The following is a 72,089-nucleotide window of genomic DNA, read 5'->3' on the forward strand; positions in this document are numbered from 1 at the left end:
CCCTGCCCCTGCAGGCTTTTCAACCTGTGGCTAAAACCACCTCAGCCCGTCTTGCACCACTTCTAGATAGCATTTTAGTCTCTGGTCAGTTTCCTCTTGCATGGAAAAAAGCAACCATCTTGCCCCTTTTGAAAAAACCTTCACTTCACCATCCTGAAGGCAAAAACTACTAAGATTCTTAAAAAAGCCATGTAACAAGAGATCATGACCTTTCTTGAATCTAGGAATATCCTTGATCCATCTCAGCATGGATTTAGATCGAACCACTACACAAACTCTGCTCTAGTAGCAGCCATGGAGGAAATCAGAGCCATTGGGGATGGGCAAAGCAATCTTGATCCTGGTTGACCTGTCAGCTGCATTCAACACGGTTGACAATTCTTCTCTGGTGAAACGTTTAGATAGCATCGACTTCAAGGGTGTTGCTTTAACATTGATAAGTTCATTTTTGTCTGACAGGGAGCAAGTAGTCACCTTAGAGGATTTCAACTCCCCCCTTCATTCTTCCTTGCAGGGTCCCATTGGGATCTTCGCTGAGCCCCACCATTTTTAATATTTACATATTTCCCTTGATTAAACTTATTCAATTATGCAGTTTTTCTGTAATGGCAGCATTGCACATTGGAAGCAATTGAACTGATAAAAAATAAACTCCAAGAAAACTGAGGTGCTGTTGTTTGGCAATGAGACTTCTTGTTTGAATTCCACCTCGTAGCTCGCTAATTGGATCCCCTTCTACTAACAGTTCAGAAATCCAGAAACCTAGGGTCATCTTTGACGATAAACTAGTATTCATAGACCACAGCCATCAGGTAACATTCTCCTATTTCCTCACTTTGAGGATATTCAAAAAAGTTCTCCACTTCCACCCAATGAAATTGAGAAAAGGCTGTCACCATTGCCCTAGTAATCTCTAATTTAGATTGCTATAACACCTTATATGTTGGCTCTCAAAATGACATGCTGAACAAACTGCAGATGCTTCAAAGCAAGGATGGCTGTGTGCTGTTGATCCTTCCCAAGTTCTGCTGTGTTTCCCAGATCATTAGAGATCTGCATTGGCTACCAATCAGGGCTTGAATTAAATGTAAAGCCTTATGCTGGGATCATAAAACTCTACTTCAAACTGGACCACTCTCCTTTCAAGAGATCTTTAGATGGTATCTACCTTCATGTAGCTTGCGGTCCAGTGTAGCTAGATGAATTGTGTCTCCGAGAATGATAAAAGCTCACTGAGGATGAAGAAGGTTCTCTATTGTTACAGCTAATTGGTTCAACTTAATGCCCAACCATCGTAGAGCACAGCCTATTCGTCTAACGTTTAGGAGGCAATTAAAAAGCTGGCTTTTCGGTTCCTTAGGTTAATTGAGCCTTTCATTCTGCCTTACATGCAATATTTATCTGACATTAGCGCCAAAATGTTGATTGGTATACGCACATTACAAACATAACAATTTGCTGAAGTAACGTATTGTGGGGCATATTTATGGTTGTGTGACACAAGCACACATTCCTTTCTTATGATTTCCTTAACAACGTGGGTGGAGCAACAAATGCGTCTGAACCACGCATTCCATTTACAACACAATTCATTACAATGACTTGCCTTAGGGGGGTGCTGGAATTTTGAATAGTATAATTTACTATTCCAACTCCAGTCCCTGCAACAGTAGGGAAAGCTTTGGACTTTAAAGTTCAACGCTGTTTTACATAACGCATGTCGTTGTTACGACCTGTGTTCTAAATGGAATGCGTGGGTCAGACGCATTCGTTGTTCCATCCACGTTACAAAGGCAACACATTGTTCAGGGGTCCTGGGATTTGCTGGTTCCCATATTTATGAGAGACTTGTGTCACGTTTGTTCCACGCAAAGTGGTACAGCTTTGAATGGCTTCAGAAATCTGGAGTGAAGCAACACAGCACAAATTGCTGCGATGCCTTACTCTGCACAAGGGAGGTGTTCATAGGCCTTGAGGTGGATTTTACAATGCTCATCCCATTTTTTTTAAATGCATTTCCAGATTTACCAAAACTGGTAAACCTGGAAGGCACCAAAAATATACGTCTCCACAGGTGAGATGCAACAAGGAGAAATATGTTTATTTGCCTTTGTTTTTTTTCCTCTTTCTGTGTACTGCACTGTGCAGCAAGCATAGAAAGAGGAAAATGCCTCTATGGATTGCTTTTGTGTAGTGAGGTGCCCCTTCCTTCACAAAAACAATCTTGCCTACAACACAGACACCCTTGCATCATGGTGCAAGGGTGTCTGTGTTGGTCCCAGGCTGCAGAAAAAGCGCCAAAATATGGGGAAAGATCCGGAATAAGCGTATTGCTTAGATATGGCACATTCCTGCCCTTTAACAGTGACGCAAAGCAGTACAGCAAGGTGACTTACTGCACTGCCCTGCACCACTATTTTGTATAAATATGGCCCCTTTATCTAGCTCAAAATGTTCTACTTTCTGAATGCGAAAACAGTGGAGAGCATTATGGCCATTTCAGGACTCTGGAGCATGGACATGATGGTGAAAATGTTGATGATGGCATAATCAAATAGTGCTATACTCTTATGACCACTTATTCAACCACTAAGATGCTCCAACAAAAGCTGGTAATTGAGGGACTCCTGACTTGTCACCCCAGTCCAGGTACCTTTGAGAGGAAGTTTAGAAATTCACAAAAGTACTGAAATACGAAAGTTTAGTAGGTCTGCTACTACTTGATATATTCCATGTGGGGCTGGTTAGGTGTTCATCCAGGTAGACAGCCATAGCTGTCATACTTAAGCCTGCGAAACACACACAAACAACCCATCTTTTTGATAATCCACAACTGAATAAATCATGTAAAAATGACCACATTCTGATGTTGGTTGACCAGGTACGAAACACGTTTGTCATTATTATTTGTTGATCTTCCTACTTGCACCGTCATTCATTTCCATAATGGTAGACACTAATTCTTTTGGGGAAAAGGCAGTTAAATTGCCAACCCACACCGGTTATTTTTGCATGTTGCAATGTTAGGAAATCAAAACATTTCTTTCAAAACTCTCCTGGCCATAATTTAGAAACATGTCCCAGCTTCTAGCTGCCTCTTTAGCAGGAATAAATCAGAATTCTTCCCACTTGACTATCTTTGTAGTCCATGCCCACAGAAGTTTAAGGATCTAAGATATTTCCAGCTCAGTTGAATGCTGGGTGCAGAATTTGCTGAAAACGTTGCTAATAGTTCTGTCATTATAAACATTGCAAATGTCAACTAGTCGTCCAATTGAAATAATGATTTGCTCATTTATATCCTGTTGAAATTCGAAAGTTACTTATTGTGGTGGGGAAGAGGGGCAGATGGATTTTCCAAATATCCTTTCGTTGAGGTGATCAATTGCCTTTTCCACAGTCAGAGTATAATTATTCTTGGAAGAGTACCAAAGCCAGGTTAGTGTCTTAAGATGTGATGTTGAAAGGGTGTGTTCTGCTAATGTTATCTGAATGCTTATATGGTTTATGTTGTGTGGCAGTGCCATGATTGGGCAGCACTTTGCGAATTATATGGCTTTAGTGCTGTGTTGGGCATATGAATGTGACAGGGTTCAGCCTACTATGTGCTTTTTGACTGTGGCCATTTCTAAATTGGATTTGATAATGAATATGGTGTTTTTGTTGGCTATGGATTGTTGTTCAATATCTGATAAAGGCATAAACAATTATAATTGGATCACATAGTTGCTCATGCCAAAGCACTGAGCCAAACATTTGATATTACCTGAGACGGACCTTTCTTGATGCCTGAGAAATAAAGAGGAGTGAACATCATCCAAAATTTCAATTTACAGTGTAACACATTTGGCTACACAGTGAGGACCCAGACATTGATAATTGTGATTACATGTAGGTATACAACAAATTCAAAGCCAAACTGATGTATACAAGTCTCAAGAATATATTGTAAAAATACAGAATCACTACTGGCAGTGCAAATCAACCAACACATTTTAACATCAATAACATAAAGCATACAAGGAATTCAGTAACAGCAATACAGAAAATAAGGAAAACATCTAGCAATTGGTATATGATATCCGGTCCTCTTGTCTATACATGAGTAAATCTAAATTAGTTTAATCAAGCCTAAACATAACTAGTGGAATGTCTCAGCTTTGTGTATATTGGCTACTGTCGGACCTTCCTTTTCCTCTTTTATTTTGCCATTCATCCCTGCCAAATCAAGCAGAGGAGGTTCCATTATCCTGGAAGACTGCATGGCAACATTTGTGGACTTCCCTGCTAGAATTAGGCTGGTCTAAAAACTCTGCCCCACATGGACATCTGAGCCTGTGCATTACTATTAGGAGGTCTGATGAGTAGGGATAGAGTGAATGAAGCACCTGGGAAAATCCCCATCCCAGTCGCCAAATCAAGGTGGAAAAACAGTTTTAGTGGAAGAAAGCAAGGATGAAAAAGAATCTGAAAGAGTGAGATAAAGGGGTGGGGAGTGTCCGGTGCTGGATGAAAGATTCATGAGGTAGGATCAAGACTATGCAGCTTTGATATTTGACTCCGCTGAGCTCAGTAGTCCCGACCACAGGCTTCTGAGCAAAACTTTGGAACCTTGAGCTTATTCTTTTACAAAGTAGGCACTGTTGCAGGGGATATAATTATAGTGTCTTGTGACATTTTATAACAGAGCCCATTTGGCTCCTAAAGGACTCTATAGAGCTGTGACGTAGGTGTCAGAGCGCAATGCCATGAAAGCTTGTTTTAGAACTTTGAGTTTGCAGTTGCATGCATTAGAATGAAGATGTGTAATACTATACTCTGTGTGTGGCATGGTCATTGGAGGGCACCAACACTGGGAAGATGCTACAAATGTTGAGAAAGGGGATAAGTAACCCACAGAATGGCCATGCTTTCTTAAAGAGTTTGCAGTGTAAACAGGATTCTGCACAGGCTCCAGTACGGAAACAGTGCTTTTAAATGCCGCGGAAGAGCCCAGAAAGATCTTAGCCCATAGAGGGTCAGCAGCGCTGATTCTTTTGGCTTTTGAAACAGTTTCTTATCCCACCTTACTCTACTGGTTGGAAGAATCAGGCATTACAGGCAGCGCCCTAAGACGGCGTGCATCATTTCTGGAGAAGTGGTGCTTACAGGTCAGTGAGGGGCCCTTCCTTTCTGTATATCATCAGCTAAAATGTGAAGTGCCACAGTGCTCCTGAGTGAGCCCTACATCTTTAATCTGTACGCTGCCCTCTATCTGATATCATCTGTTATTTGGGCTTCACTATGGTATCCTATGTAGACATTACTCAGATTATCGTTTCTATATCCCCTGAGGTAGGGTTTAACACTTTAACACGTAATAGTAGTCTTGAGATGGTTTCAAAGGGGATGGTAGTCGGCTGCTTAAAACTAAACAGGGACAAAACGGAGGTCTTGGTAGTTGGGAACAATCTGTCACTTTGGGACCAACTTAACTGGCCTCCATCCCTAGGGGAACGTCCATCTCCCAAATGTAAGACAAAAGTCTGGAGATTACTCTGGATAAACATCTCTCTATGATATTCCAAGTAAAGAAGGTTGCTGCCAGCTGCTTCGGACTCTCTTTAGAGCTCAGAGGAAGACTATGAAATGGCTTCCTATAGAGGGCTGGAGGACAGTGGTTCTATGATTAAGTCTTTCTTGCCTGGACTGTGGCAACTCAGTTTATCTGGGCAGTCCAATGTTTGTCATTAAAAAAACTCCAGATCATCCCAAAGGCTGTGGCTCAAAACCCTTTACTGGCTGCCAATACATTGTAGAATACAATTTAAGGAACTGTGCATCACACACCTGTCAACACAGAAAGTGGGCCCAGGTATTCTCCATCAGCCTATCAATTCCCATCAAACCATCAGAGATCTCAGGTCTAACAATCTAGGCCTTCTCGTCATGTCCAGAGTCAGGACGGCTAGAGGCGGAGGTCATTCATTCACATACTTTGCACCAAAACTCTGGAACTCATTACCTAGCAGTCTGAGATTAGATGACAACTTAATGAGCTTCAAAAGACAATTGAAAACCTATCTACATTCCTAAAATTCTTCACTCTAGCTAGCACCTATGGCATGGTAGCCATGCGCTCTACAAGACGTTTAAATAGAATAGAATACAGTGGTCCAGGCAAACTGCTTGTGAGTGCCACATGTGTCATTGTTGAAGAATGGAATCAACGCTTCATGCATGTGGAGTCAAAGCACAACTCCAGCTGCTGTAAAGCAAATGAAGACAACTAAAGCATTGCAAAGAATTTACGCATTGAAGGTTGAGAACCTGCTGGTCAAGCCATGCATAAAGGTATAGCACTGTCACGCACGCAAGATAAAGTTGTACATTATATAAAATGATACTTCAAAATGTGGTCAGGTACTGATACAGGAAGAAGGGTGGATGGACAGAATAAGTATGAAAGAAGTATATTGTCATCACACTTATGAAAGCCCCAATCATCAGAGCTTTACGTCCTCAGTACCGGGCAAGAATACCGAAGAAGAAGCACAAGTGTTGTGCTTAATGAGGTGTCTGATACCTGAAGCGGCATACCACAAAAGTTGCCAGGTGACAGTTCAGAACAACTCCAGAGGTCTCCGACAAATGAAGGGCTCTGATGGAGCTGGGGAGAAAGTAATTGCTTCCCTGATTGTCCATGATGAGACTTCAGAAACAGAGTAAATTACACAGGCTGAAATAAAAAGTTGACGGGAGCAGAAAGAGTTCCACCCTCTAGGTCATCTACTACCATAATCAATTGCCATGCTGCGTTTTTTTTTTTAAACCACCACCACCTTTGGAGGCCATTAAAAAGCTACATTTTGACAATATATGGTCTGCATGGATAGAGGCATTGAAGCACTTGATTGATTGATAACACAAAGATTATCAAATATCTCAAGAATCTTGCTGGTGATGTTGTGAAAGAAGTCATAAAGACAGTTATGTTTTAGAAGTGAATTTTCATTTCCACGCAAAGGTAAATGTCCTACCATTGGACAGATATGTAAAGGCTGTGGAAAAGAGAACCATTTTGTGACAGTTTAAAAAGTGAAGGAAAATGCAAGTGCATCATGGCACAAATACGAAATGGTCGGCAGAACATTCCAGAGGCAACGTTCGACATACCCCCACAGGTCAAGCAGTGATATCAATTGAGGCAATTTGACACTGAAGGGATTCGATTGTCAACTAAATCATCATCAAATGATTTGTCCACTTCAGCATCCAGTAAAAGATGGTTGCACCATGTCAATGGTTACCTCAGAGAAACGAACGCATGTCAGAGTCACTGCATGTGAGGAAAAATATTAGTCAAAGAAAAGCCAACATATCGAAGTACCAAAGTCATACAAACATTGTCCAAAAATGACACATTAAAATTTAAATGAAAGCTCAATACCTTTCATCATCGACAGTGGTGCATCAATAAATATAATGCCAGAAGAGAAATATCATGAATTGTCGCCATTGCCTCGAATTATGCAATTGAAATGCAAAGTGTATACTTGGCTGCATCAACCCCCATAAAAATGAAGCAACATTGAAACACAAGAAAATGAAGGTGCAAGCACCCATCCATGTGGTTCAAGATACATCAGCTATTGCCTGTCTGAACAGTGTCAGCAAAGCTGCTGGTTTGGGACTGATTTCTGCGAATGACAATCTGAATGCTCACCACAAAATAGTCAATTTCCTTCATTGTTTCATGGTTTGGGAAAGCTAAAGACTATTAAAGAAAGTTACACCTTAATGACGATGTCTGTTCTGTTGCACATGGACGAGTTGCTTTTCATTTATAAATAGCTGTTGAAAAAGAACTTGAATCATTATTTAATCATAACATTATTGAGCTTTCAACTGCACTGACGCCATGGGTTTCTCCCCTAGAGGTAGTGCCCAAAAAGGACCCTGAAGGAGCTGTATGCACATGCGTTGATATGCGCCTAGCAAACAAGGCAATGGAATGAGAACGACATCCAGGTCCACATATTGCTGACATCATAACTCAATTAAATGTTGCAAAGGTTTTTCTCACCTTTATTTAAATAAAGGTTATCATCAGTTGGAACTTGAAGAAGATTGCAGGTATATAACAATCCTTTTAACACAGGTCTGACTTTTTTGATATAATTGACTCAGTTTTGGTGTGTCATCGGCTGCAGAACATTTCCAAGACATCATTTTATGTGTCATACAGTTGGTTATGAATGCATTCAATGATAGCGATTGCATATTGGTTTTCGGAGCTACACAAAAGGAGCATGATAAGGCTCTCACTCAAATATGTCACTTACTGACTGATGCAGGCTTGACAAGTTAACATTTGCCACATTGTTTTCTGATGGGGTATGACACTCGATCCTGCAAAAAGAACAATCTGGTTTTTAAACCGATCATCAAAGGGGGTGCCATTTTTATACACATAAAAAAAGAATACAGAGAGGCATGCCTGATCCTCCTGCATGATGAAAGGAACTATGTGACCCTCCAGAATGAATTGATGAGTCAACTACAGGAAGCTATTGGGAAAGTAGTAGATGAGGCCACAGACAATGGGTGAATTACCAAAAACTAACAGGACTTTCTTATCACCACTGAACCCAGGATGCCCCAATTCTAAACACTTCTAAAGATTCCCAAGGGGAGGCGGATGCCCCCAACAGGTGGACCTATAGTGTCAGGCATAGATTCTGTGTTTGAATTATACTCGCAATTAACTGATTGGTTCTTGAGACCCCTCATAACATACACAAGCTCCAACAACAAATACAGCAAACACCTGCTAAACCTACTATATATATGAAAGAATATGATCATACAACAGGAATATTGGTATACCTTGATGTTAAGGCACTCTATATGAGTATCCAGCAGGGTAAGAGCCTGTTGGTGATTAACAACCTGCTGCTAGAACAGGAATGGACTTTGGCTGCCCCAAGTGATTCAGTTAGGAAATTAAGTAAGTAAGTAAGTAATATTTTTATTTGTATATGATTAATTAAAATCTTTACAAAAATATAAAACGCAATATAACAGTACAAATGATTTAAAATACAGCAGTTACTATTGTCAATTCAAGGTTGTTATTAAGTCCCGATGAGTCTTTCAAGTGTGCTTGAATCTTTCCTTCATTAAATCAAAGAACTTCACAACCTGACAATTCAGTTTAATATCGCTGGAGGAAAAACACAGTTTAACTGCCTGCCTACAGGTCCGAACAGCATCTGATCTAAAAAAGGTAGCAACAGCTTATGCCTCAGGTCCATTAGTCTCGGGCAAATGCATATCACATGGATGATGTCCTCCTTTCCAGATTTACACAGGCGGCATAGGGCCGAGGCGTGAGTTCTCTCCCATGGCGGCAGGTGCGGTAATATTGGGATAGCTCCAAGGCGCAATTTCAGGAACTTTTCTTTGATTTTTATTTTCATCCCGATATTAAGATATGCTTGTGTCCGTATTTTGCCGTATTCTCCCACCGTTATCCATCCATGCGCCCTGTTGGCTAGGTCTTTCTTATCTTCTATTGCCGAAATTATTCTGGCAGATTTTTTTGCCAACTTTTTGAAGGACTGGTGGTCTATGGCGGTTTCCCAAATATCGGATAAGCCTAGCACATCAAGAGATCCAAATAGGTAGTCTCTAGGCAGTGAAGTGCGATATCTAAGTAGCTCTTCCCAGACGCTGCCATTTAAGGAGTCAGGGTCTGCGTCGCGGATCTTGCGCCAGTTAGTTACATATGCACACCGTCTTTCTAGTGTTTGTTTGACCACCCCAAATTCTAAACGAATTTGGGCCGGAGACACGTATTTGGGAAGGTTGAAGATGGCCCTGTAACAATTGGCTATGACTGTGTCTAACAATGCAGTGTCCTTCCCATGCAGCGATTCACTCCCATAGGTGAGCGTTGGTTGAAGTTTCGCTCGGAGGATTTCAAGGAAGGGTTTAAGAGTGAGGTCAGGGAGTTTAGTCTTTAGTGATTTCAGTGCGAGGTGGGTCATTATTGCCTCACCTCGGATGGACTGGAGCTGAGGCCTAGACGTGTTCTTAGAATCCAGCATGACGCCAAGGTAAGGAAACTGGCAGAGTTGGCATTGACTGAGAATTTTATCGCCTTTAAAGATCAGATCTATTTACAGGTGCACAGACAGAATATTGAGTTTTCAATGTTGACTACACAAATATCAAGTTGGAAATATCGTGATATTGAGATATCGACAGCAAGAATATCATGGTCAAGAATATCGACTTGCAAGTAAGAAATATCGTTTTGGGAAATATCGAAGTTATTATTGTTGTTTGGAAAAATATAGTTTTTTAAAATATCGATCATTTAATTAGTGTTATGTATTTTAGTATGTATTTTAAAAGTATGTGATCTATTTTTTGTATAAGAATTGCTTTTTTTTAATATGTGTTACATATTTTGTAGTTACTAATTTTATTTTAATTAAATGCTGCGTTTTTATTTCTGTAGTGGGTTGTGGGTCTATAAGGGAATAGGGTGGGAAGTAATTTAATTATAATAAATTAATCATAATTTATTTATGTATTAGTATTTATTTATTTTAGATTTTATAGTTGTAATTGTGGGAATTATTTTATTATTAATTAATTAATATGTGGTTAATTATTATTAATTAATTGGTGATTATATTACTTGTGTCTTTTTTTTAGCAGCAGGTTGTGGGTTTATAGGGGGGTAGGGTGGGAAGTAATTTAATTATAATACATGTATTAATATTTTGTATTTATTAATATTTATTTAATTGATATTTTATAGTGTTAATTGTGGGAATTAATTTCTTCTCAAATGTATATTAATTGGTTGTTAATTATTAATAATTAATTAATTGGCTATTATGTTAATTGTGTCATTTTTTTAAGAGTGGGCTGTGCGTTTAGAGAGGACTAAGGTGGGAAATAATGTAATTGTAATAAATGTATTATTATTTTATGTTTATTCATATTTATTTAATGTTGATTTTATAGTGTTAATTGTAGGAATGCATTCATTATTAAATATTTATTAATCGGTTCTTAATTATTAATAATTAACTGGTAATTATGTTAATTGTGTCATTTATTTAGGAGCGGGTGGTTGGGTTTATTGGGGAATAGGGTGGGAAGTAATGTATGTATTAATAATTAATAATTATTTGTTAATTAATGCTAATTATTTTAAATTTAAATATGGCAATTGTGTAATTAATTTTAGATGTACGTTGTGGGGTTCATAGTGGTAAAGGGTGGGAAGTAAATTCATTTAAAGATAAGATAAGATAACATTTTTTAATTACATTTTATGTTATAAATCTATGAAAATATATCTGTATTTATTTTTATATTGTTATATATTTATAAAATTGTAAAATAAATTAAAATTAATAGTTTATTAACTGTTTTAAAGTAAAAATATATATTACATTTTATATATGAATGTTTAAATATTTTTTCATTAAATGCATTTCTAATATTTGTTAAAATGTATATTAAATCTAAATGTTTTTAAAGTTAATTTTATGATTTAATATATTTAAAATGACCTTTTATATAAATAAAAAAATCAATATGTTGTACATCTATATTTTTTACATCGATATTTCTTTTTCAATATTTTTATACTTATCATTATAAATATAGGATGTCGATATTATTTACATCGATATTTATGACTCGATATTTGTGTATGGGGATATTTTGTGCATCAATATTCTAACAGAGTACCCTATTTACAACACCATAGGACTTCTATGGGAGCACTTTTGCTCCAAACATTGCCTGCCTCCACATGAGCTGGTTTGTAGAAGAGAACATCTGGACCAACAATCCATTTAGTGACCAGATACATTTGTGCCCGCAATACATTGATGACATCCTGGCCATTTGGCATGGGGATGACACCACCATCGGACTTTTTTAATATGTGGCTGAATGAAAGAAGCCTGTTCCTGAGCACTAGAATGTTAGTAATAAAACTCAGGTGTCCTTTCTAGATGTCAACATCATGGCAAAAGACAGGAACCTCAGTATCTCCCTGTACACAAAACCTACTGACCGCAACAGTCTGTTACACTTTAACAGTGCTCACCCCCACACCATAAGAGAGAATTTACTGGTGGGTCAGTTTCTCCAGATCAGACAAAATTGTTCCAATTTTCAAGAGTACAATAATGAAGCCAAGAAACTCACAATGAAACTGAAGGAAAGAGAATATCCAGAAAGGATTATCTCCAAAGCACAGAATATGCCCTTCTGGAGACCAACACAAACCAGGACAATAATTCCCTCATTTTTGTGAGTACCTATGACTCCTCTTCCAACATCATCAAAAGAGTCGGAAATAAACACTAGTGTATCCTCACTTTCAACCAGCTGACCTTCAACAAACCACTCATCTTTGAAAAGGAATAGAAGTATAAGAGACAGACTGGTACACAGTCTTACATGGCAGAAAAATTCTGAATGCCAAACCACTCTGTAGAATCTTCTTCCGATGATGGGATATGTCCCTCATGGGAATTGCTCTGTATGCCCTCTAACAACACAATCCAAAACAATTGATCTTGGCCTCCTCACCCACGGAGAGCAGAGGGTACATACAAATTGCTACAGCAATAATGTGATGTATGTCATTAACTGTCCATGTGGCCTTCGCTACATAGGAATGACAACTAGGAAACATCTTAATCTGCATAAGTGAACACAGAAGCCCCATCAGATGCAGAAAAGCAGCAAAGGGACTGACAGCACACTTCCTTGAGAATAACTACAGCGACAAAGACTTAAGCTTGTCTATTATCGAGAAACTCACCACTCAAATTGGAATCAACAACAAGTTCCAAATAAAGGAGCAAGGATGGGTCTACAAATTGAAAACAAGCAAATAGGGACTTAACGGTGAAATACCATTGAACCAAATGAACACCCTTTAGCCCCATTACACATTGTCATTACACTCAGCATCCTCCTGGAGCTACAAGATATACTGTTAAAGTGGGTCCTCTGTTCCATAAGAAACGGAAATGTGCTAGCCTTGTATCGCGTAAGCAACTAGACCCCTTCCTGGTTAAACCTCATAAAACAGTAACAGCCACATGCATCAAGCGATTTTGGAGTCGCAAACGGTGCGAATCGCAAAATTCGGCCGTTTGCGATTCCAAAATCACTATTTGGGATGCATCAATGCAAAAGTACAAGAAATCGCTATTTTTTGCAATTTCAGAAAATGCGATTGCATTCAAGGAATCACATTTTTGCGATTACTTAAATGCAATGCATGAATGTTTAAAAAATTGCGAATTCGCAAATAGGGAGAGCAAATTAACACGAGGTTGAACCTCGTGTTAATTTGCGAATTCTCTCAAAAATGCTCAAAAATGTATTTTTGAAAGTGTCATGTTACACACACACATGTCCTTTGGACATGTGTGTGGGAAACTTGCACTTACATAAGCATTTCAAGGGTGCAGGGGGGATCCTTTGCTCCCCCCTCAGCACCCTTGAAATGCATTAACAAATTGAGATTCGCTAAATGAAAATCGCTAAATGTTAATGCCTTCCCATTGTTTCCTATGGGCCTTTTGGCCCATAGGAATCAATGGGAAGGTTTTCCTTAATTGCGATTCGCAAAATGTGAATCGCAATTAAGGAAAAATAAGGAATCGCTAAAAAATTTGCAATTTTTTGATGCATTGCCGTTTGCGATTCCTTAATTGCGATCCCTTAATTTTCGCAATTAAGGAATCGCAAACGGCACCAATGATGCATGTACCTGTATGTGACTGCAGCAGGGCACTTTCCTCAGGGCCGCACACTGTGTTGGCATGCATGCACCAGTGACTCAAAATACATACAAAATGTTTAGGAAGCACACTAAACCAGTACGCACACTACTAAAGGCAGTCTTTCATACCCATTTTTAGACATAATCAGAGATAAGTTGTATGTTTTTAAAAAGAAAGGAGCACATTATACACAGGACCATTGTTGGAGCAGCAAGGGTATTAACCCCTTCCACGCTGATGACGAGCTGGGCTGGTCATGGAGTAGCCTCCTCGCACGCTGATGACGAGCCCAGCTCGTCATGTAAAGTGCGGTTTGCGAAATCTCAGCATAGGGACTGAATTCCACTAGCGCGCACGGAGTTAAAGGACCACACCGTTTACACCTCATTTGTTTTTCACCTTTTTTGTAATGAAAACAATGGTTTTAAAGTAAGCAGCCATTTAAACAAAGGGCAACATCCACTCTATCACCACACAGCTTCATTCATCTATGGGCGAAGGGGGACTACATCTACCTTGATTCCTGGGTTGGCTCCGACATTTTCACACATCACCCTTGGACAATAACCTACAAACAGGGGATACTACTTATACTTTTGCTTCCAGTTCATTTTCCTCCCTTTTCTTTAAATTAAAGACCCTATTCTTAAGATGAACATCTATCTAAATGAAGGGCCATGACCCCTCGTTCCCTACATGGCTTGTTTTACTAACGGGCAAAGGGAGATTACATCTCCCATGATTCCTGGGCCAGTGCCTGCTTCCTCACACACCGACCCTGGAAAGGGTCCAACAAATGCCCTGTGCCAGGATTTCACTTTGTTCTCCACAGCAACCGCGTAAACAGGGGCATATTCTACCTGCTCCCTGCACAAATCAGCTGTAAGCCATGACCTTATTAAGCAAGATGTACACCGTCTTCAATCATACAATTACTCAGGAAAGTTCACTGCTCCCTGAAACTAACCTGCCACAAGCAGGGAATTGGAGTCAAGTAGGTCACACCTTGGGTTGGGTCCCTTTTTGAAGTAAGTACCTTGTGTTGCTTAACATTTGTGCTATGCCCTTTAACTTCAATTACATAATTTTTTGATGTAGACTGTGTTTTTTCCAGCTACCTTTGATGGCTTTACTAAATTCTTGAGAAAAATGTTTATTTACCCTTCTTTTAGTGTTTGACTACAGGGCCACCAATTCTTGTCTCCAGCACATTGAGTGAGTGATTACTGAGATAGCGATAAAACTTGATTTCATGGTACAAGGACATTTCCAGATGTATGCAAGTTTCCCTATCAAACCCCCTAGTTGGGGTCACATAGGATGGTCTAAGCATTTTGCGATCAACTTACTCCAATTCGCAGAAGTTTTGCAAGGTATGAGTGGTTTTCGCTTCTGATCTAAGTAAGAGCTGGAACTGTGGTGCCCTATCACAACATCACTCACAATAACCTGAATGAGACACCAATTGGTGGAGAAGTGTGGTTCACTGGTTAGAGGAGGCAGACCCGGGACCAGGGTTCAATTCCCGACGCGGCAGGGTCTTGAGCTCAAGATGTCCACGGACTCGATAATTCTCGCCTCAGTGCCTACTCGAATCATGGGTTTACACTCTGCAACTTTGGGCAATAGCTTGCTTAATCTCCACTATGGCCCCACCGCGATGGGATGCCTGGTCTTCACCTTAGGGATGCCCAGTAGGGGTTATCTCGCAGGGAAAGCCAGGACGGGTTCCCAAAGCAAGCGCTAAGAGACCTGTCGGTGATTTGGCACTATATAAATCGAAATTAACATAACACAACATAACAATTGAGATGCATGTGTATGAAATGAAACAGACACCATTGAGTGAAATAAAAATGCACAAATTTGCAAGCATGTGAATAGGCATGAGAGGAGGCAGAGATATGTGTGTCGTGGATGAGTAATCAAATTATGGCATCATCATATAATAATAATAATAAGGGTAGCTTATAAAGCGCATGGTTACGCCAAAGCGTGTCCCCGCGCTGCAACTGAAGAACTCTGAGCGAGGTGGAGACCAGTGATCCGTTATCTGGAGAACAGGTGTGTTTTTAGGTTCTTGCGGAAGCTGGATTCGGATGGATCCAGACGGAGATGGAGAGGGAGGGAATTCCAGCTTTTCGCTGCCAGATAGCGGAAAGAGCGTCCGCCCATACGGGCTCTTTTTACCCTAGGAACCTGAAGTAGGCCCTCATATGAGGAGCGCAGCTCGCGTGCAGGTGTATACCTTGTCACTAAGTTCTGGAGTGGAATAGGAGATTTCTTAGCCAGGATGCGGTGGCATGTACAGAGGGCTTTGAATTCCACTCTGCTTCTTACTGGCAACCAGTGGAGGGTTTTGAGAGCGGCTTTGGTTTCTGATCGTTTAGGGATTTTTAGGATGAGACGGGCTGCCGCGTTCTGTATTACCTGAAGGCGATTCATGGCTTTGCAGGTGGTACCCAGGTAAAGTAGGTTGCCGTAGTCTAGGCGTGATGTCACAAGGGCGTGTACCAGTGTTTTCCGTGCTGACATAGGAAGGAGGTCAAGAACCTTCCTTATGGTTTTTAGGACACCAAAACAGACGCCTGCAACTCGGTCTATTTGGGGTCCAAAAGATAGGTCAGCGTCGAGCCATACGCCTAGGTTTTTTACTCCCTGGCGAGGTATGGGAGCTTCATCCAGACATGGAGGCCACCACGCTGATGACCAAACAGATGGGTTCCCCCCCACAACGAGCACCTCGGTCTTGTTGCCGTTTAACTTAAGGCAGTTAGTGGACATCCAGGCTGCAAGTTCTTGCATGCAGTTCCTGAAACTGTCCATCGCAAGACCGGGTGCACGCGATAGGGAGATAACCAGCTGCGTGTCATCGGCGTATGACACGATGCTCAATCCGTGACTCACGGCAATTGAAGCCACTGGCGAGACATAGAGATTAAACAAGGTTGGGCTCAGGGACGAACCCTGAGGGACTCCCTGGCCCAAACCTATGTCTCTCGAGTAGTGGTCGCCCTGACGAACCTGGAAGCTTCTCCCTGTCAGGAAGGATTGTAACCATTGGAGTGCAGCTTCGGATATACCTCCGTTGTTCAGACACTGTAGCAAGTTGTCGTGCGCCACAGTGTCGAACGCTGCACTCAGGTCCAGTAGGATGAGGGCCATGGTGTGTCCCTCATCTACCCCCTGACGTAGGGTCTCAACTGCAGTAAGCAGTGCGGACTCTGTAGAGTGGCGGGGGCGGAATCCGAACTGGGTGTCGTGCAATAAGGCAGCCTTTTCCACGAAGTCCATTAGTTGTTTATTGACCGTTTTTTCAGCCACCTTGGCTAGGTAGGGCAGGAGTGAAATTGGGCGGAGATTGTCAAGTTTCTCAAAACTGATGGTAGGTTTCTTCCTGAGGGGCAGAACAACCGCCTTTTTCCAATCCCTAGGTACTGTCTTGGTGGTAAAAGATACATCGAGTACATGTCTAATGTATGGTTCTAGTACCCTTAGACTATCCGTCAGGCGTTTGGGTGTGGTAGGGTCTCTCGGAGAGCCCGACTGCACCGACCTGCAGATTTTTAGAAGATCTTCCGTGGGAGGGGTAGTAAAGTTGGTAAGTCTAGGTTTATCCCCCCACTCCCTAGGGCTTTCAACGAAGTCTGCCCCGGTTTTGGACTGCGTAGGGAATGCTGAGTAGATTTTTGTTATTTTATCTGAGAAAAAATCTGCAATTTTGTCACACAATTCTGGCGAGCAGTCATCGGGGGCAATAGCTGGGTTTCCGCTTGAAAGAGTTTTATAGAGTGAAAACAGCTCTTTCGTCGAGTTACCAGCCTCACTGATCCTATTCGTAAAGTATGCTGTTTTTGTCTTTCTGATTAGTCCATGGTAGGTTTGTCTCTCGGTTAGATAATTCTTTCTGGTTTCTTCAGAGAGAGTCTTGCGCCATTCTCTTTCGGTTCTTTTTAGTGCAGTTTTCTGAACTCTTAGTTCAGCGTTGAACCACGGGGCAGTTTTGTTTATGCGTCCCCCAGATTTGGTTTTTAGCAAAGGGGCTGTGCAGTCTAGTGCCTGATTAATGCGTGAGCAGAGGTTAGCATTGGCTGTGTCAGCATCCTTCCCTCCTGGGCTTCCTCCTTTCATTAATTCAGCACAGAATTTGGACTGAGAGAATGTAGCCCATTTCCGTTTGAGGTGGTACATAGCTGGTGACTGTGGGGGTCTACTTCCAGGGATTCATGCCACATATATTATTATTTACAGGCACAAACCATGTGGCAAGTATTACACTGCCTGTGCATGCTTTGAGTGTATTTGCATGCCTCACAATTAACAAGTAAAATATGTAATCGGGGGAGTGATTCGATTATGAACCCACCCTGACGAAAGTCCAGGACCTTCTTAGGCTGTGAGTATAGGGCTTAAACATGTTGGCGATTTAATGTTTTAGGATCATTGCATCTTTAAAGCCCTACATAATACTTATTTTAACGTTTTCCCATTCACCCCACTAATGAAGTGATACCTCAGGAGTGGATGAGGAATTTGTATCTTCAAAGTTACACTCCCTATTTAACTACCTTCATAAGAGCATGGCCAATCCCGCACTGACCTTTAGGCGTCAGGGTGAACTCAATGATGAAGCATGCCACTATTAGAGTGGGTGAGGGTTATATTAAAAAAGGGTTCTTTCCCCTTCCCACTCCGATAGGAATGGTGCATAGATGTGGTACATAACATTCCCTCTGTGGAGCTTTTCAACTCGGGAAGAGATACACGTGGGTCAATAGGGGGGATGTATCCGATCATCCTCGGCTAAGAGGATCTCTGGGCCATTCATGTGCTGCAAGGTTTCCTCAGAATCTCCAGACCTTTATGATTTGAGTCTGTGTAACAACCCCCAGATCACTCATGTGTCACTCTTGTGCAAGGCTATGCCAGCGTAAACATACACATGTAGGCAAGCTGAATAATCAAAATGAAACACACAGTAAACCATGTTATAGGAATTACTTGTGCTTTTATCACCCAAATACTCCAGAAAAAAGGAATCACACTTCAGTGTAAACCTGCCAGACCAAGGCCCCCTCATCACCTATATTAACACACAAGCACTGCAATGTTTGACTCATTATTAAAGACTATGTACCAAATATTGATCAAATCCAAATGCACTAAAGAAATATGGAAGTGACACACACACACACACACAGAAAACACATTTAAATGGAAAGTGCAAAGGTTTATGCTAATTAACAAACATAAAATAAATGCAATTTTTGAGGTATGTAATTATACTAAGGGCCTGATTATGAGTCTGGTGGTCTGAAGCCACCAGATTTGCTGGTGCCACTCTATTACAACTTATGTGGTTGGACCACCATCGAACCAATGCAACTGCCAAGGAACCACGTTCCCTGGTGGTCCTGCTGCAGTCAGGGACTCACAATATGCTGGTGGTGGAGCAGCTGCAACACCAGGCATATTACGAGTTTCAGGACTGCCAGCAGTGTCATGGAGTTTCCTTCTCCATGAAACTGCTGGTGGTCATCAAACACCCCCTCATGCCCCATACATGCAGATGCAAGCAGGGGGGCATGATGTTGTGCCACCGTGTGTACATGAATCCCTGTTCTAGCACGGCATGGTCTTCACTATCTTTGCCGTGCTGGAATGCACGGTGGTGGACCTATGCATTGCCTTTCTAAGGCATAGATAGGTACCTTTGAAAGGGACCGCTGTAAGACTGCCACGCTGCCCCCGGCCAGACCACAAAAAACCCATAATCTGGTGGGCAGGCGGCGGCCCTGTTTGGCGACCCTGGAGCGAGGAAGTGGCATGGCAGCCCTCTCCAGGACCGCCAAACTTATGATCAGGCCCTTAGACTTTACATAGATTTCAAAAGAGATAGCAATCCTCTGACTTAAGTTATCATAATTACTGATGCTATATTAACATTGAGTTTTATATTAGGATAGAAAGGCAGTTTTTTTCACATTGAACTGCTGTTTTGCTCAGGATGTTGTTCTCTTCTACTGCAGTTGCTGTAACTCTCCAGAAGCCTTCTAGTAGCTAGTGAATTGCCATTAGACAACTGATATTGAGGTTCTCAAAGGGAAGAGTGGAGATGGCAGAAAATGTGACTCTTGGGAAGAACTGTCTGAACCGCAAGATGTGGATGACGTATCTTTTCACGGATTTGATTCTGTGGCCTATTATGAAGATGTGAGAAACCCAAGAATATATCTGCTCCCAACGTTTACTGAAATCTAATTGGATGTCGAGTTCGTGGATTGTGTCAACTGTAATCAACTATGTTTTACTTCTTTATATTGGCATGTGTTCCTAGAGTAAGTGAGGACTCTCTTTCTTGGATTCTTAGGTTTACCTCTCAGTAGTAGAGATCCCCTTTGAGTGCTTCTCTTTTCCAGCAGTGTCTGCTGATTTATAGCTGAGAATACTTTTCAGCTTGCAAGATTCTTCATCGCTTAAATGCTAATGCTTCATGCTATAATATTCCTATTCTCTCATCAGGACTCTTTATTTGGGTTTCTGACCTGCTACCCTTTTTTTTGCTTATTGAAGAAATTACCATTCTCATGCCTATTCTAGATCATGGAATTCCTTTCTGGTTCACTCTCGCTGTATTATTTCTATATTATTTGTAATATTCACTAACTTGGTATTTTACCTTGTTTTCAAATACCAACAAATGGATTATTTAAATTTGTACTGATGGCAATCAAAATAAAGTAATGAATATTAAGCCACTTAACTGATTCGAATGAATTTGTCAATAAAACTCTTTAACCCACTCAATTCTATTTATTGACTATTTTGGAGCCCTAATTGAACTTCATTGTTTATGATGCATGGTGTAAATGATTGCTCCTTTTCAATTCTTTTTGTCAACGAAAAAAGGTCCATCTGACAAATTGCAGGTGTTATTTTATGATCTCACTTGGAGACTGAGGTACAAGAATCCCTGTGCAATCAACAGTGATGTAATACAAGCAACAAAATGGTAAGGAACAGATCAACGGCAATGATCTATGGAGACACATACCACGTAAGTGAAACAGCCTTTGATCCACAACCAACTTTTCCCATAAGGGTGGCAAGACAAGCTAGCTAGATGGTAGGGGTAAACCGACTAATTGCAAAAATGTTTAAATGCGAATACGGTACGCCTATAACAAAGCCTGTAGAGTTTTGCAGTAGCTCAAATGAGTCCTCATCTTCTGGAACTTCTGAGCTGCAGTAAAGCCCTGTCATATGTTGACACAAATCCAGGTCAAATACCACTAGACAAGAGTACCAATCAAGCAATGCTTAGTAAAGAAATGGGCTTTACTATATATCTCAAAAAGTAACTTATTACAAAATGGTCAGTTTATTTTTACTCTCATTTGGAATTGTCTTAGGGCCATGTAAGGTAATCCAAATGCTGCACCTTTCACTCCAGCCCTGGCAGACCTATTATTGCCCATTTTGGATTCATTTTACCCATGATTTTCACAATTTTCCCTAGATATGCTACACCTGTTCATTCTGGTCACACCAATTTAGAGTACTCTGTTTGAAATTTAAAATACCATCTGCTTTTCTGTTCTTCCCTTCTGTTGGAACTATCCTTGGCCTGTTTTTTATTTCATGCCTTCTAACTCATATCCCATAATATGGCTCTTTTTTATAATAGTTTGTGTGTAGCTCACATACTCACCTGTGGCAACAAATACCTTAATTTTGCTTATCTAAGAAAATGTAAAGGAACGACCACCGTTTGCTGGATTTGGTATTCATAAAAAAATAGGTGTTTTTCATGTAAAGTTATTGTCCTAATAATGGTGTAGCCCTCTTCAGTTCCCCGAATTCTCTTTGAAAAGGAGTGCCATCTATTGTGTTCTCCAGTTAACTCAATAGTTCTATCTCACTGTTGTCACATATTTTACCCAGAACAGACCAGCGTTAGATTTATGCAGGAGGTTGCTAATGGTGTCCACCAGCGTGCATGTTTGGGAACTGAACTACTTTCTGTTTGAAGGTTCAGGAAGGTGATTACAGGTACTGGCCCTGTATTACTGTCTAACACACGCAATCACATATGACAGGCAGACAGCTGGTTTTCTATTGATTTCTATATTAAGACAAGCGTTGTCATTCATCAACTGACACACCATATTTGTGCCACACCCTCAAGGCAGAAGAGAGCCTAAGCCACAGTCATAATTTACAGGAAATTAGAAGCTCTTTGCACCTGTCTAAACCTGTTAAGTTACTGTTGACATGTTTTCCCAAGCAGCGTGGACTGAGCCTGTTTATTTATAGTTAAAGGGGGAGTTTTACCAAATGTTATGAATTATGTTTAGCCATGTTCAGTGTACTGCCCTCCCTCCTCATTCCATGTTGTACTTTCTGTCAAGCTACTTTCCCTAACCGACAGTCATTTTCTTGCTGCCCCCTCTAGGCCTATCTCTAGCTTAACCCGTTCTGTCAGGGCTGCATCACTAGTGGCCTCTTAAGTTGTCGTCCCTGTTTGGGAAGAGCTCGCAAGTATAGGATTTCCAATTTTTTTTGTATCTGGTAATTACTAGTTGAGATAAAGTTTGCATCCTCTGTTAAATTTCAGCAAGTCCAATCTGCTGGCATTTACCAGGACATCCAGATTTTGGTGAGTGAGTGATACATTGGTAGAAAAAAGGTAGTCTTAGTAATGTAATTACATTTGTGATTCAGGCACTTAGGTAACACTAACCCATACCAGGAGGCATTGTAGGTTGCAACTCCGGATTGATTCTCTCTGACCCTTGCAACAGATACAAATGGAATCAAGGCACATCCTACACACAGATCACATTTCATACACCTGAACACTAAGCCAAGGCACGGGACTCGCTGTAAACATCAGGACGCATCAAAATCTTTATGTTTTTCCAAATATAAGTTGCAAAGTTCTTCCTCTACACAGCTGTTTAATGTGGTGGAGATCACTTCTTTTCGTATCCTGTAAGCGAAGATACTGCAGACCTGGCTGGAGAAAATCTTTGACCACATCCAGGCTAGGAATAAATTAGAGAGGAGTTTTGGAATGCCCACAAACGTAAATGTTTGTGAGTATTTCTAAACTTCCAAGATCAACCATACTCTGGAAATCCTATTTCCCACCCCGTAAATGGGATCTCACCACAACTGTGGTGGAGAGGTCTACATTTGTAATCATATTTAAGATCGCCTTGAATTCCTTTGTGGATGCCTGACATGGAATAAAAAGAACAACATTTGCTCGTAAATTAAGTTTACAACTAAATTTACTTTTGTGAATCTGGACACTAATCGCCATGGCCTCGTTGCTATGGTTTATTCAATGGTAAATTTGAAGGCTAGCTGAGGCTTTAAAAACGTACTGCTGACGAAGCTCCCTTCCAAGCGTACTGAGGTAGATATTTCTGATGGCCAGCAAATGTATTCTAGTACAACCAGATTCTTCTGTCAACTGCATGCTGATGGGTTATTTGTATGCAAATAGCTACTTCCCTAGAGCTTGGGCTTTAACACTCAGTTGCCCATAAAAAACATTCTGGTTTATCACAACCTACCTCCTTGTAATCTTGCACATAGTGTCCCCTATTTTACTGACCACTGGCACCCAATCTGCATCTTCAATATGCGTGGCACTAATTTTTCTACCTTGACTTTTAAATGCCAGTTTCTTTCACAGAAGAGTGGGAGGAAGCAATTACCAATCCGTGCTCAATTGCGAAACTTGCGTATTTCGCTGTATCATAATTCTGCGAAATTATGTATAATTCTGTGAAATGCATCTTGCACTCAAAAAATTACATGTACATACCGTTCTGATAAAAATTCTACTTGAAAAGTTTATTTCGGGTTGATTTGCGGTGGCACTCATTCAAAACACTGCTGCTTGCATTTGGATTTGTAGTTTTGCACTCAAAAAGGACTGGAACGGTTCACTTGGTTATAAATCTGCCTGAAATATCACTCAAGTTCAAAATTTGCCTGAACAGTTCATCATGGGTTACCAAGTTTCCCTGAAAATACTGAATGAGGCATAATGCCATTATCTGGGTAATTGCATGTACATTTTGTTCTGCATAATTACCAAAATGACTCTTATTACACAGGTGTAATTCACAATTCACCCAGGCTTAGTGACCAAACAACCTTTCTCTGTAGCTGTGGTTGGATCTTTAAAGATAAACCAATAGCACTAAAAGACCATAGTACGCCTTCACGTTCTTTGTTATCTTCTATTGGGTGTTATATGTTCTGCAAATTCGCATTTGTGTTCATTCTGCACTAAACGCCTTTTAGTTTCCTTGTGTAGTACTGAAAGACATTTGTTTCATAACTAGTTTTGAATGTGGATAAATAGTGCAGGGCAGGCAACAAATGCAGGAATTTCTATTAATGAGACTTGCAACAACAACAACAAAATACATAATAAGAACTACCATGTGATCCTTTGTTTACAAATACTGAACATGATTTGAGATGCCAGCATGCTACAAATGATGAAAACTGGCTGAATAATGCTGTGCCATTCTCGTACCGTCATTACAAACATTACAAATATTAAAATGCCGTATGGCAGACCTCTGAAAGTCATTTTTCAGATGCAAACAAAACAAATCCCAACATTTATTGACTTCCATATGGGAAGATTGTTTCATTTGTCATAAAATTGATTCTACCGCTTGAATTGTATCAACTAAAATGTTTCTTTGTGCCATCGCTCTTCTGCAAAGCAATTTACATTCTTTGAATTGAAAGACTCATTCTGATTACACTATTAAAAACCGTTCATTCAATGGACTACAAAAAATGAATCATCTTCTGCCTAAGCCTGGTTCCTCATAATAATTTCAACCTAATTGCATTGAAGTCATCCAAATGAATTATGCTGATTGGAAAAATGAATGCAGCAAAAACTACAATGTTATGGTTGTATGAATGAAAGCGTGGGTCAAGGGCTTTGCATTACTTGCCAATGTGTTATAGATTTATCTGTGCATGGTAAATGAATCGCAGTTTTGGTTCATAGAGTTACAATTTTCAGTGTAAATAACTGGAATTATTGCTTGGAGGCCACAGAAAATGTTATCATTAGTTTGCTAAGTTTAGTGTCATACCAATTTACCACGATAAATAAAGAAAACTACAATAGTTTTTGTTTGGAACATACATGCATCCAGAATTTGGTCATCCAAATGCAAACAAAGGATCTGTTTGGATAGTTTGTTCTCTGCCTCTCAAATGTGCAGACGGTCTGATCTGTAATTGTGTTCCTGCAGTGATTTAAGTTGTGCTTCAGTTCGTTTGTTTTACTTTCTGATAGTGTAGGGCAGGCAAGCAGCAGAACGAATAGAGTAAAACATAAGTGTTCCAATTTGTATTTTGTGGATTTTTCCAAAACCCCTAGAAGTTCGTACAAAGGTAATCAAAGGGTAACCACTGGGTGAAATATCAAAAGCAAGTGTAAATATTTTAGAGCAGGTGGATTGAAACCAAAAAAAAAATACCTGGTAAAATGTTTCACATTGTGAATTCTCCACAGGATCCTGGTTACTACAGTTTTGTGTGGCCCTTCCACAGCGCAAAGTGATGTGAACAATAGCGCCAAACAACTTTCAACCGCAAATATTTTTTGGGGTGCCGAAAGACTCTGCTAACGAAATACACCATGGTCTTACGCATAGTAGGACAAACATTTGATAATATGTGTGAAGTACGTGTTAAAGGACAGGAACTGGTCAAGTATTGACAGGAGTCAATCAATGTACATCCATATGTACTAAACTTGTGCGAAGGAACATGAATTGGGTTTGTGAAAATTTCTAGTGGTAAATGTAAGCAGGTGAAAACAATGGACAAAAGTTGAGCTGACCAATATATCATTGTAAGAATTTCAAAAATAACACACACTCGGGCAGATGTATGAAGCATTTTGCGCTCGCAATTGGCCCATCTGGCCGTTCGAGACGGGTAAAATTCTTTTTGACATGTACCAACCCCATTTTGCAAGTCAGTAACCTATTATCGACTCGCAAAATAGGGTTTGCAAGTCCCTATTTGGAAGGGACAAGTTAAGGGTGTCCATTCCTAATAGCAAGTCGCACTGGTATGTAGAAAAATTTTGCAACCAGGAATGTGGTTGCAAAACATTCGCAGTTGCCACCAACTTCAAGTTGGTGATAACCCATTCGCAAGCGGGAAGGGGTCCCTTGGGGACCTCTTTCCCTTCGTGAATGTGGATGAAATTTGTTTTAAGAGAAGACAGTGGTCCCATGGACCACTGCCTACTATTAAAAAATCAAAAGAAAACTTTTAATTTTTTATTTTTGTAATACAGCCAGTTTTCCCTTAAGGAAAGGGGGCTGCATTCCAAAGAAAACAAATATTGCTTTATTAAAAAAGCAATCACAGATATGGTGGTCTGCTGACCCCAGCAGACCACCATCCCTGTGTTTGTAGCCATTCCCAATGGGGCGCAAACTGTGACCTGCATCATGAATATTGATGAGGCAGGTCTGTTTGCGATCCACTAGGAATTGCTAAATATATCTGAGACACATCAGTTCATTTGATTTTGTGAGTCTCTAATTACGAGTCACAAAAACTCACAGTTAGAGCCGACCAAATCTATTGGTCATACATCTGGCAAACTGAGTAATGTCCATCTGGGTATTCATCTTAGTGCAGATAAATGTATTCAAGGTTATGCTTCGAATACACAGGTCATGCAAGGTACTGTACAATATCCTTTGCATTGTTGGGAGCCTGTGATCTTACCTGTAAAGGAGACTTTTGGAGCCTTTTTGACTTGCGGGGATGCCGGAGGCTGGAGCCTGCATTCTGCCTCGCCCGCCCACCTGAGGACCACAATTCCCACCATCCTCTGCGGCGCTCCACGCCGCGCACCGCATCATCGTGCCAGGAGGCGCTGAAAAGGGCGAACGGGACTCCGCTGCACGGGAGCCCGTGATCTTACCTGTAAAGGATACTTTTGGAGTCTTTTTGACTTGCGGGGACGCCGGGGGCTGGAGCCTGCATCCTACCTCGCCCGCCCACCTGAGGACCACAACTCCCGCCATCCTCTGCGGCGCTCCACGCCGCGTACCGCATCATCGTGCCAAGAGGTGCTGAAAAGGGTGAACGGGATCCCGCTGCGCGGTAGTCCGTGATATTACCTGTAAAGGAGACTTTTGGAGCCTTTTTGACTTGCAGGTACGCTGGGGGCTGGAGCCTGCATTCTGCCTCACCGCCCGCCTGAGGACCACAACTCCGGCCATCCGCTGCGGCGCTCCATGCTACGCACCGCATCATCGCGCCAGGAGGTGCTGAAAAGTGCAAACGGGATGTCTATCAGACGCGGGGGGTAATATGGAGGTGTTAAATCTACCACCTGAGGCGTGCCCCTATGTTGTTGTCTTGGCAGGTGTCCCCCCCCTAAGATCTGATCAGACAGACTCATGGGAGCAATTACGTTGTAAGTGTGTGGAATTGCTGTCCAAACATAATAGATTTAGGCCATCACTGATTGAGAATATCATCATGGCACGGAGAGTGGGTTGGTTGGGCAAATCCCCAAAATCCATCAAGGGGAATTGTATAGTCATCAATTTCCATAGGCCTTCTGTGGTAAAAGGTATATTATCACCACAGATGGATCGGGCTGACCTCCCTACCAGCATTTGGGCTTTGCCATTGGACTACTTTTATAAACCCCCCTTAGAGGCATCTCACCCCAAAATGCCCTATTCCATCTCAACCCTTAACAGATTCACATCCTTATCAGATTTGGATTGTCAGGATTGACTGTCTCTCCCATCGACGACTCAAGTATTAACTGAGGTAGCGGAGCTAGTATCCCCTGGAAATTGTCCTCAGCCATGCAAACCCGACACCCCGACCAAAATTGAATGTAGATTTGTCACTTAAAATACTAAGTTGGAATACTGCGGGTTCAGCATCTAAATTAAATTTACCAGATTGGCAGGAATTTATCAACAGTCAAGATATTGTTATGCTCCAAGAGACTTGGGCAACTCTGGAGCTGTTTATGGAGGGTTTTGAATGCTTTAATGTCCTATCCCCTATTCCTGAATCAGGCAGGCCTGCTGGCGGCCTTTCGACATGGATTAATATTAGGGCAGGCGGTCGTGCTAGAGCTCTGCGCACCAATACCGATAAGTTTCAGGCCACCATCCATACAGGGGGGTTCCACTTTATCTGTTTAATTTTTATAATGTTGATTTTAAATATGTCCCTAACATGAACTTTATCAATTTTTTTTAATTTATTTAGAATCTACAAATCGCTAATTGCGATATGAAAGCCAAAGGCATATTCTTGGGTGGTGATTTTAATGTTAAAATTTCAAAGGGTATCTACCCAGTCATCCACTCTACTAACATGGGTCTGTTGAGTCAGAGAGGAGACCAGCTAGTGAATCTCCCACGTTCTAATAACTTTTTAAACGCTATGGAGATCGCAGCAGTGCCCTCTAGGGATGGTTATATTGAACTCACTTATAGAGGAAGGGGTTCAGCCGCTACTATTGATTATATTTTTATAACTGTTTGTTTAGAAAATTATGTGATAAAGGCAGAGGTAATCCCCACACTTCAGGGGGATCATAATCCGATAAACATGACCCTACGTTTTACACACAGACCAATTTATGACCATGCCCATTGTGCTAGTGATTTAACACCCAATACCGATAATCTTCGACTGGTGTGGCGTGGCATAGATATCACAGTAGAATTTGAAAGGATGATAAGATCTTATCCTGATCTGATTGACACCTGCTTGACATTCAGAGAGTGTAACCGGGAGGTGGTTGGTGACTTCACACAGCTTTGCACTGGCATCAAACACTTACTGTCCAAGCCCAGCAAGAAAACTAACTTAGACCCTGGATGGTTTAATGCTGATTGCTCTGCAGCTAATAGAGCCCTGCGGAGGGTGCTTGCAAGCAAACCTAGGGATAGCTCCCTTGTTACATCGCTTAGAATAAGTTATAAGAGAGCTATCAAAACCAGAAAAGAGGAGATTATTAAAGACCATTGGGATAATCTTTGTTGTATACTGTATATTATCTCTGACACGAGATGGCACGTGGCTTCACCCGTGACATCTCGTGTCAGTCGCTTTCTGTTGTGCACATGCACATGCTACTGCATCTTTCAAATATGTATGCTTTGCATGAGTTTAGAATGATGTTTCTAATAAACTCTCACTTCATCATGCTTCCTGAGTCCTCCAGTCTTTCCTACACTGGCGACGAGGGAAAAAGACTTTATTTTTTTTGTTTCTAAGAAGATTTCATCAATGATTTTTTAAAGAAAAGAGATAATTTTGACTTCAAATTTATTTCCGACCTACTGGAACCAGCAGATTTCCACAGCGACTCAGGCGGATCCCCACAGCGACTCCAGCGACACTCGCTCCCGTTTTCTGAGGTATTTAAATCAATTTTCAATTACCTCGAAGATTTCGAAGGGTTTGTCTTCAGCGCGAGTCCCTGCCTGCTCGAGCTTCAGCCTGCACGCGCGCACGCGCGAGCTACGTGGAATTGAACACTACGTCATACGTTTTTAAAACAAGGCCATCTCCTCTAAAAAGAAAGCAATTTCCATGGCGGCCATCTTAGATTGGTAAACTTCAATCGATTGGTGTTTCTTTTCATCGTTTTTTTTCTTTTGAAGTCCGTTTTTCTTCCTGAAATCTATTCTACACGATGGTTTCTCAACTCGACCTCATTTAAAGGTATTATTTTGGATTCTACACGATTGTTCTTCAATCCAATTCTATTTAAAGGTATTGTTTTGGATATTTATTTTCTTACACATCAAAGTAATTTTTTAACATTAAACATTTTGACATGAGTGGAATTGTTCCTCCTCCTTCGTTTTTGGCCAATAAAGGTGACCCTCCCATGGAATGGGAAATATGGGAACCTGTTTTCTTAGCTTATGTTGAGGTCATGGAAGGCACTGAATGCGAACCTGAGAGGAAATTATCCCTTTTAAAACATTGTCTTGGGGGGATTGGATTAAAAGAATTCGTCACTCTTCCAGCTTTAACCAATCCTGGTGAAAAAGATGTGTATGAATGTGCAGCAGAACAATTAAAAATTAGATTCGGAAAGAAAAAGAACATTGTCATGGAGAGATTTATTTTTTATTCCCGCAAACAATCTGCAGATGAACCAATTGATGATTTTGTATCGTCTCTCAGATCTCTTGCCGTAACTTGTGATTTTGAACATATAACCTATGAACAGGTATTAAGAGATCAAATACTCATGAGAACAAATAATAAAAAGGTCCAGGAAAGACTTTGGACAACTTCGGATATGTCTCTAAATGCAGCCATTGACATTGCAAGGTCAATTGAACATTCCGAGAAGTTTGTAAAGGAAATAAGAGGAAGTGAAAAAGGAGATGTCTTTAGCGTTTCCAAAGAAGGAGAGAAATTTAAGAAACCGTTTACCTTTAAAAATGAGTTTGCTAATAATAAGAATGACTCAAAATTTAAGTACATTAAAAGTGATAAGAAGAGCAATACTCAGTGGATTTGTTTCAGATGCGGAAGTTCAAATCATTTAGCAAACTCTAAAGTTTGTCCTGCCCTTGATAAAATGTGTTTGAAATGCAATAAGAAAGGGCATCTAACAAGGTTTTGCAAATCCACTACCAAGAAAGTTAATATTGTCCAAGATTTTGATGACTATGATTCAAATGAAAATGATATCAATACTGTTATCAATATTTGTGGTAGTGAAGGTGTAAGTAAATTTCCATCTTGCGATGTGATAATAGATGGAAAGACAATTAACATTTTTGTTGACACCTGTGCATGGTATACATTATTGGGTTTAGATGTTGTAAAAAAAAATTGGCCAAACAAAATTTTACTTGAATCTGACATCTCTCCAGGGGGTTATACTGGACATAGGATTGAATTAGTAGGTTACTTTTGGGGGAAAATCACTTTTGCCAGTGAATCCACATATGGTAAGATCTATGTCGCTAAGTCTGGGCAACCTTTGTTAGGATGGCCACACCAAGATCAATTGGGCATTAAGATAGATCCAAGAGCCAATCCTCTAGTTTACTCCGTTGCTAACACCAATGATCCTGATCATAATCTCATGCTTGATAAATTGAAATCTGAATTTTCAAATGTTTTTAGTGGGAAACTTGGTCAGTATTTGGGTTTTAAACACACTATTAAACTCAATGATGGTGTTATTCCTGTTCGGCACAGAGTCAGGAACGTCCCTCTTACCTACAGGGATAAACTTAAAGTCCTACTCAAAGATTTGTGTGACAAAGACATTATTGAGCCCATTGAGTCCTCGCCGTGGGTTTCCCCGATCGTGATTTCGGTTAAATCCAACGGCGAATTGAGGCTCTGTGTAGATCTTCGCAGTTTAAATAATTCAATTTGGGTGGATGCTCATCCCTTGCCAAATCTTCATGAGATGGTTTCAACATTAGGAGGTGCTGAGATTTTCTCGTGCATAGATTTGGCAAGTGCCTATCATCAAGTTGTTTTGGATGATGATTCCAAAAATCTGACAGCCTTTATTATGCCAGAAGGTCTCTTCAGATATAAACGCATGCCTTTTGGATTGGCTAGTGCCGCTTCCGTCTTTCAAAGGCTAATGAAAGAGACACTTGAAGGGTTGACAGGGGCAATCGCCTTTCAAGATGATATTCTTGTATTTGGAAAAAATGTGGAGGAGCACGATGATAATTTAAGGAAAGTTATATCCGCATTATCCTCTAAAGGTCTTACTCTTCGTCTTGATAAATGTAAAATTAGAGAAAAAGTAGTGGAATACCTGGGACATTCCATAAGTGGTGCTGGAATTAGACCTAAGCAAAAACACATTGAGAGCATTATTAAAGCCCCGGTTCCAGTTTCAAAAGAACAATTGGTAGCCTTCTTAGGATTAATGGAATTCTATGTCAAATTTATTCCAAATTTCTCTTCTAAAGTTGATTCCTTTAGGCCACCCTTAAAGAAAAACGCAAGGTTTTTATGGTCTGATGTAATGACGGAGGCATTTCAGAATCTGAAAGCTTTTGTTGTGAATGCACCTTGTCTAAGACCTTTTGTTGTTGGAAAAAAATGTACCATCATGGTTGACGCAAGTAGCACAGGGTTAGGAGCTGTGCTCATGCAAAATGACTGCGGAAAAGAGTGGATAATTGCCTATGCTTCAAGGGCGTTGAGGGATGCTGAAAAACATTATTCAGTTATTGAAAGAGAGTTATTAGCGTCAGTTTGGGCGGCTGAACATTTTAAAACTTTCCTGTGGGGAACAAAATTCACTATTAAGACTGACCATAAGCCTCTTATTTACATGATGGCACCAGGTGGAGGTCGAACCTTATCGGCTCGCCTTGCCAGATTGGCATCTAGACTACAATCTTTTCATTTTGAGATGGTGTATGTAAAAGGGAAAACTAACATTCATGCTGATTGCATGTCCAGATTGCACACTTCTTGTGATGTCCCTTGTGATGATGATGAGTGTGAAGTAGCTTTCACTTCGCAAGACATTATGTTAGTGTATGGGGAGAAGTTTGATTTGAGTAAGGAGTCCTGGGTAAGAGAAATGGAGAAGAGTATTGAATTAACTCAAGTTAAAAATTACATTTTACAAGGATGGCCAGAACAAAGGAAGTTTTCAGGCGAGATGATGTGTTATGCCAAAGTTCAGGATGAGTTAGCAATTGAAAATGGGGTTCTCATGAGAGGTGATAAATGTATTCCTCCCTTTTCCTTGAGAGATACTATCATTGGTATTGCCCACGAGGGGCATTTAGGAATCTCGTTTACTAGGAGACGTATAAAAGATTTCTTTTGGTGGCCAGGAGTGGACGGTTGTGTGGAACACTATGTCCAAAAATGTTCAGAATGCGCCAACAGTGATAAGTCTGCTGTCCCTTTGCGTCCTGAACCTTGTCCTGTGGAATGTCCTTTCGGCCCTTGGCGGAAGTTAGGCCTTGATTTTATTGGTCCATTTTCTGTCTTACCTGAACATGAGAAATTTGGCATGGTTTTGATAGATTATTTCTCAAAATGGCCAGAGGTAAAAATGGTTAGGGAGATAACAACTAGAAATGTAGTAGAGTTCTTAGATGAGGTTTTTTGTAGAGAAGGAATCCCAGAAGAATTAGTGACTGACAATGGACCACAATTTACCAGCAAGGATTTTCAATGTTTTATCACCAAATGTGGGATTACGCACAACAAAATTGCTGTGTTCCATCCTGAAGCCAATGGCCAGGTTGAAAGATTCAACAGAGTTGTGAAGGAGGCTATCCAACTTTCTGTTAAAGGTCATTTGAACTGGCGTAATGCCCTTCAGTCTATGTTATTGTCTTATAGAACATCTCCCAACTCTGTCCCTTTGGTTAGTCCGTTTGAACTTTTAAGGGGTCGGAAACCCAGTACTCGTTTAACTCCATGGTGGCTTAAAAGAAGTTTGAGTGACCATTGTGGTTTTTCAAAGGTAGATTATGATTTGGTTCGAGACAGAGTTAGCGCATATAAGGATAAGATGAAGGAAAGGATGGAGGCAAAGCAGGGATCAGTGAGTAAACATGTCATTTCTGTTGGTGATTTTGTTCGTATTAAAAGAAAGGAAGGTGTTTTGAAAGGGGGTCAAATTTGGTCACGTCCCAAGGAAGTTATTATGGTTTTCAAGCATGCTGTCAGAATTGAGGATGGGAGTGTTTGGAATTTGAACAGAGTTTCTATATTTAAAGGCAAAGATACGTTTATGTCAAAGGATGGCAGTAGTGCTTTATTTAAAGGCAAGGATGCTGTTGTGTCAAGCGATGATAGCAATGTTTTCCTTGACTTTGAATCTGACAGTGGGGTTCCTGGAAATGTAGAAATCACTTCTGGGAGCCTTTTGAGTGAGAATGCCAACCCTAGGGTTGTAAGAACCACTCCGTCTATGGTACCCTCAAAAATTGTCCTAGGTCTCACCGCCTTCCTGAAAGATACAAGGATTTTGTCATGAATTAAGATTTTTTTTTTTTAGAATTGTATAGGATTGTTCTTCAAAATTTTATTATTATGTTGTTTTTTTTGTTGTTTTTTTTTTCTTTTCATTTACAGGAAGGGAGGTGTGTTGTATACTGTATATTATCTCTGACACGAGATGGCACGTGGCTTCACCCGTGACATCTCGTGTCAGTCGCTTTCTGTTGTGCACATGCACATGCTACTGCATCTTTCAAATATGTATGCTTTGCATGAGTTTAGAATGATGTGGCATTAACTGTTTAGACTGGACTTACTCCAGACGTGTTTCTAATAAACTCTCACTTCATCAAGCTTCCTGAGTCCTCCAGTCTTTCCTATCAATTTCAATCCATCAATGGTAACAAAGTTCCTGCATTGCTATATGCTGACGATGCAGTATTGATGGGAGGTACCCCAAAAACCTTACGCACTCTGGTTTACGGCTTTGTAGAGTTCATGGCAGGCATAGATTTATGAACTAATTTAAAAAAATCTTTCCTGATGACGTGTGGGTCTAAGACGAATTTTAATTCACCGATAGTTTTAAACTTAAATCAATTATTGAGCACTCTCACTTTCCCATACCTTGGTTTGGTATTCGCATCTAATGGTTTGTGGAACGACCATGTGGTCTATTGCGGAAGGAAGCTTACCAACTCTATTAACATCATACTTGGGCTTCCCAAGCCAAGGAGCGTTGAGGTGGTGCCCTCTATTCTTAAGATTTATAGACTTAAATGTATACCAGTCACAACCTATGGTTTGCATCCATGGAGAAGAGAATAGGTTTTGTCGTAAAATCCTGGGTGCACCCATTTCCTCATCCAACTTAACCTCCCATACATAGAAGATTATGTCAAGGCTCGCCCTATTCTATTTTGGTTGAGAGTTTGGAATAATCCTGCAGCATTGTTGACAAGAGAGATAATTTTAGATTGTTTCAACTGCGACAGGGGGATGCATATACCATGGTTGGCTGAGGTTCGCAAAAGTCTAGCTAGTGTGAACCTGGAACGTGTATTTTCAAATTCCTCAGATCTAAGCTCTATTAGTAGTAAATCTCTTCAAAAGACATTGTACGCATCATATAAAAAAGCTAGATTAACTAATGAATGTAAAAAAACCTCCGTGGCTAGATACATGGAAATTGAGAATGTGACACCAGCGGTATCTAGATATTTGTTAAAACCAATCGGCCGCTGGGAAAGGGGTTCACTCTTTCGGCTAAGGATTGACAGTATGAAATATTTGATGTCATTTCCAGTGGGTTTTACTACCTACCTCGAACTCCAACCCTGCCCCTGTAATAACCAACACAAACAATCAATGCTGCACTTTTTATTCTTCTGTTCTTATTAATTACTCCTCACCAAAAGATTTTTGATTCCGTATTTTAAAGCCCTACATGAAATTGATTATAAAGTAGCCTATGGGAGGGTGTTAGCTCTAAACGATGATGAACTAACCTTCCGGGTTGCATTGTTTTTGAAAGCTGCGGTGCGTACTCGCAATTCTATGCAATCATGTTAAATCATATGTATTTTATTCTATGTTTTAAGCTGGAGGTCTTATCGATTGCCAAACTATGAATTATGTACTGTATTACTGGAGGCCTATATTAATCCTGATGTATGTTTTTTAACTTGTACTTTTATGGATATGTTGTTTTTTATCCAAATAAAGTTCATATTGATTGATTGATTGATTGATTGATTGTTGTGCAACACTAAATTGCACTTAGCATCATGCAAGGTCAGCATTATTTATACTGGACTCAGAGATGATGCTATCGCAGTGTAACACATGGTGAATCTTGGGCTGTGCTAAATTTGTAATTTTACTCAGCACAGCATGGTTGGTTTTCATTTAACCTTGCAGTGCACGAATCTCAGTAAATTTGCATGAGGTTTTTAGAGAAATATTATAAAAATACAACTGCACCGACAAGCTCATCACAAAAGAACCACCTAGTGGTGGGATGGTCATTGCTTAAGTTGCTAAGACACTTGCTGTATACTTAGATTGATATTTGTAATAAAGGGAAATTGAATCTGTGGGATCTACACTGAGTAAATTAGAATACCTTATGAATCCAAATATTAAGGCAACTAGAGGGGAGAGTTATGAGGGACCAACCATCATTACTTATGTTCCAACACTCTTAAGGCACAAGAGATTAGGCGTTTTCTCTAAAGTATGAGTGCCTGATCTGTGCCAAAGCTACTAGCATTTGAGCTCAGGTTTAAATTACTGAAACCTTTGACTGGATCGAACAGGTTGGTGACTCTATTACCTGTGGTGGATTACCATCCACCATAGTTAATAGTTCACTTTTTTACGAAATAAATAAAGCAATCCTTAGTATCAACAAAAATCACTATACTTCCAAAATCATATTTATAACATTTAAATCATCAAATTACAGAAGTATCATTTTGTATGCAAACCACAATGTAGCAGGTTTCATATTTTTCAGACTTCTAGAATACTTTTTTTATTTCAATCCCAAGAAGCTTGGAAATGTAGACAAAAAGTAAGAATATAGCTACTTGAATAAATCTTGACTTTCCTATTGAAACAGTCCTTGTGTACATTGCAAAGACAATCAGTGACAGCTGCTAGATGATGAAATAGCCAGTCATCATGGAATGAAGCAAATGCTTCCAGCAAGGAAGTAAAAGCATTAAAATAGGATCTTATTGACAAAAGTGTTCCAGAAAGTCAGGAAAACGACTCTTGTGGGTTTCCTGCTATGTATGCAATAGATTTCTGATGGTTTGATGTTTACAAACATTCCCAGCAACACCCTGGAAATCTACAGTAATCATTCTATTCTACTCTGTGCATCTTTTATAGCGCATACCTACCTGAAGGCCTCCATGCATTAGAACAGTCAACATACTAGTTAGCTCTCAGATAGAACTTATTACTATAAAGCCATGTTTTAAGAGCCTTACAGAAGGAGAGCTCCTTGGAAAGCAGATGAAATTCCAGGGGGAGAGCGTTCCACAGTTTTGGGGCCTGATAATAAATTGAACGGCCACCCCAACAAGATATGCTGAATTTTAGGACCTGAAATAAGTGTGCTGAGAAAATCTGAGAGACCTTCCAGGGATGTAAAGAGTTGAAAGCAGTCTTATTAGAGCAGGACATTTCTTGTGGAGTGATCTGTGCAGGATGCAGAGGGCCTTAAACCGGACCCTGTGCTCAACTGGGGGCCAGAGGAGGTCCTTTAGGGCCCTTTTTGCAAATTGGTGTCACTGGCCCTCTAAGTAGCGTAGATGGGACATTGAACATTTTGTGGGTGATTTCCTTCCCTACTAAGCTCTGAGGGGCTCATTTTCAAGCCTCTTGTGCCACTTTTGCGTCATTTTTACCATGGGGAAAGTGACGTACGGGTGGCGCAAGGGGCTTGTAAATAAGCCCCTAAATAAGTCCTTAAATGTATTGTACATTTAAACATTAAGCATTTCTACATCATTTTCTACACAGGAAAAAATACTTATGCTCTGGAGAAATACTCATTCCCTACTTCCTTTGAAAATCCGGAAGTGAGACCCTATGGCGCTTATACTGCTGGACGCGGAAAAGGCGTTCAATAGGGTCTCCTGGAAATTCCTGTGGGCAGCCATGTCAAATTGCGGGATCAGAGAAACATATATAACAGCTATCAAACGGCTTTATGTAAACTCTTGTGCTCGTGTTTAGATTAATGGAGCTCTCTCCAAAAGCTTTGCTATTACTAGGGGCACAAGACAGGGTTGCCCCTGCTCGCCCCTCTTGTTCGCAATTTATATTGACACATTCATACATAGTCTAGAAAATTACGCATTAATCCCCCAATCAAAGTTCGGAATTTGGAAACAAAATGCCTGGCATATGCAGACGACATAGCCATTGTTACAGGGGACCCTAATAAAGCTACAAAATGGATAGAAAAAGAAGCCCATAATTTTGGTAGAGTCTCAGGATATAAATTAAACTCTAGTAAAACTCAAATAGTACTTAACAATAAAATTACGATGAATGACCCGAGGATAATTGAGAAGACAACATACTTAGGGGTTAGTATTAGCGCTAAAATTGAAAATATCGTTGAGGATAATAGTGAGCCCCTTATATATCGTACTAAGAAATAACTTTTTCGACTACATAATTTACATTTAACTATCGGGGGTAGAACTAATGTTGTCAAGATGTTATTTTTTCCTAAGTTTTTATATTTTTTTCGAGCTATTTGTTTAGAATTTTCCCCACTAGTTTTTAAAAACATAGATACTATGTTTTCACGATTTGTGTGGGGATACAATAAACCAAGTAGAGCACTTAGATGGATCACTCTACCTAGAGAACGAGGTGGATGGTCACTTCCCAATTTCAAACTATATTATTGGGCTACAGTGCTGAAATATAGTGTTAATCTATTAATGTCTAATACTGATGGTCACAACATACCCACTCCGCAAGAACTGATCCTGGGGGATGGATGCGCAGGCTGTCTGTGGCGTCACATAAATGATGACTATTTTAAAAAAGTGAAATTCAAAACTATTGTAAATGTTGTAAAAGTATGGGGAAATGTTAAGAAACTAGTAGGTTTAGGTCGGTATTCCTTTTATACCCCTGTGTCACAGAATACAGATCTTCCAGAAATATTCCAGGATGTATATATACAGAGATGGATTGAATCAGGGGTTAAACAACTTGGGTATTTTTTTTCAACAAACGGCATTAAATCATTTGATGATTTGAAAGCAGATTTTAGCTTGACGAATAGGGATATTTTAAAATTTCTCCAGGTGAGGGATTTTCTATTAAAGAAAGTGGGTGGTCGCATCAAATTTCAACCTTGCCAAATTATAGATAAACTAAGATTAGCCAAAACTCCAAGAATTGGTGAGATATATACAGGGCTGAATTTATTATTACCAGATGATATGGATAAACAAGGGGCGGCATGGCAGACTAGGCTCAGCGTCTCTCCTCAAATTTCTCTCAATGCTTATGAAAGGTCAATCACCTGTTTAATGTCCATGAAACTACAGTCACAATTCTTTAAAACTTTTTTCTCGCTTTATTATACTCCCGAAAAAATAGCAAAATGGGTGTCCGGCAAAGGTACAAACTGTCCACGATGTGCACTCCCCGCGGCGGACATAATTCATATGTTCGCCATATGCCCTATTCTAGCTAAACTATTATCAGAAATTTCTGACTTCCTCTTGGATATCGCACATTGTAGGGATAACATTACAACCGAAGATGTCGTGTTGGGTACGTCTAGTATCACCCGCCCAAACAAAATACAAGGGCTGATTTTCGTAGCTATGGCCATCCTCAGGCTGTGCGTCACATCAGCATCAGCATGGATATATCCGTTACCACCATCGTTTCTAGAATAGAGAGCTAGGCTGCTTGCGACTTGCAGCCTGGAGGTTGCCATCTATAACAACAAAGGGAGGGATAAGCGGGAATAGGAGTATGAAGATTTGGGCGCCACTGTTAGCTTGGACTCAGGAGTAATGAGTGTGGTAATAATTTATGCTAGCCGTCTGCTGCAAATTTGATGTTTTTTTTCCATCTGTTTGAAATGTCTTTTTTTTTCTCAAAACTGACTATGCTCATTAATGTTTATGATGTAATAAAAAATGATGGGCACCTGTTCTCCGGGGGCGGGGGGCGGGGGTGTTGTGTAATTTATCTGAAATCCAAATAAAAATTGTAAAAAAAAAGAAAGAAAATCCAGAAGTGGATGGGTTAATTTAAACTCTGCATACACACTTACTCCAATATTTTTGGCAGTTGTTTTCCATGTGTGAATGAAAGTGAAAACACCATCAGAAATGTTCGATAAACAACACGAAGTGACAATTTATAGGTGCTTAATACAACTATTTAGTGCCAGCCCCTCAGTATCTTAAGTGTACAACCCTTAAACTACAATAAATAAAAATCTTCAAAACAGACTGATTTTTCACCATCCTACGTGTGCTTTATAGGCCTGATTTGAAAAGCAGTTTAAGCATGTAAGATAGCGTGCAATCCAATTAGGTTTTTTTGTGCAAGCATAAAACCACTCCTGTAAACCACTAAAGTTGGCTGTGCCCTCATAAAAGGATTTTGCCACAAAAACTACTTGTAGGGAAAGGAAGTGGACGCTCCAGGGTTGAAATTTATCTGGGATTTATAAAACGCATGCTCCTGCACATTTGTGTTTTTTAATTACCTTTTATACAGCCACTTTTCACATTGAAAAAGGTTGAAAATTTACTTTTCACAAGGACAGCAGTGAATCCATTTCCATGGTGTTAATAGCACTGAAATAATTTCCATGGTGGAAACAGCCAGTGAACATTTCTAAAATTGATTGTACGGGGAAAGATATTTGTCAAAGAGTTGTCTCACTCCTCTATACAGTTTTGGAGCCTTAAGTATTCAAAGGTACAGCCAACAAAATGACAACCGTCTGCTCTAGCTTTGCGGTATTTTACAAGAAATTTACCAAGCAAAATAAATCACTGAAGATATATCAAAGATGATAATACTTGGCAAATGAGTTAGAGCCAACCTCCCTTCCCCCATCTTACAGAACCTTTCCAAAATTAAGATTAATTTGCCCTACTACGTTAATAGTGGACCGATTCCACTTTATGCTCTGTTATGGAAGCGGCTTCAAAGTCTGATAGTGTAGTTGTTGGCAGTCATTGCTAACCACTAGATGGTGTATAAGTTTATCGCAACAACTGCATAACAATATTACAATCAGAATTCAAAGCATGATGTGCTGGTACGATCTAGAGGGTCATATCAACAAGGCAGCGATAACAAATTATTGCCGCTTTTGCATCCGTTTTTTCGGCCCAAAAAGGTCACGCTACCGCATGAATCCTTGCCCTATTAGATGCAAAGTGGGAGTTCCAGCTCTAAATAACTGGAGAAATGTCGCTAACCAACATTTTTCGATGGGCACGCTAAGAAGCATAGCGATAAGAAAAGTAGCACTAACCTTGGTTATCGCTACTTTCCTTACGCCTGCTTTTAGTTTGACTAATTAAAAAACAACAGTTGATGGACAGAATGCAGAACAATGTCATACATTCATCCCAGTACAGAGTTCTGGGACTAAATCCATTGTTTTTTTGCTCACCATGCCATTCCAGTTTGAATCCAGCCATATGCAAATCAGTCTGGACCCTGTGCCCCATGGGAACAGTCCTGCCCGAACTGCAAAGCCAGGTCCTCTCTGGACTGGAAACATGCATTCTAGGACCAGTTTCGGGCTTTCAGCCCTCATCAGCCAGGATAGCTTGATTCCAGTGGCATGGAGAGCACTGGACTCAGGTCTGAGCATACCCGTCCCAATTGGCGTGACAAATGCAAAAACAGCAGTTGATGGACAGAGTGCAGAACAATGTCATACATTCACCCCAGTACAGCGATCTCGGCCTAAATCCATCATTTTATTTTGCTCACCATGCCATTCCATTTTGAATCCAGCCATATGCAAATCAGTCTTGACCTTGTGCCCCATGGGAACAGTCCAGCCCGAAATGCAAAGCCAGGTCCTCCCTAGACTGGAAACAAGCATCCTAGGACCGGTTTCGGGCTTTCAGCCCTCATCAGAAAGATTAGCTTGATTCCAGTGGCATGGAGAGCACGGGACTCACGTCTGAGCATACCCGTCCCACTCGGGGTGACAAATGCAAAAACAACAGTTGATGGACAGAATGCAGAACAATGTCATACATTCATCCCAGTACAGAGATCTGGGCCTAAATCCATCGTTTTGACTTAGCCATGATATCCAATGGAAGGTGGATATCATGGCTGAGTCTGCCCTGCCCTATCAGCAAGCTATCGCCAAACGTTGTGCCATTATCGCTGTATTTCCAGCGATAATCGCACAATTGACAGCTTGCGCCTGGAATTTTATCACTTTTGAGATAAGCGTTGCTAATAGCACGCTATCTCAGCGATAAAATTTGGCGATAGCCGGCGATAATTATCCTAGCGATAAGTGCGCTTAGTGATAAGTGCGCTTAGCGATAATTATTGCCGGTTGTTGCTGATATGCCCCTAGAGTGAGTCAGACATTTTTTCAGTTTGGGGAAAATGATTAATGGTCCCTGGTGGAAACTATCCATTAGTAAAGGGCTGCCCATATATAAGTAAAACAAGTTTAAGGTGAGAAACCAATTCTAACACACATCACAAGAGATCGACCAGTATACCTAACATTTCTACTTCACCCTGTCTGCAGAAGTGATAGCGAACATTGCTCCGTTTCCACCCCTCAGACTACACATACCAAGAGTAGGAGAGATCATAAGAAAGAGAAAAAAAGAGGAGATGAAATTGAAAGAGGAAAAATGATGAAATTGGGCAAGGAGGGAAGGAAGGAAAGAAAGAAGGAAAGGAAACAGGTTGAAGAAAAGTTGGGAGAACTTAGGGGCATATTATCAAGGGGGTTTATCTCCGCTTTTTTGGCTTTAAAAGCCAAGAAAGCGGAGATAAAATTATCTCCCTATTACCAAGCTGTCGTTAACACCAGTTAGCGACAGCTAGTAGGAGATAGCGACCATCTTGGGCCCCACTTTGCATGTCAGTGATATTTATCACTAATGAGATGCAAAGTGGGCGTGCCAAGACGTTAGAGACTGAAAACAGTCGCTAACATCGCTATCTCCTATTACCAACTTTTGGAGATATTCGCGCTAAGCGGGAATATCTCCAAAAGCTAACACCTGCCCTGAGCAGTTCTTAGCCATGTTATCCAATGGGAGGTGGATAACATGGCTAAGAGCATTTGCTCGATACTGCATGAATATCGCTGACTTTTCAGCGATATTCATGCATTTCGGCCGTTTTTTATCGCATTTGCGATAAACCTTGTTAATAGCAAGGTTTATCTGCGATAAAAATCGCCGATGTGCGGCGATAATTTTTGTCTCTAAACAAGTTAGAGACAAAAATTATCGCTAGTTGTTGGTAATATGCCCCTTAGTTGTAAGTTCCCAAAGCAGTATTTGTATAAATGATGTGAAACAGTGTAAGGAATAGTGATTTTTTTAACTGCTGGAAATGGGGCGAAACGGGAAGAAGAAACGCTGTTTTGCTTCATTTTTTCCAAACCTTCTACGGTAGAATACTAAATACTAAATATTAATATATTACAATTGTGATAATAATTCATGCCTGAACCACACAGTGTGACAAATTACAAATCAAAGCAATGTTCTACTGAGAAGAAAGAAGAGTCAAACTGTAACATTTACTCAAAAAGCATGAGGGTGCTGTGTATCCTAACCAAGTCCAGCACCTAATCTTGTGCCAACATACTTTCATTTGTATATACATTACCTCTGATTAACATTATGCTTATTCTGCTATCTGGCTGTTCTTGTCTCACGGTAATGCTTTCCTTGACATAGGACAGGAAAAGTTACTGACTGCTCTGATACACTAATTTTTCCACCCTTACTTCTCAGTAAGAAGTATTAGTTCTTGGAAAAGACATATGTTTTGAAGACGCATTGTGTTAAGTCTCTGCATAGTTTCTCACTCTGTTCATACAAATGAGGCATTCTCTGTTGAATGTTACTTCTGGGAGACTTTACGTGACTAGCTCAGGCCAAAGTGACAGTGAGTTGCTGTGGCTTAACTACATTCAAATCTCCCTGTTCTGTCATTTCATCTTTAGAAGTGGACCCTCTAACCATGAAAATGTCTCATCTTGTTTGGTCAACACTACTTATGATAAGGTGAATTGTTAAATTTGCCCTATTGTTTAGAAAAGGTGGGACTCCAGTAGAAGCCTTGGCATGGCTCCTCTCTTTTCTTTCAGAGGAAAGTAAATTTGTGGCCTTCCCTACTGTACATTCAAGTCAGAAGCCAGCTCCATGTAGTATTCCATTAGGCTATAAGACTGAACCACATATTTCATTTGAATGCATGCAGTTACAATGCAGCCATTACATCGCAAATGCCAGTACCACACATAACCTTTACCATGCATGCCTTTACAGCTCATATGCCTTTTCCAAGCATGCATTTACAATGAATTCTTTTGTAAAACCATGAATGGTGAGGGCATGTTCGTGTTAAAGATTTTTTGTAGATTTATTTTACAGGTAAGTTTAAACCTTTTCTATATATAGATAAAGTATTTATATTTCCCTGTAAAATACCTACATTTTCTGATAAAAGCAAATGCTTGCTAAAAAATGTACAGGTAGGTACACTTGTTTTGTATACAGACACATATTATATATATATATATATCGTGAAAAGGACCTTAAGTCCAAAAAGTTACGCATTTGAATCAACTCTCAGGTACTTTGAGTATTGATTACACACGCATGTGAGTTTCACGAGCGTCATAAAGCGACATTATCCCCGTAAATAGAGGGAACGCTTTTACATGCAGTAACTCAAACAACTCCCCACTGGCATGTAAAAACCCACAGACTGTAATGTAAATTACGAGGCAAAAATGAAACAAAACCACAAGTCCCAGCATGCCCTAGTTAATCATAGGGTGTGGATACAGGTAGATGCATAGAAATAGCAGAGGGACAAATCACTAAAGCTACCGTGAACAGGAACTACGGTTCGAAACGCGTAGGGAGTTTCTTCACGTTTTGAAAAATAAAGCAACTGCGGAAGCATCAAGGAGTGTGCAGCGATTTCTTCTTTGGTATTGAATATATATATGTATATATATATATATATATATATATATATATATATATATATATATATATATATCCATCACTACCAGTTCCCAAAAGTGAAGGGACCACCAGGAAGATTCTAGAGAAAACACTGGTTTATTAACAGCATGCTCGTGGCAAGGAACAGGTAACCATTCCGCAAAGTTGTGGCAGCCAGACGCGTTTCGGGAGGAACCAACTCCCTTCTTCTGTGGCTAAAAGTGCTTGTCAGGTGAACCTGCTGGTTAAGTTGCTTGCTGCCCACCACGCCCCTGGGCGGGGACGCGACCGCTCCTGCGGCATTGTGGGTGTTGTAGTTTTTTGCACTATAAATCCCAAGTGGGTGCAGGGTTCAATTGTTATGGCACAAATGTTTGTCCCAAGTGGGTAGAGGGGGTGACTTGCTTCATGCCACGCTGCTTTATCGCTGTCAAAAGTGTCCGCGTGAGCACTTACTGGAATTGTGCTCACACGTCTCCCATCCGATGACGTCAGACATCCGGGTGGAGCTGACTCGAATCCAGAAGCTGGGGGGTCACCTTCGCGACCAGGGCGGCCGCTAACATCCATCACTACCAGTTCCCAAAAGTGAAGGGACCACCAGGAAGATTCTAGAGAAAACACTGGTTTATTAACAGCATGCTCGTGGCAAGGAACAGGTAACCATTCCGCAAAGTTGTGGCAGCCAGACGCGTTTCGGGAGGAACCAACTCCCTTCTTCTGTGGCTAAAAGTGCTTGTCAGGTGAACCTGCTGGTTAAGTTGCTTGCTGCCCACCACGCCCCTGGGCGGGGACGCAACCGCTCCTGCGGCATTGTGGGTGTTGTAGTTTTTTGCACTATAAATCCCAAGTGGGTGCAGGGTTCAATTGTTATGGCACAAATGTTTGTCCCAAGTGGGTAGAGGGGGTGACTTGCTTCATGCCACGCTGCTTTATCGCTGTCAAAAGTGTCCGCGTGAGCACTTACTGGAATTGTGCTCACACGTCTCCCATCCGATGACGTCAGACATCCGGGTGGAGCTGACTCGAATCCAGAAGCTGGGGGGTCACCTTCGCGACCAGGGCGGCCGCTAACATCCATCACTACCAGTTCCCAAAAGTGAAGGGACCACCAGGAAGATTCTAGAGAAAACACTGGTTTATTAACAGCATGCTCGTGGCAAGGAACAGGTAACCATTCCGCAAAGTTGTGGCAGCCAGACGCGTTTCGGGAGGAACCAACTCCCTTCTTCTGTGGCTAAAAGTGCTTGTCAGGTGAACCTGCTGGTTAAGTTGCTTGCTGCCCACCACGCCCCTGGGCGGGGACGCGACCGCTCCTGCGGCATTGTGGGTGTTGTAGTTTTTTGCACTATAAATCCCAAGTGGGTGCAGGGTTCAATTGTTATGGCACAAATGTTTGTCCCAAGTGGGTAGAGGGGGTGACTTGCTTCATGCCACGCTGCTTTATCGCTGTCAAAAGTGTCCGCGTGAGCACTTACTGGAATTGTGCTCACACGTCTCCCATCCGATGACGTCAGACATCCGGGTGGAGCTGACTCGAATCCAGAAGCTGGGAGGTCACCTTCGCGACCAGGGCGGTCGCTAACATCCATCACTACCAGTTCCCAAAAGTGAAGGGACCACCAGGAAGATTCTAGAGAAAACACTGGTTTATTAACAGCATGCTCGTGGCAAGGAACAGGTAACCATTCCGCAAAGTTGTGGCAGCCAGACGCGTTTCGGGAGGAACCAACTCCCTTCTTCTGTGGCTAAAAGTGCTTGTCAGGTGAACCTGCTGGTTTAGTTGCTTGCTGCCCACCACGCCCCTGGGCGGGGATGCGACCGCTCCTGCGGCATTGTGGGTGTTGTAGTTTTTTGCACTATAAATCCCAAGTGGGTGCAGGGTTCAATTGTTATGGCACAAATGTTTGTCCCAAGTGGGTAGAGGGGGTGACTTGCTTCATGCCACGCTGCTTTATCGCTGTCAAAAGTGTCCGCGTGAGCACTTACTGGAATTGTGCTCACACGTCTCCCATCCGATGACGTCAGACATCCGGGTGGAGCTGACTCGAATCCAGAAGCTGGGGGGTCACCTTCGCGACCAGGGCGGCCGCTAACATCCATCACTACCAGTTCCCAAAAGTGAAGGGACCACCAGGAAGATTCTAGAGAAAACACTGGTTTATTAACAGCATGCTCGTGGCAAGGAACAGGTAACCATTCCGCAAAGTTGTGGCAGCCAGACGCGTTTCGGGAGGAACCAACTCCCTTCTTCTGTGGCTAAAAGTGCTTGTCAGGTGAACCTGCTGGTTAAGTTGCTTGCTGCCCACCACGCCCCTGGGCGGGGACGCGACCGCTCCTGCGGCATTGTGGGTGTTGTAGTTTTTTGCACTATAAATCCCAAGTGGGTGCAGGGTTCAATTGTTATGGCACAAATGTTTGTCCCAAGTGGGTAGAGGGGGTGACTTGCTTCATGCCACGCTGCTTTATCGCTGTCAAAAGTGTCCGCGTGAGCACTTACTGGAATTGTGCTCACACGTCTCCCATCCGATGACGTCAGACATCCGGGTGGAGCTGACTCGAATCCAGAAGCTGGGGGGTCACCTTCGCGACCAGGGCGGCCGCTAACATCCATCACTACCAGTTCCCAAAAGTGAAGGGACCACCAGGAAGATTCTAGAGAAAACACTGGTTTATTAACAGCATGCTCGTGGCAAGGAACAGGTAAGGAACCAACTCCCTTCTTCTGTGGCTAAAAGTGCTTGTCGCGTCCCCGCCCAGGGGCGTGGTGGGCAGCAAGCAACTTAACCAGCAGGTTCACCTGACAAGCACTTTTAGCCACAGAAGAAGGGAGTTGGTTCCTCCCGAAACGCGTCTGGCTGCCACAACTTTGCGGAATGGTTACCTGTTCCTTGCCACGAGCATGCTGTTAATAAACCAGTGTTTTCTCAAGAATCTTCCTGGTGGTCCCTTCACTTTTGGGAACTGGTAGTGATGGATATATATATATATATATATATTGCCACACACAAGTTGCCCTTGGTAGGGAAGCCACACTCGGGAGGGTTGAAACACAAATGCTGCCCGTGGCGCTGTGACAGTCTGCTCCACGCTATCCCTTTCAGCTTGCCAGACGCGTTTCGGGCGTGTCTGCCGCCCTTACTCAATGGCTGCACAAATGGGAGACAAGAATTCTGTTCCACACCTGCATTTTATTGGAAGTAAAACAGTCCCGCCCATGTGGGCTGTTGCAAGGCATCATGGTTAATGAAGTTCCTGCACAAAGACCACTGCAGGTTTAGCCCCAGTGGGCGTCTCGAACATCCACTTGTAAATGTCTGCCCCTGTGGGTGGAAAGGCATGAGGCATCGCTGGCACAAGTCCAATATATACAGGCAGCTCAGGCCCCTCTCGTTCGCTCTGCCACTCGGATTTCATGAGCAGCGACGATCCGCCTAACCAGCGGCGGGGCTTCCCAGCGACCGGACCAGCCGCTAACTATTGCCACACACAAGTTGCCCTTGGTAGGGAAGCCACACTCGGGAGGGTTGAAACACAAATGCTGCCCGTGGCGCTGTGACAGTCTGCTCCACGCTATCCCTTTCAGCTTGCCAGACGCGTTTCGGGCGTGTCTGCCGCCCTTTCTCAATGGCTGCACAAATGGGAGACAAGACTTCTGTTCCACACCTGCATTTTATTGGAAGTAAAACAGTCCCGCCCATGTGGGCTGTTGCAAGGCATCATGGTTAATGAAGTTCCTGCACAAAGACCACTGCAGGTTTAGACCCAGTGGGCGTCTCGAACATCCACTTGTAAATGTCTGCCCCAGTGGGTGGAAAGGCATGAGGCATCGCTGGCACAAGTTTAATATATACAGGCAGCTCAGGCCCCTCTCGTTCGCTCTGCCGCTCGGATTTCATGAGCAGCGACGATCCGCCTAACCAGCGGCGGGGCTTCCCAGCGACCGGACCAGCCGCTAACTATTGCCACACACAAGTTGCCCTTGGTAGGGAAGCCACACTCGGTAGGGTTGAAACACAGATGCTGCCCGTGGCGCTGTGACAGTCTGCTCCACGCTATCCCTTTCAGCTTGCCTGACGCGTTTCAGGCGTGTCTGCCGCCCTTTCTCAATGGCTGCACAAATGGGAGACAAGACTTCTGTTCCACACCTGCATTTTATTGGAAGTAAAACAGTCCCGCCCATGTGGGCAGTTGCAAGGCATCATGGTTAATGAAGTTCCTGCACAAAGACCACTGCAGGTTTAGCCCCAGTGGGCGTCTCGAACATCCACTTGTAAATGTCTGCCCCTGTGGGTGGAAAGGCATGAGGCATCGCTGGCACAAGTCCAATATATACAGGCAGCTCAGGCCCCTCTCGTTCGCTCTGCCACTCGGATTTCATGAGCAGCGACGATCCGCCTAACCAGCGGCGGGGCTTCCCAGCGACCGGACCAGCCGCTAACTATTGCCACACACAAGTTGCCCTTGGTAGGGAAGCCACACTCGGGAGGGTTGAAACACAAATGCTGCCCGTGGCGCTGTGACAGTCTGCTCCACGCTATCCCTTTCAGCTTGCCAGACGCGTTTCGGGCGTGTCTGCCGCCCTTTCTCAATGGCTGCACAAATGGGAGACAAGACTTCTGTTCCACACCTGCATTTTATTGGAAGTAAAACAGTCCCGCCCATGTGGGCTGTTGCAAGGCATCATGGTTAATGAAGTTCCTGCACAAAGACCACTGCAGGTTTAGACCCAGTGGGCGTCTCGAACATCCACTTGTAAATGTCTGCCCCAGTGGGTGGAAAGGCATGAGGCATCGCTGGCACAAGTTTAATATATACAGGCAGCTCAGGCCCCTCTCGTTCGCTCTGCCGCTCGGATTTCATGAGCAGCGACGATCCGCCTAACTAGCGGCGGGGCTTCCCAGCGACCGGACCAGCCGCTAACTATTGCCACACACAAGTTGCCCTTGGTAGGGAAGCCACACTCGGGAGGGTTGAAACACAAATGCTGCCCGTGGCGCTGTGACAGTCTGCTCCACGCTATCCCTTTCAGCTTGCCAGACGTGTTTCGGGCGTGTCTGCTGCCCTTTCTCATTGGCTGCACAAATGGGAGACAAGACTTCTGTTCCACACCTGCATTTTATTGGAAGTAAAACAGTCCCGCCCATGTGGGCTGTTGCAAGGCATCATGGTTAATAAAGTTCCTGCACAAAGACCACTGCAGGTTTAGCCCCAGTGGGCGTCTCGAACATCCACTTGTAAATGTCTGCCCCAGTGGGTGGAAAGGCATGAGGCATCGCTGGCACAAGTCCAATATATACAGGCAGCTCAGGCCCCTCTCGTTCGCTCTGCCGCTCGGATTTCATGAGCAGCGACGATCCACCTAACCAGCGGCGGGGCTTCCCAGCGACCAGACCAGCCGATAACTATTGCCACACACAAGTTGCCCTTGGTAGGGAAGCCACACTCGGGAGGGTTGAAACACAAATGCTGCCGTGGCGCTGTGACAGTCTGCTCCACGCTATCCCTTTCAGCTTGCCAGACGTGTTTCGGGCGTGTCTGCTGCCCTTTCTCAATGGCTGCACAAATGGGAGACAAGACTTCTGTTCCACACCTGCATTTTATTGGAAGTAAAACAGTCCCGCCCATGTGGGCTGTTGCAAGGCATCATGGTTAATGAAGTTTCTGCACAAAGACCACTGCAGGTTTAGCCCCAGTGGGCGTCTCGAACATCCACTTGTAAATGTCTGCCCCAGTGGGTGGAAAGGCATGAGGCATCGCTGGCACAAGTCCAATATATACAGGCAGCTCAGGCCCCTCTCGTTCGCTCTGCCGCTCGGATTTCATGAGCAGCGACGATCCACCTAACCAGCGGCGGGGCTTCCCAGCGACCAGACCAGCCGCTAACTATTGCCACACACAAGTTGCCCTTGGTAGGGAAGCCACACTCGGTAGGGTTGAAACACAGATGCTGCCCGTGGCGCTGTGACAGTCTGCTCCACGCTATCCCTTTCAGCTTGCCAGAAGCGTTTCGGGCGTGTCTGCCGCCCTTTCTCAATGGCTGCACAAATGGGAGACAAGACTTCTGTTCCACACTTGCATTTTATTGGAAGTAAAAAAGTCACGCCCATGTGGGCTGTTGCAAGGCATCATGGTTAATGAAGTTCCTGCACAAAGACCACTGCAGGTTTAGCCCCAGTGGGCGTCTCGAACATCCACTTGTAAATGTCTGCCCCAGTGAGTGGAAAGGCATGAGGCATCGCTGGCACAAGTCCAATATATACAGGCAGCTCAGGCCCCTCTCGTTCGCTCTGCCGCTCGGATTTCATGAGCAGCGACGATCCACCTAACCAGCGGCGGGGCTTCCCAGCGACCAGACCAGCCGCTAACTATTGCAACACACAAGTTGCCCTTGGTAGGGAAGCCACACTCGGGAGGGTTGAAACACAAATGCTGCCCGTGGCGCTGTGACAGTCTGCTCCACGCTATCCCTTTCAGCTTGCCAGACGTGTTTCGGGCGTGTCTGCTGCCCTTTCTCAATGGCTGCACAAATGGGAGACAAGACTTCTGTTCCACACCTGCATTTTATTGGAAGTAAAACAGTCCCGCCCATGTGGGCTGTTGCAAGGCATCATGGTTAATGAAGTTCCTGCACAAAGACCACTGCAGGTTTAGCCCCAGTGGGCGTCTCGAACATCCACTTGTAAATGTCTGCCCCAGTGGGTGGAAAGGCATGAGGCATCGCTGGCACAAGTCCAATATATACAGGCAGCTCAGGCCCCTCTCGTTCGCTCTGCCGCTCGGATTTCATGAGCAGCGACGATCCACCTAACCAGCGGCGGGGCTTCCCAGCGACCAGACCAGCCGCTAACTATTGCCACACACAAGTTGCCCTTGGTAGGGAAGCCACACTCGGTAGGGTTGAAACACAGATGCTGCCCGTGGCGCTGTGACAGTCTGCTCCACGCTATCCCTTTCAGCTTGCCAGAAGCGTTTCGGGCGTGTCTGCCGCCCTTTCTCAATGGCTGCACAAATGGGAGACAAGACTTCTGTTCCACACCTGCATTTTATTGGAAGTAAAACAGTCCCGCCCATGTGGGCTGTTGCAAGGCATCATGGTTAATGAAGTTCCTGCACAAAGACCACTGCAGGTTTAGCCCCAGTGGGCGTCTCGAACATCCACTTGTAAATGTCTGCCCCAGTGGGTGGAAAGGCATGAGGCATCGCTGGCACAAGTCCAATATATACAGGCAGCTCAGGCCCCTCTCGTTCGCTCTGCCGCTCGGATTTCATGAGCAGCGACGATCCGCCTAACCAGCGGTGGGGCTTCCCAGCGACCGGACCAGCCGCTAACTATTGCCACACACAAGTTGCCCTTGGTAGGGAAGCCACACTCGGGAGGGTTGAAACACAAATGCTGCCCGTGGCGCTGTGACAGTCTGCTCCACGCTATCCCTTTCAGCTTGCCAGACGTGTTTCGGGCGTGTCTGCTGCCCTTTCTCAATGGCTGCACAAATGGGAGACAAGACTTCTGTTCCACACCTGCATTTTATTGGAAGTAAAACAGTCCCGCCCATGTGGGCTGTTGCAAGGCATCATGGTTAATGAAGTTCCTGCACAAAGACCACTGCAGGTTTAGCCCCAGTGGGCGTCTCGAACATCCACTTGTAAATGTCTGCCCCAGTGGGTGGAAAGGCATGAGGCATCGCTGGCACAAGTCCAATATATACAGGCAGCTCAGGCCCCTCTCGTTCGCTCTGCCGCTCGGATTTCATGAGCAGCGACGATCCACCTAACCAGCGGCGGGGCTTCCCAGCGACCAGACCAGCCGCTAACTATTGCCACACACAAGTTGCCCTTGGTAGGGAAGCCACACTCGGGAGGGTTGAAACACAGATGCTGCCCGTGGCGCTGTGACAGTCTGCTCCACGCTATCCCTTTCAGCTTGCCAGACGTGTTTCGGGCATGTCTGCTGCCCTTTCTCAATGGCTGCACAAATGGGAGACAAGACTTCTGTTCCACACCTGCATTTTATTGGAAGTAAAACAGTCCCGCCCATGTGGGCTGTTGCAAGGCATCATGGTTAATGAAGTTCCTGCACAAAGACCACTGCAGGTTTAGCCCCAGTGGGCGTCTCGAACATCCACTTGTAAATGTCTGCCCCAGTGGGTGGAAAGGCATGAGGCATCGCTGGCACAAGTCCAATATATACAGGCAGCTCAGGCCCCTCTCGTTCGCTCTGCCGCTCGGATTTCATGAGCAGCGACGATCCACCTAACCAGCGGCGGGGCTTCCCAGCGACCAGACCAGCCGCTAACTATTGCCACACACAAGTTGCCCTTGGTAGGGAAGCCACACTCGATAGGGTTGAAACACAGATGCTGCCCGTGGCGCTGTGACAGTCTGCTCCACGCTATCCCTTTCAGCTTGCCAGAAGCGTTTCGGGCGTGTCTGCCGCCCTTTCTCAATGGCTGCACAAATGGGAGACAAGACTTCTGTTCCACACTTGCATTTTATTGGAAGTAAAAAAGTCACGCCCATGTGGGCTGTTGCAAGGCATCATGGTTAATGAAGTTCCTGCACAAAGACCACTGCAGGTTTAGCCCCAGTGGGCGTCTCGAACATCCACTTGTAAATGTCTGCCCCAGTGGGTGGAAAGGCATGAGGCATCGCTGGCACAAGTCCAATATATACAGGCAGCTCAGGCCCCTCTCGTTCGCTCTGCCGCTCGGATTTCATGAGCAGCGACGATCCACCTAACCAGCGGCGGGGCTTCCCAGCGACCAGACCAGCCGCTAACTATTGCCACACACAAGTTGCCCTTGGTAGGGAAGCCACACTCGGGAGGGTTGAAACACAGATGCTGCCCGTGGCGCTGTGACAGTCTGCTCCACGCTATCCCTTTCAGCTTGCCAGAAGCGTTTCGGGCGTGTCTGCCGCCCTTTCTCAATGGCTGCACAAATGGGAGACAAGACTTCTGTTCCACACCTGCATTTTATTGGAAGTAAAACAGTCCCGCCCATGCGGGCTGTTGCAAGGCATCATGGTTAATGAAGTTCCTGCACAAAGACCACTGCAGGTTTAGCCCCAGTGGGCGTCTCGAACATCCACTTGTAAATGTCTGCCCCAGTGGGTGGAAAGGCATGAGGCATCGCTGGCACAAGTCCAATATAAACAGGCAGCTCAGGCCCCTCTCGTTCGCTCTGCCGCTCGGATTTCATGAGCAGCGACGATCCGCCTAACCAGCGGCGGGGCTTCCCAGCGACCGGACCAGCCGCTAACTATTGCCACACACAAGTTGCCCTTGGTAGGGAAGCCACACTCGGGAGGGTTGAGCGAACGAGAGGGGCCTGAGCTGCCTGTATACACATGGGCGGGACTGTTTTACTTCCAATAAAATGCAGGTGTGGAACAGAAGTCTTGTCTCCCATTTGTGCAGCCATTGAGAAAGGGCGGCAGACACGCCCGAAACGCGTCTGGCAAGCTGAAAGGGATAGCGTGGAGCAGACTGTCACAGCGCCACGGGCAGCATTTGTGTTTCAACCCTCCCGAGTTTTGCTTCCCTACCAAGGGCAACTTGTGTGTGGCAATAGTTAGTGGCTGGTCCGGTCGCTGGGAAGCCCCGCCGCTGGTTAGGCGGATCGTCGCTGCTCATGAAATCCAAGCGGCAGAGCGAACGAGAGGGGCCTGAGCTGCCTGTATATATTGGACTTGTGCCAGCGATGCCTCATGCCTTTCCACCCACTGGGCAGACATTTACAAGTGGATGTTCAAGACGCCCACTGGGGCTAAACCTGCAGTGGTCTTTGTGCAGGAACTTCATTAACCATGATGCCTTGCAACAGCCCACATGGGCGGGACTGTTTTACTTCCAATAAAATGCAGGTGTGGAACAGAAGTCTTGTCTCCCATTTGTGCAGCCATTGAGAAAGGGCGGCAGACACGCCCGAAACGCGTCTGGCAAGCTGAAAGGGATAGCGTGGAGCAGACTGTCACAGCGCCACGGGCAGCATTTGTGTTTCAACCCTCCCGAGTGTGGCTTCCCTACCAAGGGCAACTTGTGTGTGGCAATAGTTAGCGGCTGGTCCGGTCGCTGGGAAGCCCCGCCGCTGGTTAGGCGGATCGTCGCTGCTCATGAAATCCGAGCGGCAGAGCGAACGAGAGGGGCCTGAGCTGCCTGTATATATTGGACTTGGGCCAGCGATGCCTCATGCCTTTCCACCCACTGGGGCAGACATTTACAAGTGGATGTTCGAGACGCCCACTGGGGCTAAACCTGCAGTGGTCTTTGTGCAGGAACTTCATTAACCATGATGCCTTGCAACAGCCCACATGGGCGGGACTGTTTTACTTCCAATAAAATGCAGGTGTGGAACGGAAGTCTTGTCTCCCATTTGTGCAGCCATTGAGAAAGGGCGGCAGACACGCCCGAAACGCGTCTGGCAAGCTGAAAGGGATAGCGTGGAGCAGACTGTCACAGCGCCACGGGCAGCATTTGTGTTTCAACCCTCCCGAGTGTGGCTTCCCTACCAAGGGCAACTTGTGTGTGGCAATATATATATATATATATATATATATATATATATATATATATATATATATATATATATATATATATATATATATATATATATATATATATATATATATATATATATATATATATTCTTTCCACAAACACTTCCCAGTAAGGATGATACTCGGACACCCGGGTTGCCTGCTAGTGAAATTTTATTCGGCAGATAGAAAAACGACGCGTTTCGCCATTACGGCTTGTTCACGCTCCCCGAGTTACTTTAGACGCCATCTTAAATACGTGATAAAGAAAACACCAATGTGTATAATGAAAATGGTGGCGGACATTTTAACATGGAGTATAAACAGTTGTTATGTATGCCAGATGTAAATTACGCTCGCAATGTTACATTACTACATTAGATCGTAATTTATACTTATATGTAGTATAAAATAATACAATGTACATTTCTCAAAATCATTCTGTATGGAAATATTTGCAATTCGTAACTGATGCGACATAATGGCAACAATATCATTCCAAGCGGCCGGGTGAGGTTTTTGGGCACGGAAAATCAATCATTAAAGATAAAATCAAAAACCGTGATATTTACACAGAGTTATGTATCACATGACCGCACACAGTACATAAACCATGGTTTCATTGGTTATTATCGCAATCACTCTGTGTCGAGGCAATTCATTGGTTGATAACACGCTGTCTGTTACCATGGTATCAAGTGATAGATACACAGTGTAAACAATATGGCATATTATTGACATGTATCAAGGGAGAAATCGTAAGGAAGACACCAAACTAAGTAATTAAAAAATTAGATTTCATTTAATATATTAATAAATCTTCACGGTTAAAAACAATTCATAAAAGTACATAATATAAATCTGTTATGTGAACAACAAAATTACTCAAACAATATATAATCCATAAAAAGTGCATACAAAATAGCATCTACTAGTGGCAAACAATATTGTACTATTCTGAATAGTACAATATTGTTTGCCACTAGTAGATGCTATTTTGTATACACTTTTTATTCAACAATCATCAAGTGTAGTTACTCATACAGATGAATTGATAGCTCCTCACTTACATTGAGGCCTTTAGGTGTTAAACAGTCAAAGTCAATTATATAGCGTGATTCCAGTTTGCGAAGTGATAATTCTCTATTACCACCCCGCACACCTAAATTGACACAGTCAATTACAACCATCCGCACCAAATTTTCATTTTGTATATGCCTCTCTCGAAAGTGGCGTGCGATGGGATATTGCTTATTGTTGCTTCTTATGGCACGTAAGTATTCAAGCACCCGTTTCTTTGCCTCATGCTTGGTGCTGCCAACATACCATTTTTCACATGGACAAATCAAAGCATATACACTATATGGAGTGTTACATGATAGTCTCTTTCTTATAACAAACTCCCTAGATGTATTGGGGATTGATAGTGTCTTAACATCTTTGCTGTTCTTACAAGCTTTACATTTGTGACAGCATTTGAATCCTTGGAATTTGCTTTCTTTATCACGTATTTAAGATGGCGTCTAAAGTAACTCGGTGAGCGTGAACAAGCCGTAATGACGAAACGCGTCGTTTTTCTATCTGCCGAATAAAATTTCACTTGCAAGGCAACCCGGGTGTCCGAGTATCATCCATACTGGGAAGTGTTTGTGGAAATAATTTGCTGGGGTACTGGTTACCCAACTCGGACCGCCCTATGACCGCGACCGATCTTTTTATGCCGATAATGGTGGAGGAATATATATATATATCAATACTACTATAATAAAGGAAGAACTTTCAGCCTTTGAGGCGGGTAAACTCGGGAACCACAGCGCCAATTCACCCACCCGATACACTGTTGAAATCGTCAGGGTGTGTAGATGGTTATAGGCTATATAAATGTAAAAAAAAAACGTTATTTAAAAGATTTACAGTAAAAAAAAAGTAGTCCCTCCGAAGTAGCACCGGCCGCGACATGCGTGCTCACGTCAGGAGGACAGAGAGGAGCGGCGTCCAGGAGCACGACGAGGAGCGGCGGACATGGCGTGGGGGAGGAGCGGTGACGTGAGAAGCAGCAGACAGGCCAGCGGCAGTGCGAGCAGCGGACAGGCTGGAGGAGCGGCGGCTGAGGTAAGGGAGCTGCGGACATAGCGCGGGGGAGGAGCGGTGACGTGAGGAGCAGCGGACAGGCCAGCAGCGGTGCGAGCAGCGGACAGAAGGGAGGAGCGGCGGCTGAGGTAAGGGGACCCATGTCGGGGCAGGCGGGGGACGGGCTGGGCGGGGGCCCGGGCTGCAGGAGAAAAGAGAATGATCCCATGTTTTTATGGTGAAACAGCAATCATTAACACACCTCTAGGCCAAAAAGATTAGCTATGATGTAAGCTTTCCCAGCCAATGTACACTCTGTAGAACGGATTGGTCAGCTGTACACCTCTGCAAACAAGAACAGACATATTTAAAGCAGTATATCAGCAGCGGACAGGCGGGAGGAGCGGCGGCTGAGGTAAGGGGACCCATGTCGGGGCAGGCTGGGGTCGGGGCAGGCGGGGGACGGGCCGGGCGGGGGCCCGGGCTGCTGGACAATGTCGGGGCTTGTGGGGGTCGGGGAAGCCTGTTGCTCCCGGACAAGGTCGGGACGGGCTGCTAGTATATATATATATATATATATATATATATAAGTATATATATATATATATATATATATATATATATATATATATATATATATATATATATATATATGTGTGTGTGTATATATATATATATATATATATATGCATAAAGTGGGTCCAACTGTGTGCCAGGGGGCACTACACTGGGGGCTGTCGTGGTGCGCTGGCCCAGGCTCGAACCTGGGGCTTTGTCCCCGGGCTAGGGGAGACCAGTGAAGAAACTGGTGAAGACACTGACAAGCTGGGAGGCATTGAGATGGTTTGTTATCCCGGTGAGATGGAGGTGACTCTAAACTGAGGCAGACTGTGACAGCTCTGGAAGGGTCTCAGTAGGCAGGAGGCCGACTGAGCGCGGGCGTGGAGGGGAGGCAGCTGGTGAGTTGACCGGGGGCCCTAAGGGACGGAGAAGGCCACAGACCGGTCTGAGGACTAGGGAGACCTGTAGTGTGTACCTCGGACTGAGCGATGTGATATAAATAATATAACCAACTAACTCTGTGTTCATCTAGTTGCCTGTGATGGACAATCTTTTGATTAATCCCTCAGTTGGAGTTCACCTAGGTGGGAGTGGGACCTTGCTTGTGATTCCTTCCCTGTTAGCGCGCTAGCCTGCTACTACTACCACCATAACATGGCACCTTGGGAAACCCTGCAGTAGGAAGACTAAGAAATGGTATCCCTCGCTTCATCTATTCAGGTAAGGGAACTATGGAGTGAAGTGTACTAGTTTAGTTAGAAACTAACTTTTACTGAATATGTTGCTTATCTAAGTTTTTTTAGGCAACATAGGCAATGACAATCCCCCTAGTGGTCAATATAGTCACAGAGGGTAGTAGGACAAGGGCATAACTAACTGGTATACACTTTTTTAAGCAGATTTATTAAACAGGCTATGCAAAAAGGCAGCAGTGCAAAGTAAAACGCCAAGAATAAAGATATGAGGCATAAATAAGGGAAAATAATTATTTGCCTTTTATTTTTTTAATAATTATAAAACCCACCTTTTGCACTCACACACCCACTCCTCTCCCCAAACGAATCACCACATCTCCAACCCCTGTCCAAAGAAAAATAACCGGTCCAAAGTCCAAACCCAGGTCCCAACTCCCTTTCCCACCCTCTCAACCTACAATAAAAGTCTCTCCCACCAAAAGAAAAACATTAAAAAGAGGATTTAGAGAAGGGTGTCAATTAAACAATTAGGATATGTAGAGCACGGCTGAATCCCCCATGAGGGCCTCAAGGCACTGAGAGAAGGCAGCAGGAGCTCCTATTTGTTGAACATCCAGGTCTTGAGGCTCTGAGGTGCAGGGGAGTAGTTGCAGGCTTTAGCCACTAGATGGGAGAAGGAATGACCTCCACTGTTCATCCGGCAAATTCATTGGGTGGCTTCTAATAATAATAATAATAAAACCTTTTGTATAGCGCCTGGTTACACTAGGCAACAGTGTGTCCCCGCACTTTAAAATTAACTACTAGACCAGAACCCTAGAGACAGAGGCCGCTGAAGGAAAGGGCGAAAGGACCTTAGAGTTTGGGAAACAGGTAAGTTTTCAGTTTGCGCCTAAAGTTTCCTTCAGATGGCTCCATGCGGGGAGGTCATTCCACTGTTTGCTGGCCAAATATTTGAAAGACCTGCCACCTATCCGTGCCCGCTGGATTCTGGGCACCTGAAAGAGCATACGGCCCTGAGATCGTAGATAACGTTTAGGGTAGTACTTGGTAAGTAATTTTTGAAGATAGGCAGGACCTCTCTCATAAGCAATGCGATAGGTTATGCACATGCTTTTTAATATGATGCTCTCCCGTATGGGGAGCCAGTGGAGTCGCGCTAAGGCTTGTTTCCCTGAAGATCTTCTAGAGAGGTTAAGAGCCAATCTCGCTGCTGTGTTTTTAACACATTGAAGCCTATGAAGGCCTTTCCTACTCAGACCTAAGTATAAAGCGTTACTGTAGTCGAGATGGGGCATCACCAGAGTATGGATTAGCGCTTTCCTGCTATTTGCAGGAAGCGAATCTAGGGTCTTGCGTAAGATCTTGAGGATCCCATAGCATTTATCTGCTATCCCTCTGGTGTGATGTTCAAAGGACAGGTTCTCGTCGAGTTTGACCCCTAAATTCTTAACCTGTTCCAATGGTATAGGAACGGAGCCAAGTTCTTTAGGCCACCATGCCGACGACCAAATGGATGGGGATTTCCCCAACACTAGGAGTTCAGTTTTATTAGCGTTGAGGCGTAGGCAATTTGTGTTCATCCATCCTGCTAGTCCGCTCAAACAAGCTGTAAAGTTGGCTGAGGCCTCTTCCGGGGGCTGAGACAGTGTCACCACCAGCTGGGTGTCATCAGCATATGACACTATCTCAACCCCGTACGTCGCAACCAGTTTGGCCAGGGGCGCCATTTAAAGATTAAACAAGGTCGGGCTCAAAATTGAGCCCTGAGGCACCCTGTGTTTGAATGAACGCACCTCAGATTTAAAAGGTGGACAGTGAACTTGAAATTGCCTATTCGCCAAGAATGTATGCATCCACTCTTGAGTCAGACCCTCAATACCAGCCTCGCTAAGATGAGAGAGTAGCAGGACATGGGAGACGGTGTCAAATGCCGCGCTCAGATCTAATAAGAGGAGCGCGTCTGTCTTCTCCTCATCAACTCTACTCCTTAGTAGCTCGGTGGAAAAAAGGAGGGCCGATTCAGTCGAGTGGTGCGCTCTAAATCCTGACTGCGAGGGATGCAAATGTAGTCCCCTATCCAAATATTCAGAGAGCTGCTGATTAACTATCTTTTCTACCACCTTAGCGCAGAAGGGCAGCAGTAATATGGGTCGATAGTTATCCAGATGCGCAGCACTCAGATGAGATTTTTTCTTTAAGGGAATAACCTGCACTATTTTCCAGTCTTGAGGTGTATTACTTGTAAGAAAAGACAGCTTTGCCATGTGGCCTATATGAGTCGCCAGAAGCTCGGCTTGATTCCTAAGGACGTTGGGACGAGCCACATCCCTAGGGGAGCCAGATTTGATGCTGCGAATAGTATTCAGCAACTCTGTGGTGTTGGGCACTACAAACTGATTGAGGCACCCGTTGTTAGTCATGTCACTGCTAGTGGAGGTATCCATAAGGGGTTCTTCCAGTACCTCAGGAAAGGTTTTATAGATATTGTCCACTTTCTGCACACAAAAAATCAGCGATAGCTTCACACATAGCTGTCGAGTGCATATCAGGAGCTATAGTTCTCTCCGATGAGGTGAGCTCTTTGTAAATAACAAAAAGTTCTTTAGTAGAGTTCTCCGCCACTTCAATTCTGTTTTTTAAGAAGTTACGTTTGGTTGATCTAATCAGTTTATGATAACTCTTTATACTCTTTTTATAATTGAGTCTGGCCGAGTCATCATATTTACTGCGCCAGATGCGCTCCAACTTTTTGCATTCCGTTTTGCATGCTTTTAAATCAGCATTGAACCACTTAGCTGTTTTAGAGCATCTCGCTGGGGCCTTGGTAGTCCACGGGGCCGTTTCATCCAGAGCTCCTGACAGCCATTTTTCATAATCTGTCCAGGCTTCATCTACACTATCTTTAAGTGGGGGGCTACCTCTTTTTAAAGCCAGTTCTAACTCGTCCTGCTTAAATTTCCCCCATTGCCTATGTTTACAAGCCATCAGTTTAGTACTAGACAATAGTTTAGGCTCTCCATGGATGGTAAACTCCACCAAAAAATGGTCCGACCATAATACCTTACTGGGGGGTTGAACCGCCACCCCCTCCCAGTTGGCAAAGATCGGGTCCAAGAGATGACCTGCTTTATGGGTAGGAATCGGGGATTGAATGTTAAGATTAAACATTTTTAAAGATGCTTCCTTATTGTTTTCATCTTCAATATGAAAATTGAGGTCACCCAAAATCAGAAACTTATTATACCTTAGTGCAGGGTGGGCAATTACTTCCATCAGGCTGTCCAAAAAAGGCGACGTCTTACCTGGCGGACGATAAATCAGGTAGCCATTAATGGCCTTGTTAGGGCGGTATTTTATAGTAAAGAGAGCAGCTTCACAATCTTTAATTAACACTGTCTCTAAAGTGCAAGACAGGACCAGTTTATGAATAATGGCGATACCACCTCCCCTCTGTTTGACCCGGTCTAGTCTTAATATCCCATAATCCCGTGGGAATGCATCCAGTATATCTGGATTGGACTCTGCATCCAGCCAAGTCTCGGTCAGGAAAAGTACATCTGGTTGTTTTTCCACCAAAAGGCTATAGATATCCAGCTTGTGCTTCCTAAGGGAACGACAATTAATCAATAGCAAGTTCAAAGACTCTGTCTAACACCCTACAGTAGTGTTGTTAACTGGATTGTACCGGCAGGTCTTATAAATCAGGGGTAAGCTATTTACATCCAGAGTATGGCTACAGGCTCTCTGAATGGTAGGGCGGAGGCATATTAGCTGGTCTTTGGAATAATTGACCGGTTTCATGGCATCTGCGGTGATTTGAGCAGAGTTTAGGGCCCCTAGCCCCATCCGGCCCCGGACGGGCACAGACGGGCTTGCCTTTGGCGCGCCGCTGGCGCGCCCGCTGCGCCCGCCCGCTGCATGGACGGGAAGACCGTGTCCTTTTATCCAGTGTGGAGGAGGGTGGGATGCGCCAGCAACTGGACCGCAACCCTTTCCTCCCTCCAGTATGGTGGGTCTGGCGAGTCTCTCCCGCAGCGTCAGCACGTACTCTGCTGCGCAGCGCTGGGAGAGGGGAAACACAAGGGTAAGGCTAGCACCGAGCGCCAAAGAATTAGAAAGTGCCCCACAAAGTAAGTAAAATCACAGTAATACACAATTTAAAAGACGATTAAAATCATTGCACGCTGTCCCCCGGCTTTCCGCCTCAGGGGTGAGAGCAAGTCGAATTAGTGAGCGCACCCGTGCTAAATTGCGGCTTAAGTACTCAGGGAGGGCGGGATGCGGCCAGCAACTGGACCGCAACCCTTTCCTCCCTCCAGTATGGCGGGTCTGGTGAGTCTCTCCTGCAGCGTCAGCACGTAGTCTGCTGCGCTGCGCTGGGAGAGGGGAAACACAAGGGTAAGGCTAGCACCGAGCGCCAAAGAATTAGAAAGTGCCCCACAAAGTAAGTAAAATCACAGTAATACAGAATTTAAAAGACGATTAAAATCGTTGCACGCTGTCCCTCGGCTTTCCGCCTCAGGGGTGAGAGCTAGTCGAATTAGTGAGCGCACTCGCGCTAAATTGCGGCTTAAGTACTCAAGAAGGGCGGGATGCGGCCAGGCTCTGGACCGCAACCCTTTCCTCCCTCCAGTATGGCGGGTCTGGCGAGTCTCTCCCGCAGCGTCAGCACGTAGTCTGCTGCGCTGCGCTGGGAGAGGGGAAACACAAGGGTAAGGCTAGCACCGAGCGCCAAAGAATTAGAAAGTGCCCCACAAAGTAAGTAAAATCACAGTAATACACAATTTAAAAGACGATTAAAATCGTTGCACGCTGTCCCCCGGCTTTCCGCCTCAGGGGTGAGAGCTAGTCGAATTAGTGAGCGCACTCGCGCTAAATTGTGGCTTAAGTACTCAGGGAGGGCGGGATACGGCCAGCAACTGGACCGCAACCCTTTCCTCTCTCCAGTATGGCGGGTCTGGCGAGTCTCTCCCGCAGCGTCTGCACGTCGTCTGCTGCGCTGTGCTGGGAGAGGGGAAACACAAGGGTAAGGCTAGCACAGAGCGCCAAAGAATTAGAAAGTGCTCCACAAAGTAAGTAAAATACAAGTAATACACAATTTAAAAGACAATTAAAATCGTTGCACGCTGTCCCCCGGCTTTCCGCCTCAGGGGTGAGAGCTAGTCGAATTAGTGAGAGATATTTGGAGAGGAGATTCCTGGTAGGTTAGTGGAAATTCATTTGATTGTTGAGCTACACCAGCCCTTCATTGTGTAGGGCCTGTAAGCATTGGTGAGCAGCTTTCACTAGCATCTTTTGGCTACTGATTGCCAGTGGAGTTTCTCGAGGTGTGGGATGATGTACGTCCATCTGGGCAGGCCAAGTATGAGTCTGGCTGCTGTGTTCTTGATAGTCTGGAGTTCCGTCCTGAGTTGAGCAGTGATTCCTACGTAGAGGGGTTTGCCATAGTCTAGGCTGATGATGATGATGATATCTTATATAACTGTTTACCTGGTGTTGGTTGGGAGCCATCTGAAGACCTTCCTGAGCATTTGGAGGGTTAGGAAGCAAGCCTAGGAGACAGCCTTAACCTGCTTCTTCATGGATAGATGGCTGTCGAGGATGATGCTGAGGTTGCAGGTGGGTTTGGTGGGTTTGGGGGTTGGGCCCAGCTGAGGTTGCCACCATTCGTTGTTCCAGAGGGTATCCTTGCCTTCCCTGAAGATGAGTACTTCTGTGTTGTTGGTGTTGATTTTGAGGCAGTTGTTGTTCATACAGGCAGCCACATCTTTCATGCATCTTTGGAACTTGTCCTTGGTCAGTGAGAGGATTTGGGTGTTGTTGGCATAGGAGCAGTTGCTTCAGCATTCTCCTTCTCAGCACCATTAGCCAATGGTACTACTGCTGGATTGTCTCCAGCCTCTGCCACTGCAGCCAGGCTGCTATCTCCTGCCATGTTGGTACAGGTGGTGGACTAGCAGGAGTAGCTATATCAAGGAAAAAAGGAAAAAGGCACATAGTAAGCCATGCTCTGTGCAAACACTTGTTCAAAATAGGGGTAGACAGAGTTCACGGAGAGAAAACTCTGTAAAATCTGCCTAACACTGCACATACATGTGGAGTTGTGTTGGGTTGCCTGCTCACACTGATTGGTGTAATTAGCACAATCCGCATAGCAACGTGTACATGAATGGCACCATGTGGTCACCCACTCACCCGGCCATTTTATTTATTTATTTATTTATTTTTGTATGTTCTTATATAGCGCTCGAATCACCCGGAGGCATCTCGGCGCTTGCCTTGGGAACCCGTCCTGGCTTTTCCCTGTGAGATAGCCCCTAACGGGCATCCCCAAGGTGAAAGCCAGGCATCCCGCCGCAGGGGGGCCGTTGTGGAGATTGAGCAAGCTTAATGCCCAGAGTTGCAGAGTGTGAACCCCTGATTAGGTCAGGCACCGAAGCGAGAATTATCGAGTCCGTGGACATTTGAGCTCAAGACCCTGCCGCGTCAGGAATTGAACCCTGGTCCCGGGTCTGATCTCTGCTTCAGGGTCTGCCTGCTCTAACCAGTGAGCCACACTTCCCCATTCTATGCATTGTTTGGGCCTACTATTCAGTCTTTAATATATCTTTGTCATCCTTACTTTATCCAACTTACTCTCTACTGTTTTAATTTTATTTCCTTGGTGTGTGTATTTGTGTTGGTGTATTTTATGTTTTAGCCTCTTTTTTACATTTTCTGTGACTTTTTGCCCCTTCATTTCTTGTCCACTAACTTCCCCTAACTTCCTAATTTCTCCCTCTCTAGTCTATTCCTTCCTCCTGACTCTCTCTTTTTTCAAATTCACCCAGCAACATTTCATGTGTGGGAGAGATTGTGCTAGTGCAGGGGGGCAATGAATCGCACATCCTGTGGGTGCCGGCATCACCAGGCAGTGTAGCCTTGTGCCATTTTAGCAGGGAGGAGGTGGCCAAACTCATATCTTTGTGCAGCACCACCTCGCCTCCATACTTGTGGCAGGCCTGGGAGTGGGTACAGCCTGTGGGAGCATCAGCTGTTGTAGGGGAGAGTGCGCTATGGCATGCGCCAGAGTACTGGGATTTGGGCACCCAGCAGCAGCAGCTGATGCACTGCTGGGTTGATATCCTGGACCGGGAAAGAGACTTGTTAGAACTGCTGGGTGATAAAGATTGCCACTTTTGCACAAAAGTTTACATTGCATTAAATGAGAATGAAATGATTACATCTAAATGAGTAAAATACAACTTATGTTGTTTTTAATGTATGTTTTTATTTCGTAGAAGAAATTAAATATATCATATATTTTTACATGTTTTCTAGTCTGATTTTCCCTGTTTTCATGATTTATATTTGTGATTTTGACTTGAATTTGATTTTGAATTAACCTGACCTAATTGCCTAGGAATTTTTTTTACTCCAATTAGAACTGCTGGGCGTCCGTGTTGCGGGGCTTGGTGAGTACTAGTAATTAATTTTGTTGTGTCCTATTCTATAATGCATTTTTTTCCAAATAGCATGTTGCTCACACTAAGAGGTAAGTTAAGTTAAAGTAACGTAACATTAAAAAATGATGTGCTCCAATTTGAGCGAGCCAGGTCCTCGGTGCTTCCTAGTTTTGCTTGTTGGTGTAGGCCCTCACTTGCGCTGATTATTTGAGAGTTATGATGACTCCTCTGTGTTCCTCTCACTAAGATAGTGGTACTGTGGTAGTAGTAGTAATATATTAACAGTGAGTTAGCACCACCTTATTTGTGTCTTTCCTTTTATGTAGCGTGTACTGTCCCAAGTAATCTTCCAGTGATGTAGTATTCAAAATCTGCATCTATGCATTGAAAAGGGTAACTGACTGGCCCATCAAAGGGGTTAGGATTTAATCAATCAATCAATCAATCAGGGGATTTGTAAAGAGCGCTACTTTCCCGTGAGGGTCTCAAGGCGCTGAGGAGGGGGGGGACGCTACTGTTCGAAGAGCCAGGTCTTGAGGAGTTTTCTGAAGGCGAGTAGGTCTTCGGTGTGACGTAGGTGGGTAGGAAGGGTGTTTCAGGTCTTGGCGGCGAGGTAGGAGAAGGATATGCCGCCGGAGTTAGTTTGTTGGATGCGGGGGCGGTGGCGAGGGCGAGGCTGGCGGAGAGGAGCTGGCAGGTGGGGGTGTGGAAGTTGAGTCTGCTATTCAGGTAGGCTGGTCCGGCGTTGAGGAGTGCTTTGTGTGCGTCAGTGAGGAGTTTGAAGGTGATCCTCTTGTCGACGGGGAGCCAGTGTAGGTTCCTCAGGTGGGGGGTGATGTGGCAGCGGTGGGGTGCGTTGACGATCAGTCGGGCGGAGGCATTTTGGATGCGCTGGAGTTGTCGTAGGTGTTTGGCTGGGATTCCGGCGTAGAGTGCGTTGCTGTAGTCCAGCCTGCTGCTGATGAGGGCCTGTGTCACCGTTCTTCTTCTTTCGGCCGGGATCCATTTGTAGATCCTGCGAAGGGTGTGGAGGGTGTTGTAGCAGGAGGAGGAGACGGCGTTGACCTGTTTGGACATGGAGAGGGTGGAGTCGAGGATGAATCCCAGGTTGCATGCGTGGTCGTTGGGTGTTGGTGCTGTCCCCAGAGTGGTAGGCCACCAGGAGTCATCCCAGGCTGAGGGGTTGGGCCCGAGGATGAGGACTGCCGTCTTGTCCGAGTTCAGTTTCAGACGGCTGCTCCTCATCCAGTCGGCGATGGCCTTCATTCCGTTGGGGATGTTGGTTTTGGTGGTGCGTGGGTCCTTGGTGAGGGAGAGGATGAGCTGAGTATCGTCGGCATAGGAGATGAATTTGAGGTTGTGTTGGCGGGCCACTTGTGCTCGGGGGGCCATGTAGATGTTGAACAGCATCGGGCTGAGGGAGGAGCCCTGGGGGACGCCGCAGATGATGTTGGTGGCTTCGGATCAGGAAGGCGGGAGGCGGACGCTCTGGGATCTGCCGGAGAGGAAGGACGTGGTCCAGTCGGGGGCCTTCTCTTGGATACCGGTTTCATGGAGGCGAGTCTTTAGTGTGCAATGGCAGACCGTGTCGAAGGCGGCAGATAGGTCCAGGAGGATGAGGGCTGATGTTTCGCCGTTTTCTAATTGGCGTCTGATGTCATCTGTGGCGGAGATGAGGGCTGTCTCGGTGCTGTGGTTTAGTCTGAATCCGGATTGGGATGGGTCCAGGATGTTGTTGTCTTCTAGGTGGCGGGTCAGCTGCATGTTGACGATTTTCTCTATGACCTTCGCCGGGAACATGAGCTGGGAGATGGGCCGGAAGTTTTTGAGGTCTTTGGGGTCCGTCTTGGGCTTCTTGAGGAGGGCAGTGATTTCGGCGTGCTTCCAGCTTTCCGGGATTGTCGCGGTTTCGAAAAGATGGTGATGACCTTCCGTAGTTGGGGTGCGATGGCTGCGCCTGCCTTTTTGAATATGTGGTGTGGGTACGGGTCCGTCGGAGATCCTGAATGGTTAGAGTTCATGACCTTGCGTGTCTCTTCATCGCAGACGTTGGACCAGGAGGTCAGGAGGTTGGTGCTCATGGTGTTCACAGGAGGGGTGGGGTCTGGTGCGGTCGGGTCGGTCGTTGCGTTGAAGCTGTCGTGGATGTCAGCGATCTTGCGGTAGAAGAAGTTGGCAAGGGAGTCGCACAGTTCCTGTGAGGACGGGATGTCTTTGGCATTGGCGCTGGGGTTGGAGAGTTATTTTACGATGCGGAAGAGCTCTTTGCTGTCATGTGCGTTGTTGTCCAGTCGGTCTTTGAAGGAGGACCTCTTGGCTGATCTGAAGAGGTGGTGGTGTCTGTGGGTGGCGTCCTTGTGAGCTGCGTGGTTGTCCGGTGTGCGTAAGTGGAGCCATCTCTTCTCCAGTTTCCGGAAATGCGCGCTTGGAGGCCAGGAGCTCGTCGGTGAACCAGGAGGCTCTCTTGCTTGCGTGGTTGTTGGGAGGTTTCTTCAGTGGGGCGAGGGTTTTGGCACAGTCTTCGATCCACTGTCTGAGGTTGTGGGCTGCAGCGTCCGGGTTGGTGGACTCGGTGGGTTGGTTCAGGGAGAGGGTTGTGGTCATCTGGTCTTCGGTGGTTTTGCTCCAGCAGTGGCGAGGCAGCTGTTGGGTGCGGTGGTGTGTGGCAGGTTTTTTGAAGGTGAAGTGAATGCAGCGGTGGTCTGTCCAGTGGGGTTCGGTGGTGTGGTTGAAGGAGACGTGGGTGCTTGTGGTGAAGATGGCGTGCAGCGTGGGTGGTTGTTGTAATGAGTTGTCTGAGGCCTAGGTTGGCGAGATTGTTGATCAGTGTGGCGGAGTTGGCGTCGTTGTTGTTCTCGAGGTGGAAGTTCAGATCCCCGAGGAGGATGTAGTCCGTGGAGGTGAGAGCGTGGGTGCTGGCGAGGTCAACGATGGAGTCGCTGAACTCGGCCCGGGGTCAGGCGGGGCCGAAGACGAGCGCCCCTCTGAGGGTGGTGTTGGGGTCGGTGTGGATCTGGAAGTGCAGGTGTTCGGCAGTGTTGAGGGTGTCGTCTGCGTGGGTGGTGACCTTGAGGGTGGATTTATGGATGATGGCAATTTCTTCTCCGATGTCGTTGGCGCGGTCCCTGCGGGTGATCTTGTAGCCGTCTGGGATGGCAATGGCGATGTTTGGAGCCGAGGAGTCGTTCCACCACGTCTCAGTCAGGAAGGCTACGTCCGGGGTGGTGTTGTCGAGTAGGTCCCAGAGTTCGACGGCGTGTTTGTGTGCGGAGCGGGTGTTGAGGAGTATGCAGCAGAGGTGGTTGGGCCTGGTCCTTGATGGTTTGGTGGTTCTGTTGTAGGCAAAGCTGCATTTGTGGCAGGAGAAGGGTCCGTGGGGGCGTTTCGGGGTGGCCTGGATGCATTGTTAGTGTTGGCCGGTGTTGAGAGCATGGAGGGAGTTGGCGTTGTAGCTGTGTTTGGGTCCGGTGCGGTGCGCGGGGGCCAGGGGTTCTGGCGGTGGGCGTGGTCCAGGAGCAGACGGGTGCAGACGGGCTTGCCTCTGGCGCGCCAGCAGCACGGCCGCACAGCGGCCTGCATTAAGAAGGGTGGAGGGAGGGTGGAGCAGCTGGGAGGCAGGTGGCGGAGGAGAATGGGAGAGGATGGGGGATGGGCCGCAGGGCACTAGAAAACATCAGGTAGTGAGAAAAACAAGGCAAAGAAAAACACAAAGCAAAGACTAAAAACAGAATACAGATACAGTACAGGCAGAAAAGCAGGTGCCAAGATAAAAAAGGAAATCAAGGAGAAAGAAAACAGATGGAGGAAAAAGATCAGACTAAATACTTACCGCCCACTACTGGGCCACCATGGATGAGGCGCAGGCAGGAGCCTGCGGGTGGAGGAGGGCCTTGATTTTCCAGCAGCGGCGAGGGGCAGCAGGCAGAGGGTACAGCACTAGCAGGGAGCCCTGGAGCGGTGGGGAACGACCTGACCTGAGAACAGGTCAAGGTGATTTGTGAAGCAAAGATCATTCATTGCAATGCATTAGTATTTCCAAATGTAGTTTAAGAAATTCGGAATAGGGCTTAGGCAAGGTTTGGAAATTTGTAATAGGTCAACCCGATAATACAGGCAATCTGATTTAGAAAAGTATAATGCCAATATGTTACTACATTTGCCGTTGCCTTTCCAAATCTTTTCTAGGTGAGTAACTGTACCACTAATCTATTTTTGCTATATTTCTTATTTCTCACATCAGCACCCAAGGGCAAGAAGAGGGCATCAGAGGGTCAGGCCGAAAAGAGTGCTAACACAGGTGGACGTTCCACCACCAGCACTGCAACGGAAGGCTTTGTTGGCCCCAGTAAGTTCTCATTCATATAATATATATTTCTCTAACTTTTACCACTCCCCATTAGATACATGTTCCCCTTTTCTTTTATACTGTGACATTTTTTAAATAGCCTTCATTCTATTTAATTTGTATTCTTGTTATCCCTACCTGCATTATACATTTTCCACATTTCTTGCTTCTTTAGATGATTTCCTCCTGTGTCTGTATTAATCTGCAGCCCTGTGTCTGTATTAATCTGCAGCTTAATCTTTTTTACTGCTTGGTTATGCTGTTCCTCTCCCCTAACTGTATTCCCTGTGGACTGGTTCTGCAAGACTTAGACACCAGATTAGGTAGTCTACTGTGAAAATTGCAGAGTTAGCAGACCCAAGCAAGCTCTTTTATGCTTGGCTGTTGAGAAGTCTTTCTTTCTCTTACTCATGCTCAAATGGGGAGAGAGTGGCCATGGTCATGGTGACCCCCCCATGCTGTGCTTTATGTATTATTATGCAGCATCCCAGCAGTTCCATTGACAGTGCAGCATGGCAAGAAAGTAGTATGAGGACAGACCCACTGCATTTGCCAACCAAAACCATATGTCTTTTATTGACCAATTTATTCTACCCCTTCATTGCGCTTTAAAAGACTCACAGTCATCATCATATCTCTGACCCTTCATTACAGTTGGCTTGACTACTGGCTCTTCTTACATTGTCAACCAGAAGAATGCCCAAAGTGATGTTTTAGATGAGAGAGGAGATACTGTAAACTGAATTGTACCACCAGTGATGGGACCAGCAGCACCAGTGCATCAGCAGCAGATGAAGGGGGAGTCTCTGCAGCAGCAGGGATAGTCAATGGTAAATCACATCGCTTGGTTATTGACAGTTACCAGTATAACCACTATATGTGTTAAGTGAGGCAGATCCCATCCCACTCATCATCATCATTCATCCATTATGTCCCTGCCAATGGCACTTCATGAGTCGCAACCCATGGGCCATGACCCCACCCAATTGCAGCATGGTTCAATCTGTTACTGCAGTTTGGCTGTGCAATGTGTGTCTGCTCTACAGAGTTATCAATGGATTGCAAACCAAAATGAAAACAAGGTGTCTTTCCATTCCCTCCATGTGCCCACTCAGTCACCTCCTAGTACTACACTCCTTTATTTGTTCCTAAGATCTGTCCCAGCCTACCAAAAGCCTTTGAAAAAAAACATTTATGGCATGTGCCACATGTTACAGGACAAGTTGTTCATATGACTCCATAATGGATTTATGCCTGTTCAAATTTGACATTTAGTAACTTTAGTTTTCAACTACAGAGAATGGCTAAGCCTAAGCTACATCAACAATAAACCATCTACTCCTCCACTTTTCTATAGCCACACCTCCTCTGTACGTACCCTGCCTATTTTCTGTGTCTTACACTCCTACAGCAGACTAAGGGTCTACTTTTGAGAGTTTGAAATAGAGAGTTAGTCTGTCACAAACGCAACATATATATGTCCACTGATTTATGGATCATAGTACGGAGGACAGGCTATCTGTCACGTTTGAGACAGAGACACCTCTACACCAAACTTTAGTCCAAATCAGTCCCAAAGTCAAGTTTCCATCCATTCCTGACAAGCAACTGTATTTGATTTAAATAATTTTTGTTTGAGGGTGATACCAGGAAGTAAAGTGGGATGAAGGGTATGTGCCCAATAAAATTGATATGTTCTTTTCCCTGTACTGCATTGCACCGTTTTCGACACCATCTACTCACGACAGACAGTATATCTATTATCAGCATGACATGATGTGTGTGACATATTAATCATTTGCCTCTTTGGAGTCAGGGTAGAATTGAAAAGCATTTGG

Source organism: Lissotriton vulgaris, chromosome 11 (genome assembly GCF_964263255.1).
Source record: "Lissotriton vulgaris chromosome 11, aLisVul1.2, whole genome shotgun sequence".
In the NCBI taxonomy this organism is placed as follows: domain Eukaryota; kingdom Metazoa; phylum Chordata; class Amphibia; order Caudata; family Salamandridae; genus Lissotriton; species Lissotriton vulgaris.